The 72,089-nt window shown below is 38.0% G+C and overlaps 1 protein-coding gene across 1 annotated transcript; it reads right to left on the reverse strand.

Moving 5' to 3' along the window:
- Window positions 1–28,875: 28,875 nt before the first annotated feature.
- RAD21 (RAD21 cohesin complex component) lies at window positions 28,876–57,324 on the reverse strand. The gene is made up of 14 exons (XM_021688758.2): window positions 57,129–57,324; window positions 49,877–50,051; window positions 45,131–45,260; window positions 43,004–43,103; window positions 41,210–41,316; window positions 40,128–40,334; window positions 39,537–39,662; window positions 39,085–39,207; window positions 37,146–37,369; window positions 35,633–35,792; window positions 35,053–35,201; window positions 32,992–33,141; window positions 31,269–31,352; window positions 28,876–30,608 (listed from the first exon to the last, which is right to left on the reverse strand). The coding sequence occupies exons 2-14, from the start codon at window positions 50,018–50,020 to the stop codon at window positions 30,417–30,419; spliced, it is 1,896 nt and encodes a 631-aa protein (XP_021544433.1). The 5' UTR covers window positions 50,021–50,051; window positions 57,129–57,324; the 3' UTR covers window positions 28,876–30,416.
- Window positions 57,325–72,089: the final 14,765 nt, after the last annotated feature.

The following is a 72,089-nucleotide window of genomic DNA, read 5'->3' on the forward strand; positions in this document are numbered from 1 at the left end:
GCCTGCTGTGCTGTTACTCAGGCAACCCTGTTTGGGCGGAGTTGCCCTGACCCCCTGTGGCGGGGGATGGGCTCAGCAGGAATCAGTCTTTGGGGCTTTTGTTCTCTGGCGGCTTTCCCTGGTGGCTTTCCATGTCTCTTCCGCGAGTCAGAGCAGAAGAGACCGTTTCCAACCCTCTGCCTCAGAGCAGAGAGACCGCGGTCTGTTCTTCAGTGAGCTCTCCAGGCCACACTGTCTCCGTTTCTGTCCGTGCTGCTATAAACTGCAGCGGCCTGGGTTGTGCCCCCCTCTGCAGCGCCCCCACTCCTGCCTCCAGGTCGGGGCATGTCTCTGCCCTTTGTGCTTCTAAAACCGCCAGTGGCTCCCAGTTTGCGTGTGCGCGACCCCGCTGCTCCGGGTTTCCACCCTGGGGGCTGCCCTAAAGTCCTTTACCTGCACTACTGGTCTGTGAGCCTGTGCCTCGTCCCCAGCACGCGAGGCTGTTGCTCACCGGCAGTGTAGGATCCCCACGGTCAGGCACCCTCCCGCTGCCGTTTATCCTCCAATATCTGCCCGCGGAATCATGGCTCCCCACTTTGTACCTCAAAACCAACCGCCTGCGATATTCTGTTTGTAGAGATCCAGATCTTCTTACATCTCAGGCTGGTTTCGTGGGTGCTCAGAGTGGTCTGGTAGATATCCAACTCAATTCCGGGGACCAGTTGAAATAAGGTCCCCTACTCCTCTGCCATCTTCTCCCTCCCTTTGCATCTCTTATTATAGTCTTTGGTTTAAAATCTAATTTGTCTGATATAAGGATTGCTACCCCAGCTTTCTTTTTTTGCATGTGACAGCCAAATTTAAAAATTTTTTTTAATTTATTTTTTATTATGTTCAGTTAGCCAACATATAGTACATCATTAGTTTTTGATGTAGTGTTCAATGTCCATTAGCATGATAAATGGTTCTCCACCCCCTCACTTTCAATCTGGAGGTGTCTTTGGGTCTATAATGAGTCTCTTGTAGACAGCATATGGATGGGTCTTGCTTTTTTTCCAATATAATATCCTATGTCTTTTGATTGAAGCACTTAGCCCATTTACATTCAGAGTAACTATTGAAAGATATGAATTTAGTGCCATTGTATTACCTGTAAAGTCACTGTTTCTGTCTATTATCTCCATTCCTTTCTGGTCTATGTTACTTTTGGACTTTCACTTCGCTTACAGGATCCCCTTTAATATTTCTTGTAGGGCTGCTTTGGTGATCACAAATTTTTTGTTTCTATTTGTCCTGGAAGCTCTTTATCTCTCCTTCTATTCTGAATGACAGCCTTGCTGGATAGAGTATTCTTGGCTGCGTATTTTTCTCATTTAGCACCCTGAGTATATCAGGTATCTGTGGATAGGTTTGCTGCCAGCCTTATGTTTCTATCTCTGTAGGTTAAGGATCTCTTGTCCCAAGCTGCTTTCAGTATTTTCTCTTTGTCTCTGAAATTTGCAAGCTTCACTATTATATGTCTGGGTGTTGATCTATTTTTATTGATTTTTGATGGGGGTTCTCTGTGCCTCCTGGACTTGAATGCCTGTTTCCTTCCCCAGATTATGGAAATTCTCAGCTATAATTTTCTCAAATATATCTTCTGCTTCCCTCTCTCTTTCCTCTTCCTCTGGGACCCCCAATTATTCTAATACTGGTTTGCTTTATGGTATCACTGATCTCTCAAATCTCCCTCATGATCCAGTAGTTTTTTTATCTCTCTCTTCCTCAGTTTCTTTATTCTCCATAATTTTATCTTCTCTATTACTGATTCTCTCTTCTGCCTCATTTATCCTTCCAGTAAGAACCTCCATTTTTTATTGCATTTCCTCAGTAGCCTTTTTGATTTAGACTTGGTTAGATTTTAGTTCTTTTATTTCTCCAGAAAGGGATTCTCTAGTGTCTTCTATGTTTTTTTCAAGCCCAGCTAGTATCTTTATAATCATTATTCTGAATTCTAGCTCTGACATTTTACTAATATGCATATTTATTAAGTGTCTGGTAGTTAGTACTGTGTCTTGTTCTTGGAATTTTTCCATCTTATCATTCTTGTCATGAATGAGAGAACAAAATACAAAGATAACAACCAAGACACCAGTGAAATATACACTAGATAAATCAGAAGAGATCAGAAACCAAGTAAGAAGGAAAAAAAAGAATATAATCAAACAGGTGGACAGAACAGTGTGATACACCAGGTCCTGGGTGTATTTTGGTCTGTTTGTTAGAAGACACTACATCCCAAAATTGTAAAGGAAGAAAAACATATACAAAAATAAAATTGAATACAATGAAAGGAAGCAAAAAATGAATTTTATATAATGTAAATGTAACAATGGAAATTAAGTCTTAAAAGAGTTGATAAAATAAGAAACTAGTTGAAAAGGAAAAAAAGAAAAAGGAAAAAGGAAATTTTAAACTGAAAGACTAAGGAATCATGAGAAAGTACCTTGAATTCTATATACTGTTTTACCTTAGAGCTGGAGTTTTTCATTTCTGTGTGATTGGTAAACTTGGTATTAGCTGGATGTTCCTGCTAGTCTTCTGGGGGAGGGGCCTGCTGGTCTTCTGGGGGAGGGGCCTGTTTCATTGATTCTCAGGTGTCTTTGGCAGGGTGGAGTTGCACTGCCTTGGCCAGGGAGCTGGGATCAGTGTAAGTGGCTCCAGGTTGCTCTATGTGGCTTTTGTTCCCTGAAGGCTTTCCACACTGCTTTAGAGGATAAGAATGAAAATGGCGGCTTCCCAATCTCCAGCTCTGGAGCTGAAAGATCCTGCCCCCCACTCTTCAGTGCACCCTCAGGGAAAAGCAGTCAGTCACTTTTGTCTCCTTGGTTTCTGCCTCACTCTGTTCACCAAGCCTGTGACCAAGTGTTCTTATCTGGGGCATACAACCCCATTTGGAGTCTCTACATTTTGCACATCCACACAGTTCCTCCCAGGGGAAGGAGGAAGGTCTTGCTCATTCTGCAGCTTTCTGAGCCGGTCACCCAATCATGCATGCACCCACAATGCTCCTCCCAGGGGAAGAAGGGTCTCCTTGCAGTTCTGTCACTTGCTACAAATGTAGGATCCAAGGGGGCACCTGAACCCCAATGTTTATAGCAGCAGTGTCCACAATAGCCAAACTGTGGAAAGAGCCCAGATGTCCATGACAGGTGAATGAATAAAGAAGGTGTGGTGTAAATATACAATGGAATATTACTCAGCCATCAAAAAGGATGAAATCTTACCATTTACATCAACATGGGTGGAACTGGAGGGTATTATGCTGAGCAAAATAAGTCAATCAGAGAAAGACAATTATATGGATTCACTCATATGTGGATATAAGAAACAGTGCAAAGGATTGTAGAGGAAGGGAGGGAAAACTGAAAGGGAAGAAATCAGAGAGGGAGACAAGCCATGAGAGACTCTTAACTCTAGGAAACAAACTGAAGGTTGCTGGAGGGGATGTAGGTAGGTGGATGGGGTAACTGGGTAATGAGCATTAAGGAGGGCATGTGATGTGATGAGCAATGGGTGTCCTATGCCACTGATGAATAACTGAACTCTACATCTGAAACTAATGATGTACTATATGTTGGCTAATTGAATTAAAATTAAAAAAGAATAATAAGAGGCAGAATAGTTCCTAGACCATAGCAAGCTTTGGCTAACAAGCTTTTGGTGACAACAATATGTTTAAAGAAAAATATAGGTCAGTTTGTCAAGAGAATTTCATTAGCCATGGAGGTGAGGTATGCTAATGTTGGCAGTGGACAAATCCATGGCTACACCATCTGGAACACTCCGGTCCCTATGACAGGTATATTCCTGTTTTAATGTGATGTCATTAAAGTATTGGGATATTGTCCTTTGCTCAAAACCATACTCACCACATAACTTTCTGAACATAGTTCAGCAGTATAGATCTACTATAGAATAATCATTCAAGATAAATACCAAGTATCTACTATGTTTCAAAGTTATTTGTTTCAGTCTTAGAGTACAGAGATGAATTAATGAAACAAGAATTCCAGTGCTCATGAAGCTTACATTTATTGAAGTGGACGCACACACACACACACTGCATAGTACTTTAATTGTGGCTACATGCTATGGAAAAAAATAAAACAGAAGGGACATCAGAAGTGCTGGATGTGTTTCAAGTTTTGGTAAGGTGATATCAGGCAAGGCCTCTTTGAGAAGGTCACAATTTAGCAAAGACTTGAAGAAGGTGAGGGAGTGAGAGACATATGAGGGAAGACCATTCCAGGCAAAGGAGGTATGCAGTATAATATTCTTGAGGTGTGGAGAACCTGGGTGGCTCAGTCAGTTAAGCATCTGCCTTTGGCTCAGGTCATGATCCCAGGATCCTGGGATTGAGCACTGAATTGGGCTCCCTGCTCAGCGAGGAGTCTGCTTCTCGCTCTCCCCTCCCCATGCTCATGCTTATGCTCTCTCTATCCAAAATAAATAAATACTCTTTAAAAATATATATATATTCCCGAGGTGTGATGAGACTAGCTTGTTCCATAACAAGGAGGCCAGAATGACTAGAGTGGAGTGAGCAAGGGGAAAGGAAGTAGGAAATGTGATCAGAGAGGTAATGGGGAAAAGTGAATGTGCAGGGTAACTTATAGGCCATTACAGTGAGTGGTGTTTACTCTGAGTGAAATGGGAAGCCATTGGAAGGTTTTGAACAAAGGAGTGATGTGACCTGAGAAAGGTTTCAATATTATCACTCTGACTTCTGTGTTGGGAAGAGTTTGAGGGAGGGAGTGGACCAAGGTGAAAGCGAAACTATTTGAGAAGTTATTGTAGTGATCCAGGGAAAGGGATGATGGTGACTTGGACTTGGATAGTATAGCAATACAGTTGAGAAAAAGTAGTTGAATTCTGGCTATATTTGAAGACATAATAGCAAGGTTGTGGGTTAATGATGATGAAGTTGCAGGAGGAGCTCATTTGTAGGTGAAGATCAGGAGATCAGCTCTGGACTTGTTCATTTTGAGATGTCTAATAGATATCCCAGTGGAGATATTAAAGAGGAAGCCAAGAGTTAAAGTCAGAGTTGGAACACAAAGTTGAGAGTCATTAGCATGTGGATGCAATTTAAAGCCAGAAGACTGGAAGAAATTACCAGGGGAATGTGCAGAAAGAAAAGTTCAAAGAGCTGAGCGTTGGGGCATTCCAATGATAAGGATAGGGAGGTGAAGAGGAATCAACAAAGGAACCTGAGAATGAGCTTCTAGTGAGGTAGGAAAAACAAACAAACAGCCAAGAGAGTGAGAGTGAGATATCCCAGAAGCCAGGTCAAGAATATGTTTCAAGGATGAATGAGTGATCAATTGTGTCAACTGTGAATATGCACTAACTAAGACAACAAAATCATTGTGGATCATATGATAGTCCTAATTCTTATTATAAATTGACAAATTAGGTTTCTGGCTTAAGTGCTTTGTGGGTTGGATACACCAAGTTTGATCCAGAGCAATGAATCTGTCAGGTTTGCTGACCGAATTGAGTAAGCCTGAGGGCCAGACCTTCAACTATGGTAAATTCATGTCACATTGTGAGGCTATTAGGCAATACCTCTGCTTGTACTCTGATTTTTGTGACATTTCAGCTTTGTCACATGCAGAGTCTGCTTGGGAATTCAGTCTTCACATCTGCCTCTAACCAGCCTTCCCTGTCAGAGCTAATCTATTAGCTGCTTTTGAAAGATATCCCATATGGGTTGGGTCTTTCATGGATAGGTTTCTGGAGTCATTCCTACACACATGGTGAATGATGCAGTAGAAACTATGGCCCTTACCACAGTCAGATTTGAATTTGTGTAGTGGAAAGACTTGCCTGGGAACAGGAATTTTGGTTACTTAGGGTAAGTTACTAAACTTCTCAGGGCCTCACTGTATTATCAGGATAGGTTAGATTATACAACTGTAATAAGTTAACATTGAAATCTCAGTGGCTTAACACAACAAAGGTGTATCTCTTGCTCTTGGTACATATATATCCCAGGTCTATGAGAATGCTCTGTTCCCCATAGTCACTCATAGGACCAGTGTGATGGAGGTTCAAATAGCTAGTAGCTTCTGTGGCACTCCTACCCTCCTTAATCACTTGAGCTCAGGGGAAGAGGGGGAAAGAGGGAGGAGCACATATGGGCTTTTCACTGGCTCAATTCTGAAGAACTATGCTTCACTTCTGCTCAGAGTCCATTGGCCAGAACTGGTTACATGGTCTCACCTAACTATGGTTGAGCTGTGAAATGTAGAAGAAATCATCACTGACCATTATAGTCTAGGCCATACTCAATTTCCACATCCACTGATGAGGTAATAATAATAGAATCTACCTCATAGAGATGTTGAATGAATGAGGTAATGCATGTGACATGCTTAATATAGAGCCTAGTCCATAGTAAGTGTTCTATAAATTCTAGCCATGATAAATATATTACTATCATTAAGTGGACAATAAATTGTATTATTATTATTAATTATTATTATTATTATTTTGTTATTCTCCTAAGAGCAAAAGTGTGCCTAAGCACTTAATCATTTGTCACCTTTGGGCTATTATGAAGACATTCTGCCCTGAACTTTGGCTCAAGATCAACAAAAGATTCCAGGAAAACTAATTGTTCATGTGGCTGCTCTTCATTCCCTATTGCCAAGGACCTACCCCTTTTGCCAATACTCTTGACCATGAATGCCTCTTTCAGCAACCCAGAGAAAAGTCTGAAGACATTGGAATCCTCTGGTTCTTTCTTCTAAACGATTTTCCAGGGCCCGTGTTCTTCCTATATATCCAGGCTCCCAGAGACATGGAAGGCATGATTGATGGGGCAATTCATTTTTTTTCTGGCAGTAAAGCTCATAAATAAATAGCTGGAACCAGAAGTCTTCTACAAAATGGTCCTACTCTCTAAGCAAATTTGTTATTGTCTGGAAATGTCTTTCAGCATTCTACTGTCTGGTTTGTTGACATCCCACATGACCTGATTAAAAGCTGAAAGCACAAAAGACTGTTGAGAGCTTGTATTTGTTGGTGAACATAGGGAGATAGAGAAGACTATGCTGAGGAAGGAGAAATTCTCAGTTGCTCTTGAGCCTAGAACCTGTAGAATGTCCAGCAAGATCACTTATTAGCTTGATAGTTAACCTCTGCCTGCTACCCTGCCTTTGCTTCCTTATGTTCAAGCTTCCAAATCAACTCTGCTAATTTGTATTTTCTTGCCTTTGCTTGTGCTAGTCTTTCCTCCTGCAACACCCTTCCCTCTTATTCTCTGTAGTTCACCTGTCAAAGAAAAATCCCACTCATTCTTCAAAGTTTACTTCAAATGCCACTCATCACTTCCTTGAAATCTTTCAAGGGATAATTGCAAGGATTATGTCTCTATATGCTATTAGCACCTAGCATAGCTTCTGGTGTTCAGTAAATGTTTGTCAAATTGAAAATAGCCCTCATCCTTACTTGTATACACTAGGGTATGTTTATGGAAACCATGGACAGTGACAAAGTTTCAAAAATATTGTGGAAACTTATTTCTGCCCCAGAGTCTAACCAAGGAAAGCCTTCAGTGCTTACATTCCCCCAAACTTTTAAGTTCATACAACTTGCAAACAGTTACCCCAGGAAATCAACCTTAGCTGTGTGGTATCCTTTTATCTTGCTGAAATTGATTTTCAGATTAAAGGCTAACATTATCTTCATCTAATATGGTAACTCTACTTCATGGGGAATCTGTATTATTGTTTTACATTTGTGGCGCTTTCCAGACTGCAATGTGTGTGCACTCACATGACCTCATTTAGTGTTCATCATGATAAGGGGGCTTGGTGAGGAAGGGACAACATTTCATTTGCAACTTGTATAACAAAGCAAATATGGAATTTTCTATTATTTTAGGAGAGTCCCTCTAAACACATTTGGGATGGCTTGGGAAAGAAATTCACCTGGGAGATAAGAAATTATCTCCCAAACAACATGAAGAAAGTGACACTTCTGTTTCCTGGAAAGCAAAGTTTCACACCAAGAATTTTTATGGGGATTTAGAATCTCAGATCAAGTATTCGCATGTATTTTACCACTCATTTAAACCTCTGAGGGGCTCTCTTCCAAATGTGTCAATGTATTACCCGAATCTGGGGCTTTTGGCTATTTGTTCCAATCTAACCACCTCTGTTGGGTGGTCTCTGAACAACTTTACAAGAACAAACACTACGAGAGCCTCTAGCCTGCTGCCTTGGGGCTTCTTTAAAGCAGATGAGGCAGGAGAACATGCCTGTGGTCCCAGAAGGTATGGGTAGTCAATGTCCCATGGAACAAACCTTTGCCAACTGGGAGATGGAAGCTGGCAGATAAATTATTCTCCCTTCCTTGTTTTTTAAGGCAAGCTAATGAGGTTTTAAAAACCATAAGAATTCATATTCCATTCTTAAGAATATCTACAGACATTGGCTTGATGAGTTCTTTTATTTTCATCCTTTACCATTGGTGAATCTAAATCCAATAAAAATTTAACACACCCCAACTCTTAGTCACTCACTGGGCTAAAGAGTTCTAAAATTACAGACAAGTCCTCTAAAAGTTCATAGGTAGTCAAAAGAATGATAAATAAGTAGCCAAATTGCTGTATATTGTGATAAGTTTCCTAAAAGAGGTATAAATAAAATATTGTGGAAACAGAGAAGAGGAACAGTTTCTCTGGGGAAATGAAAGGAAGGTTTATTTCTTTGGAGAAACCATCCTGATTCCCTTGCACTCACCAGAAAAGTAGCTCTGTGAGAGCAGGAACCGTGTCTATTTTGTTCATGTCCATATACCCGGCAGCTGGAATCATACCTTGCTCAGGGTCAAGAACCTAAATATTTCTGACCTGAGTAACAGCTAATAGATATACAGCAGCTACCATGGGCCAGTAACTATGCTAAGTGCTTTGCTTGCTTTATGTTATTTAATCCTCACAGAAGACTTACCAGTTTCCACAGGAGAGAACCAAGACCTGGAGAAGTTAAGACATTCATCATGGTTCCTAGTTAGAAGCAGGGGTGATACTGAACCCACCTTTTCCTTATTTGAATCCCATGCCCTCAACCACTAGGTCAAAACTCACTTTATAAAAAGAATCTGTTGGTGTTTTAATTATTGCCCTTGATATGATTATGATCCATCCATTGGCTCTCACTCATTTTCCTAGCATGGAAGAGACTTTCAGCAGCTGGGATAATTAGAATGGGACATGAAAACCCCTTTGGCCAGATGCCCCGTGGAAATAACACTGTACCAGTTTGCTCAACTAGGAGAGCTTCATTTCATCCTTGAATTGTATGAGAACTTCCTGCTGAACAGCTGTTAGCCAATTGAGAATTAATTAGTCCTAGAGCATAAATAATAGCTGATCATGGAGGGCTCTTCCTCTCACCAGTTGGGGCTCCAGGTGCTGGCCAAGTGTTCAAAGTGGCAACTCCAAGGTTAAGGCTAAACTGTGGTATCTGAAAATGTCATCTGGGAATTGCAGGCCTCAGAACCACAGGAATGCTTGTTTAAAAGGCAGATTCTTGGGCCAAATTTCAAGCCTACAGATTCACAATCTCTCACAAAAGCCAAACAATGCAGAATCACTGCATTGTTTGGCTTTTGTGGATTTGAAGGGATGAGACTCTTGTCTCTAGATTTAAGTTTTTCTAGCCCTGCTTCTAAGAAGAGGTTTCCATTAGGTTATATGCTTCTACGATGCTTATACAACAACTATCACACAAGGTATTAGCAGGGCATAACCTGAAGCATCAAGTCAAGTAAAAATTCTCCCTGTGGATCTGGAGAATCAAATAAAAGCTTTGGGAAAAATTAAGACCATGTTCTTTAAAGAGGAAGCAGCCAGCCTATGGTCTCTGAAACAGTGAGAAAAGAGCTGAGGGAAACTTGCTTTAGTGGTACAAAATTTCTTCCCTTATAGTCTTCACACTTGGCTCAACAAAATCCACCAACCTGAGACTAATGGGCTACATCTATCTGCAGATGTGTGGCCAGTATGATATTGAAAAAAATTTTGAATCCTACATTGCATTTAAAAATTCCAAGTATCCACATAAGAATAGGGATTCCCAAACTTTCTTGATAAGCCCCAGAATGTGCCATGCCAGATCATCTTTTCTGAACCAGTAGTTGATGAGATTTTAGCAGACACTATCCTCCCATCCCCCCTTCATTTATCCACTTCGCACCCTATATTGCTATATACTGGCCATTTCATTCATTTCCATTACCTGCCTAGCTGGCCTAAACATGCACTCCAGACAGAAACACAACTGGGAGAAAAGCAGGCAGAAACAGATACTCCTGGGAGCATATTCTTGAAATACAGACCACCCTGTCCTTCCACCATTTTAAAAGTTCCTATGTTGACTTGTTGGTTGACTATAATATAAGAATGTTTAGAGGAAACAGCATGAAAATAAGATCATAGGGCAAGAAAAGTAGTCAGAAGCGGCTCCATGTAGTCAAAATGGACCATCACACACTACGGTCCTGGGGCCCCAACTCCACTTTGGGGGCAATCATGTTCAGGCCTTGCTTCCCATTTTTATGGAGTGTGGATGCTTGTCTATGTTTGCCCCTTGGCTTCCAAATTTTATAAGAGAAATTTTTAAAATTGTTTTTATAGGAGAGACTTAAGAGACTTATAGAAATTAATTGCTTGTTCTGGTAATGTAAAAATAATGAAAAAAGGAGAAGTGTGTAGAAGGATGTAATTACATACTGATACTTTCTAGGTACCAGCTGTTGGCCTGGCTTGATGCCTGTTGCATTCATAGAGTATTCTCACAAACTCATGAGGTATAGGTATTGCTACCCAACTTTATAGATAGGAAATTGAGGTTCAGAGAAGGGAAGAGGTTTTCCCAGGGCACACTAGTGACAGAACTGGGCTTTAAAACCAGGTGTGCCTGATTGTGAAGTCAGTGGTCTTTACAGCAGTGGGTCTGATTTTGTAGTGTGGTTTCATAAGACATAATGTTGTGATAGGAGACTGTATAATGTGTATAATGCTGCTTAGGGAATTGTATTATAGTAACCAGTAGGTCATACCACCTTAGAATTTTAACAGGTGAAATGTTTCTAAATGATGTGGGTGTTCATCTGCCTTTGGGTTAGGACTCTCACAGATGTCTATTGAGGATCCCTCCAATTTCTAAGAATTTGTGATTATTTCCAATTATTTAGCACTATACAGTTTAATTGTTTGAAAGAAGATCCTTAAAAGATGTCTTGAAACCTGGATTCCTTTCTAAGATGGTGGAAAAGTGATGCAATTATAATATTCATCCATTTCATTTCCTTTATCCCCTCTCCCAGCTTTGAGATATAATTGACATAAAACATTGTATAAGTTTAAGTTGTACATATGTTGATTTGATACACTTATGTGTGCAAAATGATTGTCACAATAAGATAAGCTAACAAACTCCATCTCATCACATAATTACCATTTCTTTTTTTATAGTGTGTACATTTAAGATGTAAGCTCTTAGCAACTTTCAGGTGTATAATTTGGTATTATTAACTACAATAATCATGCTATACGTTAGATCCCCAGAACTTATTCATCTTATAACTGGAAGTTTATACTCTGACCAACATCTCCCCATTCCCACCATCCCCCAGCCGCTGGTAACCACCATTTTATTCTATATTTCTATGAGTTTAGCTTTAGGATTCTACATATAAGCGTTACCATATAGTATTTGTCTTTCTCTATCTCAGCATTATTCCTTTAAGTTCCATCCATATTGTCACAAAAGGCAGGATTTCCTTCTTTCTCATGATGGAATAATATTCCAGTGTATGTGTGGGATGGCGGTAGAAAGGGATAAGAAGGGGGAAGAGAGAAAGAGACCACATTTTCTTTATTTACTCATCGATGGACACATAGGTAGTTTCCATATCTTGCTATTGAGCCTACTGCAATAAACCTAAGGGTACAGCTATCTTTCTTTCTTTGCATTTCCTTTGGATATATACCCAGAAGTGGGATTACTAGATCACATGGTAGTTCTATTTTTAATTTCTTGAGGACCCTCTATAGTGTTTTCCATAATGGTTATACCAACTTACAATCCCACCAGCAGTGCACAGGAATTCCCTTGCCTCCACATCCTCAGCATACTTGTTATCTGTTATCTTTTTGATGATAGCCATTGTAACAGGTGTGAGGTGATATCTCATTGTGGTTCTGATTTTCATTTCTCTGGTAAGTAGCGATGTTGAGTAACTATTTATGTACCTGTTGGCCTTTGGATGTCTTCTTTGGGAAAATGTCTATTCAGTTTCTCTGTTCATTCTTTTTTAACTGGATTATTTGTTTTGCTATTGAGTTGTAGGACTTATTTGCATATTTTGGATATTAACCCCTTATCAGATACATGATTTGCATATATTTTTTTCCCATTCTTTATATTGCCTTTTCATTTTGTTGATGGTTTCCTTTGTTGTGCAAAAGCTTTTTAGTTTGTTGTAGTCTCACTTGTTTGTTTTCCCTTTATTACCTTTGGTTTTGGTGTCAAATTCAAAAAGTCATAGCCAAGACAGATGTCAAGGAGCTTATCCCCTATGTTTTCTTCTAGAAATTTTATGGTTTCAGGTCTTAAATTCAAGCAAACCAAATCCAGTTTGAGTTGATTTTTGTGTATGGTATAAGATAGGGGTTTATTTTCTTTCTTTCGCATGTGGCTACCCACTTATCCCAAAACCATTTATTGAAGAGACCATTCTTTTCCCATTGTATGTTCTTAGCTCCTTGGTTGTAAGTTAATTGACCACATATATGTAGGTTTATTTCTGGGCTCTATTCTGTTTCATTGGTCTCTGTGTGTGTTTATATGCCAGTATCATACTGTTCTAATTACTATAGCTTTTTAATATAGTTTGAAATCAAGAAGCATGATGCCTCCAGCTTTGTTCTTTTTTCTCAAGATTGCTTTGGCTATTTGGATATTCTCCATATACTTTTTAGGATTATTTGTTCTATTTCTGTGAAAAATGCCATGGGAATTTTATTTTTTTTAAGATTATTTATTTATTAGAGAGAGAGTGTGCAAGCACAAGTCAGGGGAGGAGCAGAGGGAGAGGGAGAAGAAGACTCCCTGCTGAACACAGAGCCCAACTCGGGGTTCCATCCCAGGACCCTGAGATCATGACTTGAGCCGAAGTCAGACATTTAACTGACTGAGCCACTGAGGTGCACCCCCCATGGGAATTTTAATAAGGATTACATCGAATCTATAGATGATTTTGGGTATTATAGACATTTTAACAATACTAATTCTTCTAAATTATGAGCACTGAATATCTTTCTATTTATTTGTCTTCAATTTCTTTCATCAATGTCTTATAATTTTCAGTGTACAGGTCTTTCACCTCCTTAGAGTTATTTTTATTTTTTTAAGATCTTATTTTTTTTTTGTAACTTTTTTTTTTTTAAAGATTTTATTTATTTGACAGAGAGAGACACAGCAAGAGAGGGAACACAAGCAGGGGGAGTGGGAGAGGGAGAAGCAGGCCTCCTGTGGAGCAGGGAGCCTGATGCGGGGCTCGATCCCAGGACCCTGGGACCATGACCTGAGCTGAAGGCAGATGCTTAACGACTGAGCCACCCAGGTGCCCCAAGATCTTATTTTATTTTTAAGTAATCTCTCCATCCAACATGGGGCTCAAACTCACAACTTCAAGAGTTGCATGCTCTACCAAATGAGCCAGCCAGGCACCCCTCCTTGGTTAAATTTAGTCCTAAGCATTTTATTCTTTTGGATACTATTGCAGAATGGATTGTTTTTTATTAATTTCTCTTTCTGATAGCTTGATGGTGTATCGAAACTGATTTTTGCATATTGATTTTATATCCTGCAACTTTACTGAATTTATTCTAACAGTTTTTTGGTGGAGTCTTTAAGGTTTTCTATATATAATGTCATTTACAAATAGAGACAGTTTTATGTCTTCCTTTCTGATTTGGATGCCTTTTATTTCTTTCCTAATTGCTCTGGCTAGGATTTCCAATACTATTTTCTATAAAAATGGCAATAGTGAACATCATGTATCGTTCCTGATTTTAGAGGTAATGCTTTAACCTTTTCACCATTGAGTTTGTTAGCTATGGGCTTGTCATATACGGCCTATATTATGTTGAGGTATATTCCTTCTATACCCATTTCATTGGGAGTTTTTACCATGAAAGGATATTGAATTTTGTCAAATGATGTTTCTATATCTATTGAGATGATCATAAGATTTTTATCCTTTTGTGAATGTACTATATCACATTGATTGATTTGCAGATTTCGAGCCATCCTTATGTCCTTGGAATAAACCTCACTTGGTCATGATGTATGATCCTTTTAATGTGCCATTGTATTTGGTTTGCTAGTATTTTGTTGGGGATTTTTGCATCTAAATTCATCAGAGATACTGTCCTGTAATTTCTTTTTCTTGTAGTGTCCTTGTCTGTTTTTGGTATCAAGATAATCCTGGCCTCATAAACTGAATTTGGAAGTGCTCTCCTCTTCTACATTTGGAAAGGTTGAGAAGGATTGATATCAGTTCTTTAAATGTTTGGTGGAATTCACCAGTGAATCCATCTGGCCCTGGGCTTTTCTTTGTTTCTCGGGTGGTTTTGATTACGGATTCAAATTCTTTACTAGTGATCTGTTCATATTTTCTATTGCTTCGTGATTCAATCTTGGTAGGTTATAGGAATTTATCCACTTCTAGTGGATCATAGTAGTCTCTGATGATCCTTTGTATTTTTGCATTATCAATTGTAATGTCTCTTCTTTCATTTCTAATTTTTTTTAGTTTTATCCTCTTCATTATTTAGTCTAACTAAAGAAAGACTAAAGTCTATCTTTTTTAAAAAACCAGCTCTAAAGTGAGATAAGTTAGAGAAAGACAAATACCCTATGATTTCACTCAAATGTGGAATTTAAGAAACAAAACAAATGAGCAAAGGGAAAAAAAAGAGAGAGAGAGAGGGAGGCAAACCAAGAAATGGACTCTTAACTATAGAGAACAAACTGATGGCTATTGGAAGGGAGGTCAGTATGGGGATGGGTTAAATAAGTGATGGGGTTAAGGAGTGTACTTGTGATGAGTGCCAGGTGTTGTATGAAAGTGTTGAATCACTATATTGTACACCTGAAACTAATATTGCACTGTATGTTAACTTACTGGAATTTAAATAAAAACCTTTAAAAAACCTAGGTCTTAGTTTCATTGGCCTTCTCTATTTATTGTCTTTTGATTGATTTCCATTCAAAGTTGGTATTTCCTTTCTTCTACTAACTGTGGACTTAATTTGTTCCTCTTTTTCTAGTTCCATGAGAGGTAAAGTTAGGTTGAGACCTTCCCCCCCCCCCAATTGTGGGTTTTTATAGCTATAACTTTCCCTCTTTTTTTTTTTTTTAAGATTTTATTTATTTATTTGAGAGAGCATGCGAGCATGAGGAGGGGAAGAGGCAGAGGGAGAAGGACAAACAGATTCCCTGCTGAGTTTGGAACCTAACATGTGATCTGTCTTGGAGAACGTTCCAGATGCGCTTGAAAAGAATGTGTAGTCTGCTACTTTTGGATGAAAGGTTTTATATATATCTCTTAAGTGCATTATTCAAGGCCACTGTTTCCTTATTTTCTGTCCGGATGACCTATCCATTGGCTTAAGTAAGGTGTTAAAGTACCATTATTGTATTACTATCAGTGTTTCCCTTTATGACTGTTAATATTTGCTTTATATATTTAGGTGGTCCTATATTTGGTGCATAGATATTTATAATTGTTATATCCTCTTGTTGGGTTGATTCCTTTATCATTATGTAATGCCCTTCTTTGTCCCTTGTTAGAGTCTTTGTTTTGAAGTCTATTTTGTCTAATATAAATACTGCTACCACAGTTTTTTTCTATTTGCATGGAATATCTTTTTCCATCCCTTCATTTTCAGTCTGTGATTGTCTTTAAGTCTGAAGTGAAACTTTTGTAGGTAGCATATAGATGAGTCTTGTTTTTTTTAATCATTCCATCTCCCTATGTTTTTGATGGGAGGATTTAGACCATTTACACTTAAAGTTATTATTAGTAGGTATGTACTTTTTGCCATTTTGTTAATTGTTTTCTGATTGTTTATACAGTTCTTCTCTGTTCCTTTCCTATTCTCTTGCTCTCTTTCCTTGTGATTGATGACTCAGTGTTATAATAACTGTAGTGTTGTTCTTAGATTTTCTCTCTCTCTCTCTTTTTTTTTTTGGCGTATCTATTATAACTTTTTGGTTTGTGGTTACTATGAGGTTCATATATAACATCCTAAATATATAGCAGTCTATAATAAGTCAATGGCCTCTTACATTAAAACACATTCTAAAAGCAGTACATTTTTACTCCCCCTTTCATGTTTTATTATGTATATGATGTCATATTTTTACATCTATTTATTTTGTGAATGTCTTAACTAATATTTTAGATATAATCAAATTTACTACTTTTGTCTTTTGACCTTATACTAGCTTTGTAAGTGATTGATCTACCTTTGCTATGTGTTTATTTATTTAGTTTTAAATTTTTATGTATTTATTTATTTTGTAATCTCTACACCCAGTGTAGGGCTCAAACTCATGACCTTGAGATCAAGAGTCATGTGCTCTTCCCACTGAGCCAACTAGGCGTCTCTTTTATGTGTTTATTTTTATCTGTGAAATTTTTTCCTTTCATAATTTTCTTCTAAGTTATAGCCTTTTCCTTTCCTCTTGAAAAGGTCATCTCTAACTTTTCTTGTAAGGCCAGTTTAGTGGTAATGAACTTTAACTTTTGTTTGCCTGGGAAACTCTCCTTCAGTTCTGAAAGATAACCTTGCCAGGTAGAATATTCTTGTTTGTAGGGTTTTTTTCCTTTCAGTTCTTTGAATATATAGTGTCATTCTCTTCTGGCCTGCAAAGTTTCTGCTGAAAAATCAGCTGCTACCTTACAAAGTTTCTTTTGTATGCTTTTTTTTTTTTTTTTTCTTTTTGCTGTTCAGCTTGTGTGATATTCATTACTCTGTCTTCCAGATTGTGACCCATTCTTCTGTATCATCTACTTGGCTATTGATACCCTCTTCAATTCAGTGATTATATTCTTTAGCTCTGATTGGTTCTTTTTTATATTTTCTATGTCTTTGTTGAAGTTCCCACTGTGTTCATCCATTCTTCTCCCAAGTGTGCTGAGCATATATATGACTATTAATTTGAACTCTGTCATGTAGATTGCTTATTTCCATTTCATTTACTTCCTTTTCTGAGGTTTTGTCCTGTTCTTTCATTTTGAACACATTCCTCTGTTTCCTCATTTTGCCTGACTTTCTGTGTTTGTTTTACTGCATTCAGTAGATCAAGCATGTCTCCTGGTCTTGAAGTTGTGGCCTTAGGTAGATGGCATCTTTTGGGTCGCAGAAGCATAATCCCTCCTAATCATCAGGGCCAGGTGCTCCAGGGGAGTCCTTGTATGGGCTGTATGTGCCCTCTTGTTGTGGCTGGGCCACGATTGCTACATGGCTAACTGCAAGACTTGGCTGTGACTGTTATGGAGATACTAGTGATAGGTGGTTTGCGTCCCCTCCCCCCCCAGGGTGAGAGCCTCTTTGGGGGAATGTTGGGGTGACTGTCCCAGCCAAGGCTGCCCACCAGGTAGGGCAGCAATGGTGCTGCTTTGTGGGGCACCAGACCCAGCCAGATCTGTTCACTGGCTGTTGCACTACCAGGGCCATTTTGGGGAGGTACTGGACCTGACTGACCCGCAATACAAGCTCTTTACAGGAAGATACTGGCTTACAGTGAGCTAGAGGGAGAGGGGAAGAGGAGGTGTCTGCTGATTTCCCTGGCCTCTGGGGAGGATCACAGTAACTCCTATATATGTGCTAAATTAAAAGCCCAAGGCAGAGGAAGCCTGACCCTTAGTAGCAGCTTTTAAAGTGTGCAAATAGACCCCTTTCAGAGAAAGATTGGGATGATGGGTGATTTTTCCTGCTCCCTTTGTGCTGAGTCCTGGGGGATAGCTGTGGTGAGTACTCATGTACCTGTTAAGAATTTGTTCTTTGTTTGACATAGTCTTGTGTGTCTCATGGATGTGAGCCCCCACTGGCTTTCAGAGTTAGGCAATTTGGGGCCTGACCCTCAAATGGAAGTCCTAAAAATTTTGACTGCAAATGTGGGGATCCAAGGCCATGTCTCTTCAGAAAGAAAATGGGAGTTGAGTTCCCTCATGATTTTATATAGCTCCTGCTAGGAGTCGGGTTTATGGTAAGGTTTGACTCTCTTTCCTACCTGTTTTGATGTGGGATTTATTTGTTGACCCAATGTGTAGGAGTTGCTTGGCTAGTTTCTGGATTTCTTTTAAAGGAAATTGCTCCATGGATAGCTGTACATTTGGTGTGCCTTTGGGAAGAAGGGAGTTCAGGAACCTCCTGTGTCACCATCTTTGCAGCTTTTTGAGGATTGCTCGTCTCCAAGTGCATTGCAGGCAGAGAGAGGATAATGTGCTGAAAAGGAGGGAATGTTCAGAGAGCAACCATCCTCTAGGTTCCTCCAGCATCTCATGTAGATCCCCTAGTGTTGACAGTGACCTGGAGTCTCTTCATTCTCCTTTTTTACATTCCATTCTGTCAAATTCATATTCTGAAAACCCCATTTTCTAAGATGAATCCCTTGCTTTAAACATTTTTACAGTAGCCACTACTTACTGAGTGTTGACTATTTTAGGCACTCTTTATTTCATGTAATCTTCACAAGACTTTTCAAGTTCTGCACTGATGGTCCAAATTTGTAGTTGAATAAGTGGAGTCTCATGGCAACCCTGGTCCATTTAACTGCAAATACCAGATTACTTCTCACTTGACCTGTCATTCTCAAATTTGGGTACTGTTGGCAGAATGTCATGGGCTACTCTCATCCATGTAGTAAATAAGGTATACCTTCCAGGAGCATCAATGTTACTCAGAGATTATGTGGAAGATCCATTACTAAATAAATTCCTTCTATCCATGCATCCATTGAACTACTTTGTGTTCAGTGGGAAATAGGAATCTGGAGACACATTCTGCAGGGAGTGAGACCTAGACAACAGCACTTTTTTTTTTTTTTAAAGATTTTATTTATTTGAGAGAGCGAGAATGAGAGAGAGCACATGAGAGGGGGGAGGGTCAGAGGGAGAAGCAGACTCCCTGCCAAGCAGGGAGCCCGATGCGGGACTCGATCCAGGGACTCCAGGATCATGACCCGAGCCGAAGGCAGTCGCTTAACCAACTGAGCCACCCAGGCGCCCTGGACAACAGCACTTTTTAAAGTTCCCTGTTGGTTGCTGAGGGCAGCAAGATTGATAACCTCTGTTGTACATGCTTTGGCCCCTCTTATGTCTCCCAACTTGGTTCCTATTACTTTCCTCCCACTCACTTTGTTCCAGTCTGTATCTGGTCTTGCTTCATCTTGAACATGTCAGGCATACTTACGTCTCAGAGTCTTTGCTGTAACTGTTCACTCTTTCTAAAACATTCTTCCTCTCTACAGCCCCTTATCTTTCTTACCTCGTTTAAGCCTTTGCTCAGAACTTCACCTTTTAAATGAGGCCGAATCTGACCACTCTGTTTGCAAACTATATTTTTCGTAGCATATTAGATTTTAAATTTAAGTTTATTGTTGATTATTTGTCTCCATGCCAGAATGTAAGCTCTATGAAGGCACAGCACTTTGTTTATTTTGTGCATTCTTGTATGGTAAGCAACTTGAATAAATTTGGGAGAATTATCTTAAGACTTTGCAAACTTTTTTTTCTTTTTTTTTTAGATTTTATTTGAGAGAGACAGCATGAGTGGGGGGAGAGGCAGAAGGAGAGGGAGAAGCAGACTCCCCACTGAGCTTGGAGCCCAACACTGCTCCATCTCAGGACCCCAAGATCATGACCTGACCCAAAGTCAGACACTTAACCGACTGAGCTACCCAGGCACCCCTAGATTTTGCAAACTTTTAATGTCATGTTGAGCTGTGCTAATATGATAGCCATTATATGACTAATGGCTATTGAACATTGAATTGTAGCTAGTATGAATTGAGATGAGTTGTAAAACACATGCTAGATTTTTAAGATTTAGTTAAAAAATAAAAAAATAAAATTTTAAAGACTGATTACATTTTGAAGTATTTTGGATATATTGGATTGAATGTGTTATTAACTTCACCTTTTCAATGTGACTACTAGAAAAAATAAAATTACATAAGGGGGCTTATATTTGACAGCACTGATTCGTAATTGATTAGGGCTCTCTATCTTAAAACTGTTTTTTTGCTTCACCCTGTCAATATTAGCTAGTTTTGTATTCAAATCAACTATCCTATTTCAGCATTCTCCTTTTCATTGACAACATTAAAAAATCTCATTTTAAAAATTCCTATTTTAGTTATTCTTCTGGTTATCTTATTAATGAGCTAACTAGAGCTTTCACATGTGCTAGTTATATGAGCATTTTAACATTTTGAGAATTGATAGAATTCATTACATACTTTTGAATGAAGGAGGCTGTTGCAGTAATCTCTGTAAGTCTTAAATAAAGTAGTGATAACAGAGGAATGTATTGAAATAAAAGAATCACCAGGTATTGGAGATGCCAAAGGTGTATTGAGATGCATGTAATCTCTCCATGTGAAGATGGTCCTCTCACAAGTTGCCCTACGATCAGAAAGACTAAGAACTTTGCACAAGCACGTGGCCTGAATCAAAGTCAGTGTATCCCCTTCAAAATAAAAGTTAGGGGCTTTTCAAATTGCTTTTAATTAGCTCATAGGTTTTTACAACTCTTGGAAGCAGAGGGACGTGGTTTTCATTTTATCTTAATTTTAGAAGCTGGGTTTTGAGACCCCTGAGCCATTGGTCTTTCATCTGTACCCTTTTGGTAGCTCTAAGCTTGAGGACAGAAGTCAAGACAGGATTCTACTCTCAAGGTCTCCACCTGGGCATTTTAGTCCCATGTCAAATACTCGTGGTTCTGCTATACCTAAAACAAACCATTTCACTTTACCTATTATGTTGAGCCATCTTTTAAATGTTTATTATTTTAAAATTTTTTTCTTATTGAATTATAGTTGACATGTTACATTAGTTTCAGGTGTACCACATAATGATTTGACAAGTTTATGTGTTATGGTCACAGATGTAGCTATCATGTATCACCATGTAATGCTATTATAATACCATTGACCATATTTCCTATGCTGTACCTTTTATCCCCATGATTAATTCAATCTATAACTGGAAATTTATATCTCCCACTCCCCTTCACCCATTTTTACCCACATCCCTACCTACTCACCTCTGGCAACCACCAGTTCTCTGTATTTAGGGTTGTTTGCTTATTCATGTATTTTTTAGATTCCTTATATAAGTAAAATCATATGGTATTTGTCTTTTTCTGACTTATTTCTCTTAACAGTCTCTAGTTCCATCTATATTGTCACAAATAGTAAGATCTCATTCTTTTTTATGGCTGAGAAATATTCTATTGTACATTTATAATACATCTTCTTTATCCATTTATCATTGAACACTTAGGTTGCTTCTTTATCGTGTCTATTGTAAATAATACTGCAATAAACATGGGAGTGCATATATCTTTTTGAATAAATCTTTTCATTTTCTTTGGGTAAATACCTAGTAGTGGAATTACTGGTTCCTTTGGTATTTCAATTTTTAATTTTTTGAGGAAATCCCATACTGTTTTTCACAGTGGCAGTACCAATTTACATCCCCACAGTGGCAGTACCAATTTACATTCATGAGGGTTCCCTTTCTTCTACATCCTTGCCAATGCTTGTTATTTCTTGTCTTTTTGATTCAAGCCATTCTGACAGGTGTGAGATGATATCTCATGGTGGTTGTGATTTGCATTTCCCTAATGATTAGTGATGATGAGCATCTGAGTGATTTGTCTGTTGGCCATCTGTATGTCTTTTTTGGAAAATATATACTCAAGACCTCTGCCCATTTTTAAATTGGATTATTTGGGCTTTTTGGTGTTGAGTTGTGTAAGTTCTTTATATAGTTTGGATACTAACCCTTTACTGGATATGTCATTTACAAATATCTTCTCCCATTTAGCAGGTTGCCTTTTTATTGTGTTGATGGTTTCCTTGGCTGTGCAAAAGTTTTTGATTTTGTTGGAGTGCCAATAGTTTAATTTTGTTTCCCTTGCTTGAAGAGGCATACCTAGAAAAATGTTGCTAAAGCTGATGTCAAAGAGATTACCACCTATGTTTTCTTCTAGGAGTTTTATAGTTTCAGGTTTCACACTTCGGTCTTTATCCATTTTGAGTTTACTTCTGTGTACAGTGTAAGAAAGTGGTCCAGTTTCAATTTTTTGCATATAGCTGTCCAGTTTTCCTAGCACCATTTATTGAAGAGACTATGTTTTTCCCATTGTATATTCTTGACTCTTTTGCCAGATTAATTGACCATATAATGGTGGGGCTATTTCTGGGCTCACTACTCTGTACTGTTGATCTATGTGTCTATTTTTGTGCCAGTACCATACTGTTTTGATTACTACAGCTTTGTTGCATATCTTGAAATCTGGAATAGTGATATCTCTAGTTTTGTTCTTCTTTCTCAAGATTGCTTTGGGTATTCAAGGTCTTTTGTGGTTCCATACAAATTTCAGGATTTAGTTCTGTGAAAAAATGCTATTGGTATTTTGATAGGGATTGCATTGAATCTGTAGATTGCTTGGGTAGTAGAGACATTGTGATGATATTAATTCTTCTAATCCATTGTAACAATATTCTTCCAGTCCATTAGAACGGAATATTTTTCCATTTGTTTGTGTCATTCTCAATTTCTCTTGTCAACGTTCTACAGGTTTTCAGAGTACAGGGCTTTCTCCTCCTTGGTTGAATTTATTTCTGGGTGTTTTATTCTTTATTGTGCAATTGTAAATGGGCTTGTTTTCTTAATTTCTCTTTCTGTGACATCATTATTAGTGTATAGACATGCAACGGATTTCTCTATTTAGTTTGTTTCCTGCAGTTTTACGGAAAGTCATCTGTCCATCCTAATAATTTCTGGTGGACACTTTAGGATTTTTTTTTCTTTTTCTTTTCTTTTCCCCTTTCCTTTCCTTTTCCTTCTTTCTTTTTTGAAAGATTTTATTTATTTGAGAGAGAGAGAGAGAGAGACAGCAAGCATGAGTAGGGGGAGGAGCAGAGGGAGAAGGAGAAGCAGACTCTCCTCCTGAGCAGGGAGCCCAACATGGGGCTCGATCCCAGGACTCCAGGGTCATGACCTGAGCTGAAGGCAGATGGTTAACTGACTGAGCCACCCAGGGGCCCCTAGGATTTTCTATATATAGTATCATGTCATTGGCAAATAGTGCAAGTTTTACTTCTTCCTTACCAATTTGGATGCCTTTTATTTCTTTTTCTTATCTGATTACTGCAGCTAGGACTTCCAGTACTATGTTGAATAAAAGTGGTGAGAGTGGACATCCTTGTCTTATTCCTGATCTTAGAAAGCTCTGTTTTTTACCATTGAGTATGATGTTAGCTGTAGATTTTTCATATATGATCTTTATTATGTTGAGGTATGTTCTCTCCAAACACACTTTGTTGAAAATTTTTATCATGAACAGATTTTTAATTTTGTCAAATGCTTTTTTGCATCTATTGAGATGATCGTATGGTTTTTATCCTTCGTTTTGTTAATATGGTATGTCAGGTTGGTTGATTTGTGAATATTGAACCATCCTTGCATCCTTGGAATAAATACCACTTGATCATAGCAAATGATCCTTTGAATGTATTGTTGAATTTGGTTTGCTAATATTTTGTTGAGGATTTTTGCATCTCTGTTCATCAGGGAGATTGTAGTTTTCTACTTATGTACTGTCTTTGTCTGGCTTTGGTATCAGGGTAATGCTGGCCTCATAGGATGTATTTGGAAGCTTTCCTTCCTCTTCTATTTTCTGGAATAGTTTGAGGAATATAGGTATTAACTCTTCTTTATTTTTAAAAGATATATTTATTTGACATAGAGCACAGCAGGGGGAGCAGCAGGCAGAGGGGGAGGGAGAAGAAGGCTCCCCGCTGAGCAGGGAGCCCAATGCGGGGCTTGATCCCAGGGCCCTGGGATCATGACCTGAGCCACCCAGTCACCCCTAACTCTTCTTTAAATGTTTGGTAGAATTCACCTGGGACTCCATCTGGCCCTGGACTTTTGTTTGTTGGTAGTTTGGCTACTGATTCAATTTGTTACTAGGAATCATTCTGTTCAGATTTTCTATTTCTTCCTCATTCAGTTGGAAGACTGTATGTTTCTAGGAATTTATCCATTTCTTCTAGGTTGTCCAGTTTGTTGGCATATAATTTTTCATAAAAATCTTTTACAATTCCTTGTACTTCTGTGGTGTTGGTTGTTACTTCTCCTTCATTTCTGATTTTAGTTGTTAGTGGTTTTTTTCTTGATGTACCTATCTCTATTAATTTTATCTTTTCAAATTAGCTCTTGGTTTCACAGATCTTTTCTGATGTTTGTTTAGTCTCTATTTCATTTATTTCTGTTTTGATCTATATAATTTCCTTTCTTGGGCTTTGCTTTTCTAGTTTCTTTAGGTGTAAGGTTAAATTGCTTTGAGATTTTTCTTGTTTCTTGAGGTAGACCTGTATTACTATAAGTTTTCCTCTTAGAACTGCTTTTGCTGCATGCATCCTCAAACTTTTGGACTGTTGTGTTTTCATTCTCATTTGTCTCCATGTATTTTTTGGTCTCCCCTTTGATTTCTTGGTTGACCAACTTATTGTTTAGTAGCACCTTGCTTAGCTGGCATGTGTTTGTGTTTTTTCCAGTTTTTTTTCTTGTAATTGATTTCCAGTTTCATACTGTTGTCATCGGAAAAGATGAATGATAGGATTTCAGTCTTAAACTGTTCCATGAAAGGGACATATATGCAAAATGACCTCCAAAGGCTAAAGGAGATGAAGACTGATGGAGACTGAAGAAGTCTGACAAATCCAGGCTGATGAAGTATGGTTTATTAAGGGGACTTACGGACAGGAGCATGTCTTTGATGGCTTCAAGACAAGTAGATCTCTGTAACCTCACCTCCCTGAACAGCCCTAGAGTCTGGGAGTACATGCTGGGGAAACACTGCATTGGAGAATGTTTAAGAATATATGTGTATCACAGTCATATCTCTAGAGCAGATCATGGACATTATGCCCTGATCTGGGTGTGGTGAGACCAAAAGAATCAGGGTGGAGGGAGCTGTATTTAAGATTTCTGGTCATAGAGAGGTCCTCATGGTAGATTTGTCCAAGGTGGCATTAGTGTGTTCACATATAAATGTATTGAGACTTATTTTGTGGCCTAACATGATCTATCCAGGAGAATGTCCCATGTGCACTTGAAAAGAATGTATTTTGTGTTGTTTTTAGCTGGAATGTTCTTTATATATGTTATGTCCATTTGGTCTAATGTGTCACTCAAAGACCTTTTCCTTACTGATTTTCTGCCTGGAAAATCTCTCCATTGTTATATCGAGTGTTAAAATCCTGTACTATTATTGTATTACTGTCAATTTCTCCCTTTATGTCTGTTAACTTGCTTTATGTATTTAGGTTCTCCCATGTTGGGTGGATAGATAGTTGTTGCTCTGTCCTCTTCTTGGATTGGTCCCTTTATCATTATGTAATGCCTTGCCTTTGGTCCCTTTATCATTATGTAATGTATTTTGTCTGATAGAAGTATTGCTACCCTAGCCTTTTTTTTTTTTTTTTTTTTCACCTTTTTTGAATTTTTTTTTTTTTCCCTTCCCTTTTTTTTTTTTTCCCTTTTTTTTTTTTTTTTTTTCCTTTTGTAATTGATGGCTTTCTGCAGTGTTAGGCCTGGCTTTTTTTCATCAGAATAGCCACAGCATTTCAGAAAGTAGGATGCAGAATTTTCTGCTAATTGTCATTAGAGATCAAAGTTCCATATAGTGAAGTATTGGAAAGGCTGTTTTGAGTAATTAGGGATCAATTAACATAAAACTGATAACCATATTTCTCTGTCTCTCCATTTTACTTGACTTTCTGTGTTTGTTTCTGTGAATTAAGTGCAACAGTTCTCCTAAACTTTAAAGAATGGTCTTGTGTATGGTCGTCTGTAGACTGTGAGTGCCCGGTGCCTTTCACTGGCTGGCTAGAGCTGTGGCTGGTGTGGGCTGAGTCTTGGGGCACTCTGTGCTGGGGCTGCCCTAGAGGGGATGGCTGGAGCTGAAGTGGGCATGGGCTGGACTGGTCCTGAGGCACTCTGCTAAGTATATGCTCTGGCAGGACAGCTGAAGCTTAAATGTGTTCAAGCTGGGTCGTTTCAGCTCTCTGCACAGAAGAGCCCCTGGTAGGACAGCTAAAGCTGAAGTGGGTACTAGCTGAGGGGCCCAAGGCTCTACGTGCAAAGGGCACATTGGCAGGCTAGCTGAAGCTGAAGTGGGTGTAAGCCAGAGTTTTCCGGGGTTCTCTGTGCAGAGGGTGCCTTTGTAGTGTGGCTGGAGTTGAGGTGAGGCATGGGCCAGGGGGCTTATGGGTCTTCTGTACAGGGGGCACCCTGGCATGATATAGCTGAAGAGGTCATGAGCCAGGGTGATCCTGGGCCTCTCTGTGCAGAGGATGTCCTGGAAGGACAGCTGAAGCTGAAGTGGGTGCAAGCTGGCGTGTCCTGGGATCCTCCGTGCAGGGAGTGCCATGGTGGGGCCACTGAAGCTGAGGCTGGTATGAGGCATGGTGGGGCCACTGGAGCTGAGGCTGGGGTGTTCTGCACAGGGGGCACCCTGGCAGGGTGGCTGGAATCAAGGTGGGTATGGGCTGGGGGTTCCTGAGGTGCTGTGCACGTAGGGCAACCTGGTGAGGCAGCTGGAGTGAACTGGGAGGTCCCAGAGTACTCTGTGCCAGGGGTTCCCCAGCAAACTGTCTGAAGCCAAAGTCATGACCAGGAGTGTCCTGATGTGTGCTACCCTTGGGCTGTGTTGGTGGGATGGCGGGGCGGGGTGGGGGGGTTGGTGTGGACTAGGGGGCCCTGGGCTCATTGAGGTGTAAGCTGGTTAGGGCACCCAGACCCTACTTCCCGACCACCCTATCAGTGTTGGGGGAATGTAAACCATGGTGTTTGCCAACCTGACTTGAGAGTTCCAGCAACTCCCCTGCTGTTCAGTGGAGTTCTAGGGCTGCTTCTTTTATTTTCTAGTTTCTCTGAAATTACAGCTTCTTTTTCTGTGCTCCAGGACATCCAGGACTGGCGTGGGCTAGGCTCCCAGGGCTCACGGAGGTAACTGGCCGGCTAAAGTGCCAGGAATGTTCTCCTGTCTATCAAGGTGGACGGGGAATGTAAACCCCTGGGACCTAGAGAGAGTTCCAGAGCCTCTTCCATCATTTGGCAAGGTTCTAGGGCTGGATCTTTTACATACTAGTTGCCATTTTAAACCAGGGCTCCTTTTCTGTGCCCCAGGGCAGATCTACTCAGTCCCTCAGTACTATCCCTCCCCACCACGGTTCATAGCATCATGACGTGGGGATTCCGTTATCTTGTGTCCATCTCCTGCTTCCATGTATGGTCTCTTTTGTTGTGCAGGTGTTTAGTCAGCCCTCAGTTCTTCAGGAGGAATTATCCTGAAAGTAGGTGTAGATTTGGTGTTCCTGAAAGAGGTGAGTTCAGGATCTCTCTACACTGCCATCTTGGACCATGAATCGAAGTTATTTTCCATCTTCTGAGAATCTTTTCTGGACTACTCCCTAGATACTTTGGCATGCTATATTCTGGGCTCCTATCACTTTCATATTAGATTATAATTTCTCCCTAAGTCTGTTTTACCATAGGTGGGTGGGCCTCAAAGAATCTTTGGGTTTGAGTATAACTGGTGCTTAGTAAACACTGGTTTTCCTATTACAAACAGCATTAAGCTATTGATGGTTGAAGCCTTGCTCTATCATTTTTTTTTTTTTAAATATTTATTTATTCATGAGAGTCAGAGAGAGAGAGAGGCAGAGGGAGAAGCAGGCTCCCCGCCTAGCAGGAAGCCCGATGCGGAACTCGATCCCGGGACCCTGGGATCATGACCTGAGCCGAAGGCAGACGCTTAACCATCTGAGCCACCCAGGTGCCCCTGCTCTATCATTTTTTAAAGATTTTATTTACCAGAGAGAGAGCACAAGCAGGGGGGAGCGGCAGGCAGAGGGAAAAGCATGCTCCCTGCTGAGCAAGAAGCCCAATGCGGGACTTGATCCCAGGACAACTGGGATCATGACCTGAGCCGAAGGCAGACGCTTAACCTACTGAGACACCCAGGCATCCCAAAAGCCTTGCTGTATCCTAAGCATAAAGTCTTAAGTGTCTTAAAGCTTACGGTTGGGAGCAGGATAAGGCTCAAATGCGTAGGAAGGTACATTCCATGTTACTGACTGCTCTGGCTTGCAGCAGGCTTCTCCGATGGACCCAGGAAATCTCTAGTACATGCCCACTAGCGTACACTGACAGGCATGTCACAATTTGTAGGTACTTAGCAGTTACAGGGATAGATCTGTGCCCCCCAGATTCCTCAGGACAAGCCATTTGTTACTTCCATTTTAATCTTAGATCTGTAACGTTGATGATGTGTATTAGAACATACTATCAAAGTTTCAGATCACATGGCTCTTCTTTTAAAGACACACTCGTCTTTTTTTTTTTTAACAATTCACCTACTATTTGTATGGACAATTATTCTAGATAAGGCAAACAACAGATGAGGCCTAATTAACATTTTCCTGGGGGAACATCATCAAACAGCTAATCAGTACTCCAAAATTTACAGCTTATACCACAACTTTTATTAGAAAAGTTATACATAACATAGCATCAACTATTTTCAAGAACAATATTAAACCCGGTAAGCAACAAAACCAGACTAACAAAATGTGTTAACAAGAAACTAATGACCTTTCTATAATCAAACATTCAATTATCTACAAATGACTTTTTACAAAGGGAGAAAAATCCATGGTTTACAGGCACATATTGAAAATAAAGCTGCAATAGCAATTTTTATACACTTACCATTCTCAAGAAACTGAATCATCAAAACAGTAATTACGAGTTCACTAATTTAAAACATTTCACATAATTTAAAATTACTGGGTATACACTGAAGTCTGAGTTTCAAAAGTGATTTTTTTTTTCCACAAAAGTGCCAACACTTAAGCTAGAACTTTCAGTGTGAGTAATTTTGCCCTAAAAAGTTAAGACATGTTCTGATAATCGTAACAGTCACATAATTTCTGGTGCTATCTGGTCTGTTAATAATAAAGCCTTTATTTGGATGCTTTTCTTAAATTATAGGAAACCGGATATAGGATTTCTGTTGCAAAGCCATTAAAATAAAGTTCCAAACACAGGAGTGTGCAGCATTGGGAAAATATCAGTACTAACACTTATAATAAATACCAGAGAAGCCATTAGTTATTAACAGCACTGTCTGCTTAAGGGTTAAGTCAACCAGGTGTGTAATTTCCCATCAGTCTGTCCTTTTAGTTGGCATAGCAATTTCTATTTTCATGATCTGAGTACTCAAATATATCCAAACATCTTTTTAAAACTTTGATTTAGAGCTTCTGGAAAGTTATAAACGTTTTTATATTCTACTCTAAAAAGTCTACTTCTGCTCATTTTAGAGCCTCACTAAAACAACAGATTTTAGGATAGTCAGGTTCATTAAAAAGTTTCAAATGGAATGACTTACAAAAGAACACTTTAAACCAAGTCCTATCATTTTGTAGCTGAAGGGGTTGAGTTACAGCACAGTTTCACACACCCTCTTGGTCATTACAGAATTACACTTTAAAATAGTATCTCAGGAGGACATCTGTTTTAGGCCCCATCCCCAAACACAGCCGTTAACAAGACTGCCAGTGTTACTAGTGGGAAAAGACAACTTCTTTCTCTCAAAGGCTCACAGCATTGTTCTTAATTAAATCGTCAGGCATTTTTTTTTTTCTGACAGGTTTTCCTTTCCAATGTGGTGATGGAGAACTAAGATAAAAATCCTGACTTTCAACTGCTACTCAATATTATTACATGCGCCAATATTGCACACATCTGTTCTGAACTGTTAAAATGATCTTCTGGGTCCTTGGGTGTGCTTGTTTTCTCCATCAGAACACAAACACACCCATCAAAGCAGTTTCCCTTAAAGATGATAAAATACCGGGGGGGAAAAAAAAAATGAAGAAAAAGGCAGACTTTGTACAGACAAAAATCTAAATTTTCTCAAAGGGTTTTGTGTGCCCTACACATGGGGGCAATTTGTATACACTAGTGAAATGAACACTAGCTATAATGCTTCTAGCTGCTCAAATAATGTGGAACCTTGGTCCAGGTGTTGCAATGATGTCACTGTATGGTTCTTCCTGTGTCAGCTCAATAGCTTGTTGCTTTTTAAGAACCAAGAAGCTGTAGAACTTTGCTGCAGCTTGCTTTCTGTTTGTGTTTCGACATAACTCAAGCAAACTGATGGATTCAGCTCCAGTTTTAGCAAGAGCTCGCTGAAATAAAACCAAAGGAAGAATTAAATCAAAGTAATCTCACAGTAAAGTGGTAATTTAAAAAGGGTGCCAATTTTGGGTACCAAAAAAAGTATACTGTATATTCTGCTGGGAGTGGACTTTTTTGAAGAGTCTGAGTGAAGGTAATGGGGCAAAGTATATTATGGCATATCTAAAATCAAAGGTCCTTCCAACAAATGTGATACAATAGTAAAACTGAACATATACAGTCCCTAAAATTTCAACTTATTTTTAAAATCCCTAAAATTTCAACTTATTTTTAAAATCCAACTATCCTTTGACTCTATTTTGGGAAACCTTGAGCAACTTGCCTGGTATTTCACAGATGCGCAAAATATCTCATCTGTATCTGACTCAACAAATTTAATGGTTCAACACATTAAATATGTTCAATGAAAACCAAGAAGATGTAGACACAGAAAGGCGTTCTATAAACCACCACCCCAGCTTCCCTTTGCAGCGTAACTATAGGGAAGTGTTCACCTGGATGCTCTCCAGGCTTACTCTGGGCCTAACAATTTATGTATTAAAATACATAGTGCTAGAAAAGTAGGCTTTCCGGTCCGAGCCTGTTGCTCTTTTTTTAAGGGAGCAATGCCAAGTCTTTGCTCAAGTGTCAGTCAGGACTGGTGTACCTACCTGAAGCCCATGAAGCATCTGCTGAGTCCTTTTGTTCCATCTTCTTTCTTCCTGATCCTGATCACCTCCGGAAGCATCTTCATCCTGCAAATGGCCCCAACACACAAAAAAGCTGACAAAAGTGGTCTACTGCAAAATGAACTATTTCCTTATGTCCTGAAAGTTTTATATTGTGTATTCTGAGTAACAGAAAATTATAAATCTCTTAGCGCTTAGTATGAACTTTGAAGCTTGTCTTTCTTAAATTACAGAAGAAAGTCTTCCGTATCTGCAAGTAAACATTTGGCTGAATATATGATTCTATACGGGTCTATTAAGGATGTGGTCTACACCACGTGGCCCCTGGACTACTGCTGGTTGGTGAGCTACTGGTTACTGATTGGCCCCTGTTAAGACCATTGTGTTGGATATAAATCAACTATGCCACTAAGCACACTGCTTATTTCAACTGAATGTATTTTTTCAGTAGCATGATTTTCTAGATCATTTATATTCTGGCAGATCCCAATCTTATTGTGAACCAGTGTCAAAGAGCACAGATTAGCAGATGAGTAAGTAGTACTGGTCTATACAGTGTTTTAAGAGAAATGGGGTGTGGATGGCACAGTCAATTAAGCATGCCTGCCTTTGGCTCAGGTCATGTGGGATCAAGCCCCACTCAGGCTCCCTCCCTCTGTTGCTCCCCCCACCTCTCTGCCAAGTAAATAAAAAAATTTTTTTTTTTTTAAGAAATGGGCTATAATCCATAATACTTGATTTTACTTGAGCTGCCCAGCTCCCTACAGGACTTGCCTTCTAAACTCTTGAAGTTGGCATAGAGCAACAGCTGAGATGCTTCCATGCTATGCTGGAACTACATACCATACTTCAAAGAGCCAAGAGTTGTAAGGACTTCATACATAATAGAAAGCACAATTTTAAATACTGATTCAACACTAAGTCTGAGATAATGGCATACCTTAGACTAGACTAGCTCTGGGGCTAAATTTTGACTTTAAAAAACCATAGCACTCCAGCACTAAATGGTTGTAAAGTCTATAGTTGACATTTTCATTAGTATCCATTTGTATTTGTAATTTATTGTATGTACCCAGTCCCTAACCTTTAGCCTTAAAAGAATTTTAAAAAGCTTCAATGCTTCCTAGAAGATGTTTCAAGGTTTTTATTTTACATTTAAACAAAGATCCAGGAAAGGGGGGGTGGGGGGGGAAGACCTTGAACAGCCAAATAAGGGCCCCGAAAAGGAAATCCATTGCTAAAGTGCCCTTACTTTTCAAAAAATAAAAGCCATTCAAACCTTTACTCAATCTATTTTAGCCAAGTCACATCTCACCCCAGTTAATGAAAACAAACCTCCTACCAATGGACAATGGCTATCAGATTTCCAGGCCACAGAGATGTCATACCAGAGGCAGATGCTAAAAGCAGTAAAAATTGGCCACAAGATAATAAAACTAGCTACAATCAATTTAGAAGTCAACCGAGAAATCAGTGAAAGGGCGGTCAGTCCTATGTCCTTCAAAGGCCACAAGGGAGCCAATGAATTAAAGCACAGCATAAAATTTGATGTTAACAATGATCTAAATTAAGAATTTGGTTAAATTTTGTTTGTTTGAACATTTTTCATCACTGTTATGCTCAACACCAGTTACCTTGGCTCCACTAAGAGAGCAGGTTGAAGATGGGATTTATTCATGAAGTCTCTTTGCCAGTGTTTCCTTACCTCCTCCTCTTCATCATCTTCTTTCTCCTTCTCTTTCTCCTTCTCTTTCTCTGGTAGAAGTTCTAACTCCGGAATTAACTGACAGATATTTGGAGGCTCCTCAGGGGGTAGCTCTACAGGGGGTATTTCCACCTGCTCTACCTGCTGGGGCTTAAAGCAAGAGAAGAAATACTGGGGTCATACTGCCATTCCTCACAATCAAAAGTTGATTTTATCTTGTTCTTACAAAGCTTTAACAGAAGAAATTAACAAAAGTGTTTTGTCCTTATACTTTTTAGGAACCAAATAGTTATAAAGTCTATGTGAGAAATTTGTAAATCACAAGAAAAACTATGAACAGAAAAAAACCCCCAAAACTTTTTGTAGTAGCATTTTAGGAAAAACCACACAAAACAGAACTGCCCACTAATGCAATGCATTTATTAACATTAAATAGCCTGTACTGTCAACTGTTACTGCAGGAAATTGTCTTAAGGCTATTACAACTAAGCTTGGGCTCTAAATAAGAGCCTAGGAGCTCTTATGGCAGCAAATAATAGGAATGAGGAGACCATTTTTCTGAGTCTATCTCTTGATTTTTTCCCCTCAGGCTTAATATAAACGGCTGAGAATGTTAAAAACAACTTCTTCAGGACCGTAGTACTAGAGTAACCCACTTGTTACCTGTCCCCACCCCCATTCCTGATCTCATACAGAAAGATGCTATTTTGGACAACACCACCAGAGGGAACAGAAAAATAGTTCTTAAGATTGCAGAGGAATCTTCTGCCAGTACCTCTTGATGGAGGCTAAACCAAAAGTCCAAGGTTAATTTATTCTAGAAATTTAAGACTGGGAAGCCTTACTTCCTTTACAGTTTAGTTCTCCTACCCTAAATGAACTTAATGGTAGAGTGTCTGCATGAAGAGGCCAGATTTTTTTTTTTTTTTAAGCAATTTGACAAGTATATTCTGATTATTTAGTAAGGTAGCCTAAAACGGTCTCATGTTGCAGGAACCTTCAACAGAATAGAGAGCTGAGGAGTCAACCCATGCAATGGGGAAATCTTATTTCAATAATGGTTCTGGGAAAACTGGACCACTATCTTACACCATACATGAACACAAACCAAAAATGGATTAAAGACTTGAATATAAGACCTGAAACCATAAACTACTAGAAGAAAACATAGGACAGGTAAGCTCCTCAAAATAGGTATTGGCAATGATTTTTGGATTTGACAGCAAAGGCAATTTTTAAAAGCAAAAAATAAGCAAGTGGGACCACATGGATAGACTTGGAAGGCATTATACTAAGTGAAGTAAGAGGAAGACAAATATGTATGATATCACTTGTATGTAGAATCTAAAAAAAAGCAACTCATAAAAGCAGAGTGCAATGGGAGTACTAGGGGTTAGAAAGATACTTCCACTTACAAGTTCTAGGGATCTAATACACAGTATGGTGATTATAGTTAATACTGTATCATATACTTGAAAGTTGCTAAGAGTAGATCTTAAAAGTTCTCAGGACAAGAAAAAAATGTAATTATGTAGGTGACAGATGTTATACGTGTTGTGGAATCATTTCACAACACGTATAACAATACCGTAAACTAGTATGATGTTGTATGTCAATAATATCTCATTAAAACTAGAGGAAAAAATGTTCAATCTTGCTGACAAAGAAAACTGAAATTTAAGGAACGAGGTGTTAAGAAGTTTGACAGTCTGTGTGCACTTTACTCATGACATACTTGAAGAATTTACCAGGTTCCTTATATTGTTGTTTTTCATCTTTAATCTAGAATTGTCAGATTGACCCTGAACTAAACTGGAACCAAGTTTAGAGTCAAAGATTCCACATTAGCCAAAGATGGTCACATTAGGCCACTCTGAAACAAGACTACCTTAAGAAGAGTCAGGAAGGCTGAAACTCCTGGAATATCTTCTCTCACTTAGGGCTCACCTGTGTTCACATCCTTGGCTGCCAATTCTTTCTCTCTGGACCTATTCCTTGTCATTTTTTTCCTCAACCAAAATATTTCAAAAGGGCTCCTTGACAACTGATGTGCTTACTTACAGGGATCACAGGCTCTGGGTCAATTTGTCCTGCTTTTCGCTTGACTCCCTGAGGAGGTGGTGGAGGCATGGCTGACTCATCCAAGTTTGTTCTGCTGGTCTCCATCACTGACTCCTGGAGGCGGCTTGGCTCTTCCAAAATGGGCTCATCTGCAATTGGTCATATGAAGAGGAGATGTGAATTATACAGTCTTTAACAATATTTCAGAATTTAATACTAATGCATTAAGACAAAAGTACTTTCTCTAACGCGGAAGGCCAAATAAAAATTTTACCTCTGCAAAGATTACTCAGTTTGTAACAATACACATAAAGATGGGAAAGGGCAAAACTCCACCACCTGTAAATCTAATGCAGGATAATCCTCTTAGCAGAAGATTACTCACAGCCAGTCCTGAACTTTAAACCGTTCCAAAAACAGAAAGCTTCCTATTTAACAAACCAATTAAATGTATTTCCCTGCCCAAAAATTTGAGTATACTCCTTTGTTCCTGATTTCTCTTACTCTGGCAATATACAGGTAAATCTTAAACCAAATGTGCATGTAAACTTCATCAAGGAACTATTACGACAGAACACACCGATAACATCACGCTGCTGGTGCTGCTGCTGCTGATCCTCTCTGGGAACCTCCGGATTTTCAAATTCTTTGAGGAATTCATCCAAATTATCAGCCTCTCCTCCTTTCCTCCTTTTTCTAAGATCTTCTGGTACTAGCGGTGTAAGACAGCGGGTAAAGAGCTATTAAAAAAAAAAATCTCAATTATAAATCACATTAAAAATTTACCACTGACATTTCTATTTTCCATTAAGTACGTTTTCATACAGTTGTAATCAGTGTACATATAATTCAGCGTGATTTCTACTCAATGTTAGATCCACACTTCATTACATCTTAATATAATTTTTAAATATAGGATATTTGAAGGATATTTGATTTTAAGTGCAGCAATTTTAAAAGTCAAATGAAATTATCCAGTCTTGTAACTTGGAGGTAACACTAAAATTTTAAATTTTCCTGCAGTTTATTTTCATATTTACACACTTAAAACTGTATCTAATGGAATCATACCAGGTAGTTTTACATGTTTTTTTCACTTAATAATATGGAAATCTTAACTATCACAAATTTTCATGACTGCGTAATATTCCACTGAGTGGAGATACATGTATGTATGTGTGTATACATCACATTGGAACCATTTTTCAATATTTTTTTTTAGTTTAATTGCAAACAATGTAATGAACATCCTCACAGAACTGGCTTTTTCCATATTTTGAATTACTTCCTTAGGAAAATTTCTAATAATGAGACCAGTGAGTCAAAGAAATATTTTAAGGACTTTCTGCCAAATGATTATATGATTGTTCTTCTGATAAATAGTAAAATCTATAGTAGAATCAACTGGTTCTATGCATACTTCAACTTTAGAATAACAGTCTCATAGCACTGCTTTTACTCTGTTCTTCACTTCAAAACCTTGTTTTGGAATAGTTTGGAACTTAAATGGGTGAAAATAATTCTCATAAAGCCAGAGAATTCTTTATTGTGGGAAAAGGAGAACCACTCCATGGTATGGCTACAAAGCAAGATCTAAAGACTGCAGACTTGAAGCACAGCGTACACTAAGGCAAAAGAACAGTAATTTATTATAAAGGGGATGAAAAGGGAGAACTAGTATTAAAAACCTCAATGGCTTTTTAGTATAGAAAAAATTCCTTCTATATATATTTTTTTAATTTTATCAGAGCGAAAGAGTACAAGCCGGGGGAGTGGCAGGCAGAGGGAGAAGCAGACTCCCCACTGAGTAGGGAGCCTGATGTGGAACTCGATCCCAGGACCCTGGAATCATGATCTGAGCCGAAGGCAGACACTTAACCGACTAAGCCACCCAGGCATCCCTCCTTCTATATCTTTGAGAAATACAGGCATCAGCAGGATCTTTCAGATCAGGTTATATTCACTATATTGTGACTTAAGTAAAAAAAGGTGCCATATAGTTGAAAATATCTGATCAAAAAGGTCAAAGGTTTCAAAAATTTTTAAAAATGGCCAAATATATATAGGATAAAAAATTCTGCAAACTATATTACCTTCAGTAGTCTATTATTCCATAAAGGCTGAGCAGGTAAGGAGAAGAGTTTTTCCACTCCCCCTGTCTCTTTCCACATCATCAATTTCTTGGTGGGTGGTGCCAGATCCAAAGTAGTAACAATATCAGAATAATCACTAAGTTGGGCTCTAATCGTCTTACTATCCAACTCTTTGACACTGTCAACAATCAGCTTCCTCTTCCTCTTGGCTTTTGTTTCTTTGACTGGAATGATAGAAGAAAATAAGGTCATTTTCCTGTGAGGCCATCATGAAACATAGAGCTACCAGACTTGGTCTCATTGAATCCCTGCTTTTCTATATACCTGGTAGAAAAGCCTCAAGAGGGCAGAGTCCGTTTTAACAGATGTTTCTGCAGTTCCACATAGAATAGAGGCTGGCATGCAATAGGTGCTCAATAAAAATCTGAATTAATATATACAGACTCTGGGCAAAAATGAGTAAAGTAATGTACAAGCCATTATGTTTTGCCCATGTACTGTAAATATGAAACATCTCACCCTTGATTCAGATTAGGCTCAAGTCCTGGGTTTTACGACTTACTATTACGCCTGAGTGACCATTAAGAAAAGTTAACTTTATCTTGCTTATCTCTTTATTTCCTCTTTTCAAATATGGCCAACCACTTTTAGGAGTTGTAAAATACTTAAGTTCTCTGTAAATGGCTGCAATTACTATTTTTAGTGGAAAAGTTAAAATTCATATATGGCAGTTGTACAAACAGATTGATTAAATGGAAAAAAAAAAAAAAGTCCACACCCAGTCAGATGGACCTGGAACTCCATCCTAGTTACTTATTGTATATTCATTTCTAATCCTTACTAAAATTGCAAAGTAGGTAGCATTATCTCAATTTCTTAAGATACAAGTAAGTTCAAGATTTCATCCTGTCAGAAATGTTACATGCCCAAAGATTTTTCTGCATAAAATTTTAGGTAAAGATGTTATTCAGTGACAGCCTCTGTCCAACCCCTATCCTCCAGTTACTAAGTTCCCTTCCTTCTCTTTGAAAGTCAAAAGTTATTAAAACAGCCGGCAAAGCCTGGTCATCCTATTTTAAACAGTGCAATGCATCCACCATCCTGCCTCATTTACAGTTCTCTATAATATCTGGCATTAATACAGTACATATTTTACTTACCCATGCTCCACTAATTAGTACTTAAGTTCCAGGAGGATAAAGACTTGTTCATTGTTACATTTTTAGTTTCTAAACAGAGTAGGTGCCTAGCAAACACTCTTTGTAAGTGAGAAGCCCAAGTCACAATTTTTGGTGATCAAATTCTAGGAGAAAACCTAAATAAGTTACTCTTGTTCTACTTAAAAGTAATACCTATATATTGAATTACACTCTGATTTCAAGTGTAACTGAAATACAAGTATACCCATAAACCATCTAGAAATTTTAGTTTCACATCCAAATTACATATCTTAACTTGCTTCTTTTACTGAGAAGCAGCACCCCCAATATGTTTTGCTATGTCTAAAACAAATACAACACTGATTTTAGAATCTATCACATTTCCAGTTTAAAAAAAAAAAAATTCTTAGGCTTTCCCAGATTGTAGCCCAACTATTATACAAAATCTAGAACTCTGAAACAATCTGTACTTCACTGTAAAATGCTTTGCAATGTTTTCTAATTGTTATACATGTGACTTGTTATCATTTTGGGAACTCCGAAAGACTAAGATACAGGTTAGCAAAAAACTCAGTTCTATACTTTTATATTTCAGAGCAACTTCTACAGGTATTCTCTAAGATACTTAAATTATAACTGAAGATTCTATAATACAAGACTGACAAAGAAGAAAGAAGCTTAGCTATTTATCTAAAACAAGAGTAACAGAATAGAGAAGAAGAGCCAGAATTAAGACCTTATGTTCTGAATTTTATAAGTCAAAAAGTCTGTTTGCTCACCAGTGATATCAATAGGTTCCAAAGCAAAGGCTTCTTCTTCATTTGGAACAAGTGTTGTCTGATCAGTCATAGTTGGCATTGGTTCAACAGGATCCACTGAATCAGGACTATCAGGCCCTCCCACTATAAAAACAGAAATTTGGTCATAAAAGGCATGGGTATTTAATACATCTCCTGAAAATGGGAGAAAAAAAATCCCTTTGAGAACTGAAAGAAACCCACTGGTACCAATACCAAACACTTCCAGTTATGAAGGAGGCCCTCCAGAGGGGCGGCTAAAAAAGGGGAGGGGTGCAGGGTTAATCATGTAAGAGAATCAGAACAATAAGCACTATTTTTAAGGAGATTTATAATTCATTAAAAGCTGGAACTTTTAGTTTGTGGTCTTCGACATCAAATACCTTTTTAGCTGCATACAGTCACGCCCATGACACCGAGCAGGAAATGCTTACTTGATACGTTCTCATCCTCGTCCATATCATCATGTGCAGGCTGTTCTGGCAACATCACACCTGCCTCTGACAGGGCCGGGGGGTCATCAAAGATACCACCATCATTATTACTTATAAGTTTGTCATCTGAAATAGGGAACATAATTTAGTTACAACTTGAAAAAGAAATGCTAAAAGAACTGCCAATCATTGGGAAAATAAAATTACATTAAAATGAACCAAATTTAAAAATCTGTATCCGACTTGCATCTGTTTCTCTTCAAGGTAGCATACAGAAGTATAATGGTATAGGGAAAAAATTTCATTTTCCAGTTCACATCTCCATTTAAAACATTTACTATTAAGATATCAAACACAAATAGAGCAGTTTAAGAACTAGTAAAACTTAAAACTCTGAGACAAGCACCTTTAACAAAATCTGGTATTGTTATAACATTTTTAGGCTATAGTTTGCTACCCTGAATGAAATCAACTAGTCACAATCCACACACGTCTACCTAACGAGTTGCTTACGACCCAGAATTAGCGACTGCTTTAAAACACCGCAAATGAACAAAGAAATGTTAGAATAACCACCTTCTTGTCACCTACCTAATATACCACCATCATTTCCTTCTCCAAAATTGTCATCTTTATATTGGTCTTCATATTCTAAATGATTAATTTTCTCATTCAGATTGCTGGTGCTCTGTTCAGGCTCTAACAGGAGGTTAGAAGCGCTAGTGCTCACTAACATGTCATCATCCTCAAAAGCACTTCCTTCTCTCATGATCTCACGATCATCCATTCCAAAGTCACCTGAACAAATTTATTAGTTGAAAAAAGTTACAAACATCACTGTTATAAAAGAAAACAGCTAATGATAATTGGAATGTCACATTTGCTAACTGAAACCTTATGAACCTTTGAGTATTAAAACATCCAGTTTCAACTTTAAACCTATAGCATCTATATTTCATAAACTGATTCTGAGTATGACTAGCACACTCAAACATAGGACCCAAATTTAGGTTATCCTAAATATGTTAAGTAAATTTAAATATGTCTATAGGTTAGGTTGCATAAACATTCAGACTTAAACTTTGTTATGTTTTCATCAAGAAAAGAATTTGGCTACCTGCTTTAAACACTATTCAAGAATAGTAGATGGGGTGCCTGGGTGGCTCAGTTGGTTAAGCATCTGCCTTTGGCTCAGGTCGTGATCCCAGTCCTGGGATCAGCTCTGTGTAATCAACAGGGATTCTGCTTCTCCCTCTCCCTCTGCACCGCCCCCAAACCGGCCCCACCTCATGCTAGCTCACTCTCTCACAAAAAAAAAAAAAAAAAATAATAGGCACAGAATTAAATTATTCCCAAGTGATTAGTTTAAAAAATGGGCATTACTTCAGTATTGGGACTTTTCACACAGATTCATATATAGGTTCTATCACTGTACGGGAAGCAGGAATAGGCAAAGAATGAACTCAAGTTTGATGCATAAATGGAAATGATTGATGCTTAATATACTGGTAGGAAGGAAAATTCTTTTCTTGATGAAAAAGCAGGAGATGAAATTTTGTCCTTCTGTCATCATGAATGTAACATGTCTGGGTTTTCTTTTTCAACTTGCTAGTTGTGCCGCAACATAATTCTAACATTATTAGCTAGTGGCTAGTGATTTGTTTCTCTATTACCAAAATCATTTTCTTGTAGAATACTGATGTTCCCAACTTCTTCTCTCATGGTTATTTCTTCCACTCTACTCTGGTTCAGGCTGAACTGCTGGGCCACATCGATGTCACTTTAAAAGAATTTCAAATACATTTTAGTCTCAAGTCTCACTGCAGTGTATAAGGAAAAAAAAATCCTAATTCTCTCTACAAGGAAAAAAGATACATACAAAAGTCACCATCGTTTATGACTTAATATTTGACACTAAATACAATTTAAGAATCTGAACAATGATTTGGAATTTAGTTTGTATTTAGATTTAAAAACCATCAATGACCAGCAAGCAAAACAGAATATGCTGGAATCACTAGCTAGGTAATATACAGAGGAAAAACTAAAAATGAACGGTCTAGGGAGGTATGGGTTTTCATCAGGGTCGTGGTATGAACTCTGAAGTTACCCAGCTTTTCTGAGACTGTTTCTTCCTCTAACAATCTCTCATATCGTTTAAAAATATTAAATAAAAGACATGTAATATTAAGCAACAACGTAGAATTATCATTGGCCAAATTCAGAATGTGAATACTTCAAAACAAATGACCAGGTTTATTCAGGAAACAAATGGCAAGTAAAAGCATGAAAGGCTTCTGAGACATATCAACCAAATGCAGTCTGGAGAATCTGTAGAGACCCTAACTTAAACAAACTGAAGAAAAAAAGGCCTATGTGTCAACTGGGGACATTTGAATGCTGATTGAATATTGCATTAAGGAATTATTATAACTTATTTTAAACGTGGGATGTTATTATGGATAGATTTAAAAAATTCCTTACCTCAAAAGAGATACTGAGTATTTACAGAGGAAGTAAGAGATCTGTTCTTTATAATAATCCAGTGGGGGTTGGAAGGTGAGTCGAGGAAATACATATGAAATAAAACTGGCAACGAATTCATAATTAAACCGGTTGATCAGTACATGGGGTTCCTAATACTAATCCTTCTACTTTTTAGCGGTTAAATTTCCATGATGAAAACTTTTAAAAAATACATTAGAAGAGGAAAAAATAAAGGAAAGCAGCTAGATAGCATCCACATTAACACACACACACATATATCAAAATAAATCATAAATAGGAGTCATAGATCATTTTAAGAAGCAGAGAAGTTTGTCTCAAAAAATGGGCTTGGTGTAGAGGGTTTCTTGGTTGTCAGTTGTGCTACTAAATCACCCAGGAAGTTACAGGCACATTCCCTGTCATGGTAAAGACAGCTGAATTTTGAAGACTTGAGAAAAGGGAAACATACTATAGTATTCTGCTATAGCCATCTCTGTACAACTTTCCCTTCTTAAATGTGTGTTATGACAATGACCTTTTCTTGCTTTAAAGAGTTATATGTTTATTAAAACACAAAAAAAACAAAAACAAATTGTGGCTGAGTATAGCATGGCAAAGATGATAACCAGTAGATGACTTTAATATATACCTCCAAAGAAAAATCATGAAGCAATAGTTCCTGTTCACTGATACCATTATGTAAAGCATACACCTGGAAAACCGTTTAGTTTACACAAGCTTTGGCCTAATCACATCAGAATTCTCCTATCTTAGCTTTGTTAAAGTTGGTATCTATACAACTTTCTTATAGAAGAAATAATTCTCGGTTATATGTTTCACATTTATACACTATCCTAATTGAAAGTATATGCATTTTAACCTCACATTAACTTGATGACAAAATATTCCAAGGAAAACTGTATGTTTGGTGCCAGTAACGTTATTTGTAGACCAAGTCAACAATTAAAAGAGGGACATACTCTAAGTCAGGCAGTGGCTGATCAAAGTCATGAAATTCTTCAGGTAAGGTAATAGCATTGTAAGCAGCTTCTCGATTTTCCTCAGGCAGATCAACAACACCTGGAAAAGAAATGGTAAGCTTGAAGGCCTAACGGTTATACCACAGATTATCTAGAGACCAAAGGAAGGTAAAGTCAGTATCATTTCTCAGGGTTATAGTCTAGAAAGATTGATAATATATGCAAAGTACCACAGAAGTACAAGTACTTTTGTTTTTCTATCATCATAAGCCAAACTATTTGCTTTCCAAAAACAAAGTCAAAGCACTACCTATGCATTAAGGTGATGGTCTTTAAAAGGACATATCAACAAATATTAGTAAGAGTTTTCTCAATAAACATGAAATTTGTAAGAGAAACAACGGCAAAGGAGCACCCTAAATGTTAAAAGAGGAGTTAGTTATTTTAGGGTAAGTGGGATTACACTGTTTTAATTATTTCTCTATAGTCTTCAAGTCGTCTATACTAAAAATTCATTGCTTTAAAAGACAAAAATAAACAAAAAGCATGGCTATTTAAGCAAAATGCAATTAGTATCCACATGTTAGAAATCATTCAAGTATCACAGCCTCTGCCTAAACATCTTTGGTTTTTGTTTTAAGTTTTTATTTAAATTCCCGTTAGTTAATAGTAATATTAGTTTTAGGAGTAGAATTTAGTGATTCATCACTTACATATAACACTTATATCTAACAAGTGCCCACTTTAATACCCATCACCCACTTAGCCTACCCCCCCCCGCCCCCACCTCCCATCCAGCAAACCTCAGTTTGTTCTCTATAGTTAAGAATCTCTTATGGTTTGCCTCCCTTTTTTTTTTCCTTTCCCCTCTGTTCATCTGTTTCCTTTCTAAGATTCCATGTATGAATGACATCATGTGGTATCTGCCTCTCTCTGACTTATTTCGCTTAGCATAAGCTAGCTAACACTCTAGCTCCATCCATGTCACTGCAAATGGCAAGATTTCATTTTTTGATGGCTGAATAATACTTCATTGTGTATACACACACACACAAACACCCCCCCCAATCTTCTTTATCCAATCATCAATGTACATTTGGGCTCTTTCCATAATTTGGCTATTATAGATAATGCTGTTATAAACATTGGGGTGCATGTACCCCTTTGAATTAATGTTTTTGTATCCTTTGGGTAAATTCCTAGTAGTGCAATTGCTGGATCATAGGCAGTTCTATTTTTAATTTTTTGAGGAACCTCCATACTGTTCTCCAGAGTGGCTGCCATCAGTTTGCATTCCCACCAACATTAGTATAAGAGGGTTCCCCTTTCTCCACATCCTCGCCAACATCTGTTGTTTCCTGTGTTAATTTTAGCCATTCTGACAGGTGTGAAGTGATACCTCATTGTAGTTTTGATTCGTATTTCCCTGATGAGTGATATTGACCACCTTTTCATGTATCTGTTAGCCATCTGTATAAACATCTTTTAAATAAAATCTTAGATCTCAAAAATTTCACTGTTCATATATTAAAATAAAGTACTAAAATATAATTCAGCAGAAACTACTGTATAAGGCATCTTTCCTATACACTGATTATTTTAATTACAATAAAGTATCATCAGTGCTCTAAAAAATTACGAAGTGATACATGAATTCAGATAAATACCGTAGTTATTATCTATGGAAATTTGGTTCCTAGAGCCCAGCTTTAGAATCAATCATTACCTAAGATAAAACAACAAAAAACTATAGAGAACATTTAATAAGAGTCTCAAGTTAAAAGTGAATTTTAATATGCTAAATTATTCAGAAAAAAATTTTAAATCCTTAGATTTTTTTTTCTGAGCTACACATTTTAAAAAAATCATGTAACAGTTTTCAACATTTCAACTCTCAGTTCTACAAAAGCTGATGAAAAGGGATTTAAAAAAGCAATGATTGTCATAATTCCAAATGCGTAATGTGGGTTTCTCCCCTTGAACCATGCCTCTCCAAATCTTGCCCTATTTTTGAAGTTTTGTAGTTCCTTGTACTACAATTAAAATGAACGGATCTAGAATGTATCTTTTGCAGTTTTTCACACTACATAAAGTCCAAGGTTTAAAAGAAAAAAAAAAAAGCAATACCTGGCCGAAAAGCCATCTTTATCTTAATGAATGCTTCATTACAGTCTGCAAGCAGGTATTTGGCTTTTCTATGATAGATTCGAACTACTCCCAGTAAGAGATGTCCTGATGTTCGGAGTGCCATCTTCACCTAAGAGTAAAACATTAATATTAACCTAATTTATAAAGTTAATTTTTTGGTTTTAGAGGTAATCATACTTCAAAAGCTTGTATTCTGTGCAATTATAGGCAGCTTTTACTTTACCTCTTTATATTCTTGATCATTTGAGGTTTCCTTATAATCACTTATATTTTATTTATGCCTTTACCTGTAAATCCTGAGTATCCACAAAGAATAGACTGATAGTAATTCATCAGTTAACACAGATATGAAGGTAGCTATGAAGCAGGTAGGGTAAGGCACTCCATAGATTGCTGTCAATAAGGACATTAAGGAATATGGAGCACTTCTGGTTGCCAATCCAGAGCTGCTGGTCCTTGCTGGCTAACTGAACTCTGATTTTGTTTGGGAAGTGAATGTCCTCAGCCTTGAAGAACTGACTCATTCTTCTTTGCTAATGCTTCATGAGTGGGCACAAAACCCAATTTAACCAACAAGAAAGAAGAGTGAAGTAGGTCAGTTTCTGAGAAAGATTTTCCCAATAAAAGAAGAACGCCTGCCTCTTTCTTCTCCCCTCCTATGTTGTGAGCAGGTGGGGTCTGGATCTGCTTGTAGTCACGAGGCCATAAGTATAAGGACAAGAAACCAACATAAGACTCGTGAGTCCTGGAGCCCCTGGGTGGCTCAGCCAGTTGGGCATCCAACTCTTGGTTTCAGCTCAGGTCATGATCTCAGGGTTGTGGGATTGAGGCCTGCATGGGGCTTCATGCTCAGTGAGGAGTCTCATTGGGACCCTCTCTCCCTCTTCCTCTGCCCCACCCCCCTCTAAAAATAAATAAATCTTTAAAAAGAAAAAAAATTGGTGAGTCCTTAGATGAATGACATCATTGAACTGCTCAACTAATCCTAAATCTTCCTATTTCTAAACTCCTAGTTAAGTAAGACTGTTAACTTCCTTATTGTTTAGGCCATTTTTCACTGAGTTTTATCAGTAGAGTGGAAGGCAAACTAACAATAAATGGTAGTGGTAACCGAACTTTTTTCACAAGAAAATATACTCCTGTTTTTTTCAAGGTAGATCTCAATCAACATTTATGTGGGATCCACTGTGTGGGACAAGATGTAGTAGTTGGGAAAAGAATGAAAACACCCAATCTAAATAGAATGATTCAAAATTCCTCTGGCTATAATACGGAAAATTTTTTGAGAACAAGACAACATGAACTCAAACTTTCCCAGACTATTTTCCAAATCAGACCATAAAAGTCCTCATATTCTAAAGTAGAGAACAGAGTTATTAATCATTGTTAATCATTAACAACCAAATACATTTGGAATTAAGTTATGATTGATACATTATGTTACTTATAAAATGAAACACTGTATTTTTAAGTTATAGGTGTATTGTCTACAGCAGCCTAGGATTCTATTTGTAATGACTCTTAGGCTCTACATTTATGGCAAATTCACATGACTTACAGCATAAATTATGAAATTTACTGCTATATAAATTCTTAGGTATCTAAAATTATAAATTTATGATCAAATCTAGGACTTATCATATGAAAAATCCTTCCTATGAAAACTAATACCCAATTAAAACATTGCAACTAATGGAAAAAGAGAATCTACTTTTATGATGTGGTCTTAGGAAATTTAAAATACTAACTGCACCTTAAGAAAGGAGGAAGGGTTTAAAACCCTTTGCGTGCCATTATCTTGTAAAGGATTAGCAACTTTGAAAAAAGGTGGTGTTTGGGCAAAAACTTTCTTTGTATATTAGTTTGGTTCAGAGTTTAACATAGGAGTAGGTAAAATGAAGTATGCCATTTTTGTTGAGCTAGCTCATGTAGATGTAATAAGGAAAACAGGCTATATATCCAGAGAAAGCTCTACAGAGGTTACCACTGGCTGTTCCAACGGAGGGGTGGGGGTAAGAGGGGCAGAAGGCAACACAGCTACAACTGAGCTATATGTCTGACACTCGTTCGAAACAACTAAACCAACATTCACCCGTAACAAGAATTGCACACCAAGAGCAAACATTAGAAATTTTCAGGTCAGTTCACTCTGGAAATATCTTTATATTCTACCAAAATAAAACAAGATCAATCAAATAACCCACGTAGAAATGTTTTTAAAATAAGTTATTCTTTCTCTTGCACACAGTCCAGTTTTTTACATTATTCCTGAACCATGTGCCTTGCTTTGTGGCTATTCGCAGATACCTTCATATTATCAGATTGTCTTGTACTCTTTCGTAGCCTCCCTAACAGGGTACAAAGTACTCTGCACATACTATGAAAAAATTTGTTATCCTTTTAAGCCAAATCACCCTCAATATTTGTTTATAGGTCTTAAAGATTAGTCACACATTAATTTCAAGAAAGCAGCTCAACTTCTTTTTCCATTCACTTACCTCAGTAAGCATACCTATAAAAAGTAGAAAACATTATATTTTCATACAGTCTGACCAGCAGTGCAAACTGGTACTATCTCCCCATAGAGCAAACTATGAATCCATATCAGAAATCTTTAAGTGTATCACCTGGCCCATCAATTATATTCCTAAACGTCAACATTAAGGAAAAACTTACAGATGTGAATAAAAGATCACTGAACATGAAGCTTCTCTATGCAATACTGGTTTTGATATATTCTAACTTCACATAAAAATTAAATCAAAAAAGAGATGTGAACAAAATATTTTGCAAGCAATGTTTATTCAACTGGTTATTTTTTAAAAAGAGGAAAATAAACCTGTAGTCCTACTACCCAGAGAAATCTTTGTATATTTTAATACACTGTACAGGGCCAGAGGAATTAAAATTCAAAAAATCAGGAAAAAATATAGATTATTCAAAAAAGAGACTGGTAAAATAAATCATGTACAATCAAAAGAATGAATTACAGGTTCATAATCCTTTAGCTTAAATCCTAGGGGCCAAATGTGTTTCGGAATTCAGAGCTTAAGAGATAACTGCGTTATCTTTATGATATATATTAAGATATCTTTATGATATACATTAAGACATTCCCAGCAGCATCTATTTAGAGCAGTTTCTAATAATCATTCACCTTAGTGATTCTATAGTGAATATATGAATACACAAGGGACCTCACTTCAATTTCTGTCAAGTCTGTTCCCGTTTTTTGTATTTAAATTCTGTGGATAAGGGACTATGACACTGTATAATGCAACACTAAAAATGATGATAAAACTATGAACAGAGCTTTTTCTGAATGCAGACTGGTTATAAAACATATAATGCAGTTGTATACACATATGATAAGGAGAAAAATTATGTGTAAAAAATATACACACGTTTTAGAAGGCATACCAAAACACTATTCTCTAGGTGGTAGGACCAGAGATCACCTATTTCCCTGTTTGTAAAGTTTTTATTTTAATATTGTCTTAGAAAGAACATGATAGAAATATCCTTAATAGCAATAAATTCCACCAACTGTAACTCTAAAACCAGCCAAAATTCCATAGACAGATGGAAATTTTATAACTTAGCTCTAATCACAAACTTTCACTTTTTCACCTAAAACATATCCTGTCCCACATGACTTTTCTAAACAAGTCTCTTCTAGATCCCAGCTTTATTCCTTTGAGACCCCCTTGCTCTTTCAGCAATAAAGGATTACTCTTTTTAACACCCTATGGCAGCCAGCAGCATCCAAACTGCCAATTCTAAGAGTAGCTCCCAATGCTGGTCCAGACAGCTGTAATCTAGGACAATGGGTGCATGTATGTGTTAATACAAAGTCCAGGAAAGGACCTTTAAAACACATCATATATATACATATTTTCGAAGTCAATGTATCTGTTTTTCAATGAAGTGCTCATGATGTTAATAGATGTAATATAGATGTAATTGTGTCTGTGTGTTCTAAAGTCCTTTCTTGGTAACACAAAAACCCTGGATTACTTCCAGTTACACTATAAAATTCAAGGGTGAAAACCACTGCTTCAGAACAGTTTCAGAAGATGTCAATAAAAGCTCTTCTAGGCATAGAGCAGTAAACAAGGCAGATAAGGTAAGGACTTTCATGAGGCTTCCATTCTAGTGGGAGACAGATAGTAATTAAATATTCAGGAGAAGAGCACAGCAACTATAAAAGTTTTGAGACAGGGAAAAAGCTGGATATCTTCAAGGAAACAGCAAAAAGCTGGGTATTTTCGAGAAATAGCAAATAGGCCTGTGGAGGTAAGGAGGAACAAGCGTTATGGATGCTATTTTCTAGGTGGATAAGATAATTAGATCTGATCACTACAACCTTTTCCAATTAATGGATCCTTTTTTTGAATATTTTCTAAATTCCCAAATCAGAAACACTTACATACAATTTTAAGTACAAATACATCTAGGAAGACAAAATATAAAATATTTGACCTCATATATAAAATGCTTGACCTCATACTTATCTACCATGAAAACTGGCAAATGAAAGTATCTGTGCACTTACAGAATTTTTAAAGGGAATAGCATATCAAACTGGAACTATGGATAATCTGTAAATTTTTCTTTGCCTCCAGTATACACAGATGTCAACCTAAAAAGCTGTTTTACAGAATTCTATTTTACATATCAATAAACAATCAATAAAGTGAATAAAAATATCAACATCAAACATACCTTTGGTGAGATGATACTCTCTACACTGCTCTCTAAATTACACTCAAACACATGGGCTTTGGTTAGCTTCTTATCCCAATGGGCCGCTAGCCAAATTTTGGCCAGAGGCCCTCTCTTACTGAGGACAAAGTGTGCGTAGAACATTGTTCCGGCTGATTATGAAACAGGAGGAAACCTGAAAGGGAAAAAAAAGTTAATATAAATACCATATGAAAACAAGGATTTATCAAGACATATAGAAAAATCTGAAAATAAAAGTTTCCAATTCTTTTAAATATGAGAACTATGAAAGGTTTGAGTAAAGTACAATACACATTAAAAAAACAACCACCTATCGCTTAGTTTTGAGAGGGCAAGAAAAAGACCTCAAAATATTAAGAGCGGAAGGGAAAAGGGACAAAAGAGCCAAATCACTTTCATACTCCAAATAAAAGTGCCAGGGTTTTGTTTTGTGTTTTGGTAAAAATTGTCACCAGAAAACTCTTGTTCATTCCATTCCTATCCTGATTACTGACTGTGGAGTCTGACTCTGGCCAAACGCTAGATAATATATTCTTCATGGCAAGAAAAGTATGTCCAAGAAGAAAAACACTCAGGCACAGATATTAATTAATGTGTAAATTTCCATTTTTCAGAACCCCATTAACAATTGATACTCAGCTAGATGCTTTATACAATAACTGCTATCTCATGACAAGCACTGTAATAATAAGCATTTCATATTGTACCAAATAAAGATAAGCAGGTGGGTTGGCCCCATTTTCCAGGTAAGTAGTTTAGAAAAGCTGAGGCTTAAAAAGTATTATATATATAGTTTTCCCAACTCAGGAACTTGAAAAGCACTTGTCCATAATTTAAATACTATATACAGGACAATGACACAGTGTAACATTTATCTTATGACTGAAACAGCCTTAGAAATATAAGCGTTATTCACATTTTATTTTTCTCTCAGCAAGCTATGTATAAATACATAAGGAAAAAAAAAGCAGCTTAAAAACTCCAGCTTGCAGAGCACATTAACTGTGCATGTTTCCTATATTTCCTGTGTTGATAGTTCCCTTATATTATTTACTTTCCCTCTTTCACAGAAGATTAAAAAAATCTATTTTGCCAGACGAATTTTTTTCTAAAATGCCTAGGACTAGAAGATATGTCATGTTTTTACAGAAATAAATTCAAGCACACCCGTAGCACATGAAAAGTACTTAAACATTTTTAAAACATTTTTGATCTTGAAATAATTATAGATTCACAGGAGTCCCAGAAATAGTACAGAGAGGTCCCACTTACCCTTTAACCAGTTTCCCCCAATGGTGACACCTTACATACAGTATCAAAACCAGGACAGTGACACTGGTACAATGTGTATGTATAATTCTATGCCATTTTATCGCATGTGCAGATCTGTGTAACCACCACTGTGAGGGAATAAAATGCAAAACTAATTCATCAACACAAAGCTCTCCCTCTCCTATCCTTTTAAATTTCACACCCATTCCTTCCTCTCTACCATTCTTAAGCCCCAGCAACCACCACTCTGTTCTTCATCTCTAATTTTGTCATTTTGAGAATGTTATATAAATGGAATCATACAATATGTGACCTTTTGGATTCAGCCATCTAACACTCTTTGAGATCCACCCACGTTATTGCATGTATCAATAGTATGCTCCTTTTTATCACAGGGTAGCATTCCATGAGATGGATATACCACTATTCGCTTTGTCAATCACCTATTGAAGGATATTTGGTTGTTTCCAGCTCAAGGCTGTTTCAAATAAAGCTACTATAAATATCTGTGTATATAGACTTTTAGTGAACAGTTTTCATTTCTCTGGGACAAATGTCCTGACGTATGACTGTTGGGCAGCATGGTAAGTGTATGTTTAGTTTTAAAAGAAACTTTAACATAACGCCTATCAAAATCCTAGTGAGTTTTCTTTATAGCCATTCATAAGATTTTTGTAAAATTTACATAGAAAGACAAAGGAATGAGAATAGCTAAAACTATATTTTTTAAAAAAGAATATAATGAGATGAATGTCTAACCAATTTCAAGATTTACATAGCTACAAAGTCAACATTGTTTGGCAGAGAGAAAAACACACAGATCAATGAAACAGGGCAGGGAACCCAGAAATCCACATAAATAAGTCCACCTGATTTTTCACAAAGATGAAACTTGACAAAGGTGAAAGGATAGTCTTCAACAAATAATGCTTGGGTGATTGGACATCAACCGTGGGCGGGGGAAAAAAAGAACCCTGATCCAAACCTCACACATTATATGAAAAGTAATTCAAAATAAATCATAGACTTAAATGTAAAAGTTTAAAATTTTTAGAAAAAAACCAGAGGGGAAAAACCTTTGGTATACCTAAAGCTTGGTAAGTGTATTTATTTTTTTGAGAGAGAGGATGAGAGAGAGAGAAGCAGACTCCCCAGTGAGTAGGCCCCTGGGATCATGACATGAGCGGAAGGCAGACGCTTAACTGACTGAGCCACCCTGGCGCCCCAGTAAGAGTTTTTAGAAAGGACACCAAAAACATGTCCCATAAAGGAAAAAAACCCAATGAACTGAACTTTATCAAATTAAGAAATTTTGTTCCATGAAAGAGCTGAGAATGTAAAGGTACACACAATAGGGGAAAAAATTTGAAAATGACATATCTGACAGGGACCTGGATCCAGAATAAAGAATTCTAAAAACTCAAGTAAAAAAATCTAATTAGAAAATGAACAAAAGAAATTTCACAGAAAAGGATATGCCAACGTCAAATAAGAACAAGAAAAGATGCTCACCATCACCAGTCATTAAGAAAATGCACATTTAGACCCATGAAAGATCACTGCACATCTATTATAAGACCTAAAATAAAAAATAATGGCAACACCAAAGTCCAGTGAGGATATACAGAAGCTTTATCTATTATACACTGCTAGTGGGAATAAAAATTCCTTTTTGAATTAGCTTAAAAAAAGAAATCCAAAGTAAACTCTTATTTTCATGTTTTTACAAAGAGACTGTAAATTTTAAAATGAGAATTTTGCTTACTGTACTTTGAATTAAAAACTGTGCCCATTCTTTCCAGTGATGTACAGAAAATATATATTAAACATATCACAGGCAAGAGACTTCACGCCTGTCAAAAATGTTTGAATGTGTGGAGGTGCAAAAGTAATTCAGTTAGGTTTGCCTCTTCTCCATTTTCCATCACTTAATAGCATAGGGTTCTGAAATTCTCATTTGCTGAACCAGATGCTCCCAGGGGATCATAAATTTACACTAGGAAAACTGTCTCCAAAGGGGGAAAAAAAAAAGGCTTCATCAATTGCCCAATGTTGGAACTCTTTCTCTCAAACGTGAAATTAAGAACTAAGGAATACAAAACTAGGAAGAATTCAGATCAAACACTCTAAGGTAGAAGAATTAAATAATAACACTTCAAGTGTATCTTATGTCTTGCTCAGCAGTATTTTATAGTTCAAAATATGCTTCCCATAATCAAAGAACCTATGTTGCAAAGCAGTGCTTTTACTTTAAGCCTAAATGTTTGTTAGCGTGAAAATTAAGCTGCATCCCCAGCACTATAAAGTCTACAGGATTTTGTAGAAATTCAATATGTTAGTGTGTTCTTAGAAATACCATCACTGTCATACACAAGAAGTCCCAAGTTTCACTGAAGATAGCTGTGTTCCAATAAAAATCTCCTTAATATTTAGTTCTTAGAATATTGCCTGCCGCATGTCAACTACTAAATACGTGCTTAATGAATAAGGAACTGAGATACACCAAGTGATCTCATAATCGACACACGTAAAAAATTCTGGAGATTTTAGAAATTAAAACTACTGGTGCTTTTCAACAGGTGTCAGTAGCTCATGGCCAGGACTTAAGCTCCTAGTCAGAGTACCATGCCTAAAATATCCCAGCTATGTGGAGGCAGAGATTCCTAAATAGATGTTTTCTTGGCATGGTATGGGGGTAACTAAAGCAGAGTGGTGCTAAAATTACTCTGGGAAACAATTAGCAAGAGGAAATCACCCTAATAACTAAAGGAAGCCTGAAGCACAGTGGTGGATCAACTACTGGCTTATATCAAAATAAGGAGAAAGTGTAATCATTGCTTTTAAACAATCTTTTTCCTTAGTATTACTATACTTAACCAATCTTAAAAAAAGTTGATTAATCTCTGTAGATTTGAATTTCTGTAGATCTATGTCAATCCTTTGCAAAAGATCTCAGCATAAAGCCTGCATTTGGTCCCATACCATAGCTTAGCAATTTCATGATTTCTCATTTTTTTCTAAAGCAGCAAACTTTTTTCAATATATCCTAAAAAGTAATTTCATGTTTTTACAATATGAATTATGATATTTCACTCATCTGTTAGAAAACAGGGCAGGACAATGGTTGTATAAATTGGTATGACCTTCTCAAGGGCAATTTGCCAACATCTTATGAAAATCTCAAACATTCGTACTTTTAAACCAGAAACTGCACTTCCAGTAATAATGCCAAAGATATACATAGAGATGTAAAATATTAGTAACAACAAAAAAATCTTAAAAAAATCTCACTAAGATCTAAGAATTCTGTGTGTCCATCTGCATGACAGTCGTATAAGTACTGGCCCATTTTACAGACTGGAAAACAGAGAAAAGGAGAGGACAATGTGCCAAAGGTCACTAGCATTTAATGCAAGTGGAAACTTGAATTTCAGAACCCACACCTCTAACCGCAAGTGCGTTGCCCTGCCAGCATGACTTTTAACGGCAAAATACTAGAAATAACTTACCTAGCTGCTAATTAGCATCTTTTAACAAATTAATACACCCATATAACAGAATTCCATGAGGCCTTAAACACTGATATACATATATGTATTTAAAAAAAAAGGAGGGCTCTCTCTCTATAACATATATTTAATGCACTTGCATAAAGGATCTGTGGTGTACAAATGAAACTGATGACACTGGTTACCCTTTGGAAAGTGGGTCTGCTGGGAAAGTGAGACCAACCTTTTTGTACTGTTTAACTTGGAACATACACAAATATCACGTACTCTAAGTACTATTATATTGGAAGTCAAGACACAATCCTCCTTTGCCATTAACCGGCAAGTCAAGCTGCTTAGTCTGTGTGGTTCATTTTCATAAACTATAAACACCTGGAAGATTGAAATTCAGGGATTTACTAACCTTGGAAAACATCTATACCTGACTCGTGGAAGAATGTATCTCTTGGGGGTTGGGGAGTGTCTCAGTAATAGAAGCTATTTCCAACCCTGCACACTAGAGTTCCCCACCCTTTTGGTACTAACATTCTTTGAACAAGAGATTTACAATCAGAAGGTCCTAGATTCAAATTCTGCTCCCTCGTTAGTTGGTTAGTAAGGGTTAAAAGTTACTTAACATTTGAGTCTTAGCTTTCACATCTATAAAACGAGGATATTTACCAAACAGGATTATGAGAATGAAATAGAACAGCAAACCAACATAATCCCACTGCAGATGTAAATAAACAGTAACTCTGAAGAAAATCTCACAGCAAAGCATATACAGGTCAGCATGATTATGCCTAACAACCTGACATCACATTTAAACAAGTAACACAAAACTGTATTTCTCAAAAATTAGAAATTTCCCTTCTGCACAAAACTGTAAAAGATAAAATTTACCAGAATATGTGTTCCAATAAATAGAAATTCATCAGGAAAGAAATAATCAACTTTAAGAATACTTTAAACATATGCCACTCTAAGTGGAAAATTTAATTCTAGAGTGAACTAATGCGTTGTCTTTATAAACAACAAAAAAAGTAAATTAGGTTACACTCTACCAATGTTAAGTCTAACTTTGTATAAAAAGCACTATGTCCATTAGTTATGCACTGCTGTCACCTCAACCATTTACGAACTGTTAAATAATTTAATCACTGGATATGGTATACGTCCTCATCAGTGTCTTTTGAAGGATAATTATGAGATGACTCCAACATTAAAAAAAAGGATATTTAATGACTCTACAACTTAGGAAAGCTTCTCCAGCCCGTCTCCAAAATTCTGCCGACTCACACAGGTCACTGGCATTTGCATTCATTTTATGAAAATAAGAATTTTTTTCTGGATTTCAGTGGTGATTCTAAACAGCATTGTAAGAGCAAATATTAACTTTCGCTTGCAAAGAGAGCCGATAAACACAGGCCTTTACCAGAAAGCCTTAAAAACACAAGCGCGTTTTTGAACGCTTAAGACGGCCTTACAAATCATAGGGTGGGCAGACAAACCCTCCAGTGTTTCCTTCTTTCAAATTTGAAGAAGGCCGCTAGGTATGGCAGCACAAATAGACAGTGTCACCCCACTCTATCACAACAGATCAATCACAAAGCCTTTCCCGGCGAGCAAAAAGACGTCAAGCATTTGTCAGAAACACACACCTTCCCAAAACGTCTCTACATCAGTATCAAAACACTCAATACCCCTAATCATTAGAAAACTCGGGGCGGGGCGGGGGGGGGGGGAACCAATTATGCTAATTTCCTAAGAATCAGAAGCAACTTCCCTTGGTCGGGTTTTCTATTGCTCTGTCCAATATGTAATATTCCCAACGTAAAATTTTTCGTTTAAAAAAGGAGAGGGAGAGCAGCAGCAGTCCCTGGAGAGGGACCCGCCGCAGTGATGTGGCTTCACAGCGCCCGCAAGGGCAAGGCCCGCACGTCTCCGACCCCCGAACCCAAGCTCTGCGAACGGTTGCTGCCCCTTCGAGCTGCCATCGCGGGCGCCGACCCGCCGCCGCCTCCCGCCCCGCGTCTTCCTAGACAGCCATTTTTACCGGAGTAGGCGGCCCAGTGCCCAGAGCGGGCTCGTTCAAACCTCCGCCTCTCCCTCCGCGGCCCAGGGTTTCCTCTACCTCCCCCGGGAGATGCGGCTCCCGAGGGACTGGCGGAGTAACGGCTTTTCGGCCTTGGAACGGACCAGAACCATTTGTTACCGAACAAGCGATAATGCGGGCCCAGGCTGCGCGGGTCCTGGCCGAGGGCGGGCCCGGGGGAAGAGGCCTGGGCGGGCGGCGCTGCCGTTCCGGAGCTCGGACGGTGGCAGCACGGCCACCATCCCGGGGCGCGGCGAGTGCTCTTCTCCCTCGCTTCCCCCGCCCCCCCCAGAGTCCGGCTCCTAGACTGCAAGACGGCAGAGAAGGGGTAGGAGGAGGGAACCCGAGGATAAGAGGGGCTGGCCGAGTATCTTACCTTGCTCTCCGCCGGGAGCTGGGCGGGTTGGGTGGCCTGGGGAGGGGAAAAGGGTCGGGGGAGGGGGCGGGGAAAGGGGGGGGGAGCCCCTGTGAGGTGTAGCTTCGGAGCAGCTCCCGCCGCCGCCACAGCCACCGCCTCCTTTCCGATTCACTCAAACAAACAAGATGGCTGCCGTTACGCCGCGGCTCTTCCTGCCGCCCAAATCCTCGGTTCAAATCGGCAGGATGTTTACGGTCAAAAATGGTACCTATGCGCCTGCGCAACCAGCCTAAGCCCTAGAAGGAGCGACGCAGGCGCATTGACCATTTCCTTTTCTTTGGACCCCGCCCTCTGGTTGTGCAGCCCCAAACTGAGCAAGCGCAAAGGTGATTCTCTTGCCAGAGGGTCTTCAAGCGCTGCGGATCAGGGAGACAGCGCACGCGCAGCGCTTGCCAGTGGCATGAATATCTGGGTTTACGTTTAGTCTTACGCTTGTTTTAGAGGGAGTATCTGTTGTTGTGCAGTTTTATTTGCCATGACAAAAAAATTCATTTTAATGGTTCCATAGTGACGAAGGTAACATAAAACCCTTAAACAAGCTCCATAAAATCTAGGGGTTCATTGAGTCAACCTATATTTATACATGGTCTTCTCCGAACCATATATTGCGATAGCTAGGATCTGGGGCATAATGATGAATACGGAAGAGATAGTACCTGCCTTCATGAAGCTTTCGGTATAGCTAGGGAGGAATTTTTAGAAATACTTGTGCCACATAAAACGCCAAATGTACAAGGAGACCGAAAAGTGGGCAAGTTTGGAGCGGAAGAGAAGGTCTTCCTTGAGGAATTGATGTGGAGCTGGGATGTGGACGTGAGTCCCCAAGAAGAGAGAACAGGATGTGCAAAAGTCCCATGGCAGTAGAGAACAGGATAGGGAAAAAGGGGAAAAAAAGAAAGTCATGTGTCTGGACACTAATGGAGGCTTCTTCATTTTAGAAAGACTATGCAGGCATATTGGAGAGGACTCGAGTAAATGCCCGGGTGTAAATTTGTGTTCTTTTGTGGGGTTTTGTTTTTGTTTTTTTTAAAGGAAATAAAACCAATAGGAATTGGTAACCGATTCTTTATGAGGCTGTGGTAGAGGGAGTTGCAAAGATGTGATAGCTAGGCATCTTTGCAACTCTGGTTTGGGACTTAATTGCAAGGATTAGATGGACTGGACTGGGGAGCCATACACTGAGACAGAGCAGATGGGAGGAGGGTTATATGAAGTTAGTTTTGTTTTCTTTTGTTCGTTGTCTATCCTACCATCAAGTCTCCATTCTCTCAGTGGCCTCCTTAACTGGTCTCTCTACTCCCACTCTTGTCTTCCTTCAATTAATCACTTTCCTGCAATGCAGTCTAAGGAACCTTTGCAAAACACATGTCTAATCACTCCCCTCCCTTTCTAAAAACTTTCCCATAGTTTTCAGGCTATTACCCAGAATCCTTGATGTAGCCCTGCCTCCTGCTCTAGCTTCCTCTGCTGCCTGCTCCCCGGCTTTCTCACAGTGCTCCAGTCACTCCACTTTTTAAATTATCAAGTACAGGGGCACCTGGGTGGCTCAGTCGGTTAAGCGACTGCCTTCGGCTCAGGTCATGATCCTGGAGTCCCGGGATCGAGTCCCGCATCGGGCTCCCTGCTCCGCGGGGAGTCTGCTTCTCCCTCTGACCCTCCTCCCTCTCATGCTCTCTGTCTCTCATTCTCTCTCTCGCAAATAAGTAAATAAAATCTTTAAAAAAAAAAAATAAATAAATCATCAAGTACACTATGAGCACTTCTGCCTCAAGATTTTTGCACTGGCTATTCCCTGGGCTTAAAACAGTCTTGCATTTCCATACCCTCCCCTTGGTCTAGTTCTTAATCTTTTACATCTTAGTTCCACAGTCGCTTCCTCAAGAGAGTCTTCCCTGATCCTCTGTATTATTTAGGGTAACACTATTACTATAAAATAGGTCCCCTCCCCGCCCCAAATTTCAGGGCTTTACAAGATGGCCATACCAATTACTGCCTGTATGGGGATAATAATTTTCATGATTTTTGAAAGAATTAAATGAGATCATATATACAAAGCACACAACATAATGCTTGGAACTGAGTAATTACTCAGTAAATTGTGGCTATTATTCTTGTTCCTTCTACTTTCTGAGCAATGAAATAGCAAGCAAGGTAGGGCAAATATTTATCAGATATCCAACTTTTAAGAACATTAAAAATACCTGGATATTCTAAATGTCCCTCTTAACTATACTTGCGCTATGACCAATTTGAAAATTTATCTCCCTCTCCCCCCTCCCCTCCTTTTCTCCCTCACTCTTTCTTTCTCTCTCCCTCCCCCCTTTCTCCTCCCCCTCCCTCTCTCCCTCCAGTACTGAATTCCCAAGGTACTATCACTTCTTTTCTCTGGAACTATTTTTATTTTTAGCCATTAGATCTCCACCCAAGCCCACATTCCCTTTCATGGATTTTATATAGTTTCTTCACATATAGCCCTAGTCCCCTACATCTGCTGGATTTGATTCTTTTGAACAAGGTATATGTTCTGTTCTGGCTCAAAGTCCCATCCTATCAACATATTCATTCATCTCCTTGTACTAAAATGTCAAGTTAACTTTTCTTGTTACAGAAGTTAGCCGCAGTCAACATCTCCTTTACCTGGAAATACTTATTTGATGAATCTGCATATGTTAATTTTAATAATTGTGAATTTGTTTGACTGAAACCATGACAGGACTGATTTAAATTATAGCTTTACTCTTCCTTTGGTTGAAAATGGTCGGCTTTTCTTTTCTGATTACTTAGTTGATTACTTGTCTGATTTGGGACAATCACTGTCTGAAGAACTGGATGCTGCCATCATCCTGAGTATGTTTATGAAAGCAGCTGTGTTCTTTCTGTCTTATTTCACAATGACATGCACATACCCATGCATACACACACAACTGAGACTTAATGTGGAATAAAAAACTTGTTACAGAAAAAGACGACCAACTGATAGTAGCAGAGTTACTTAAGACTTACACACAATTTTGTAGACTTGTTCCTCTGAATTCCCAAATTTTAAAAAACAATTATATATATATATATATATATATATATATGTATGTATATATTAAGTAGGATGCATTGCATTAGGAGAGAAATAAGGCAGATGGATAGCTTCCAGGAGCTATTTCAATGGAGTATTTCAATGTTAGTAATGGGTGAGTATTTCCAGGAGTATTTCAATGTTAGTAATGGGTGAGTATTGAACATTCTGCACCAGAATTTTAAAAAATCTTCTTTAAATAAAGAAAAATCAAAGTATAAAATATTTGTTGCATGAGACCTCTAAACCTGATTAAAGAAAATCCAGAAAGAGTGAATAACCTCTTTAAGATTTGGAGCTAGGGCAGAGAAATAGACAGAAAGTAACTGAAAAGACAATTGTAGATTCCGGCTCTTCTTATCAACAATGTCCTTTTTATCTCTAAAAGAGACTGTAATATTTTGATCAAAAATAAAATGCATTTTAAGGACAACAGTCCTAGTCAAAAATCTTATAATCAGACAAGTTATATAAGAAGCAGATGGACAAAACATTGAAATATCAATTCTTAATATGCTTAGATATTAAGTAAATGACTGGTGATGGGGTGTGAGAGAGGGTTTTGTAAGTCACAGAAATGGTAGATCCTATTCATAGCCACATGCTCAGCTTTGGGCATGTGGGTTTGAGTCAGTATTGTGCTCTGGAGAGGGGCTGCAAATATCTCTGTCCAGGTGTACTAAAGGTCTGCTCAGGCAGGTAGGCAAAGAAGAATCACAAGGGGCCAGAGCAGGCCCAGGGATCTGCAGGTCTGTGGGCCAGGTGGGACTGTGAGTTTGTCAAGGATTAAGGTTGAAGCCAGGGAATGCTGCAGATGCAGAAGCTGGGTCAGGGTCTATGCTAATTACTTAGACTTTTCTCAGAAAATTTCATCATGCTAACTGTATTTCAGTGCTAAGAGCAGTTTTAACTCTTAAGCTGGGAGATTTTGTCAGTGACTATTTTGATGCCTTTCTTCTGTTTTCAAACCCATCATCTCTTCTGTGCATCCTGCTGCACCTTTGAGACTAAGTGTTTATTCAAAAGCAGATGGATAGTGTTTCCTCTGAACTCCTCTAGCCATTGCAGGATGCAGGCATTTTCGTTGTTGTAACACGATATACTTTGTTCCTTTCATTCTGCCTAACTGCTTACTAAAAATAGTAGGGCAATTTGGAAGAAAATATGGTTGGGTAGATCTCTTAAATCCTATACAACTGACAAAAATGGTAACATCTTAATGAAAAATCCTTGCAAACTTAAAAAAGACATGTTAAATTACCATTAATAAAGAAGTCATACAGTAAATATAGTACTTTTCCTGAAAAGAAGATGAAGGTGGCTTGTTGGAAGAGGTGTAAGGGAAGGTAGAAGCTGCTGAGTTATGAGACAGGGGCAAAATGCACAGAGATAAAGGAAACTAGCAGTAAGCACTTCAGAGACACAGCTTGTAGCTAAACTGAGCCAAGAGTTGACTCGAAGTGAATGGGCATCATGTACAGTCCTGTGTCCTCCATGGCCTTAGCTGTGTTAATGTGCTTTGCTTTAACATGATGGGGGCAAAAAGTTAATGTGCCAGGGAAAGGAATCATACCTGAACTAATGTAATTTCCATGTAATTTGGAAATTATTTCCCTATCTGCTAATCCTATGCGAGGAATTAACATTATCATATAAACTCACACTGAAAAATAACAGACTGAAATTCTTTTCCTAAGACTAAAGGCAAACTTTATTATCAGTGAGGTCTGATATATTCATGGTAGAATGGCAGAGAGTGATGCTTGTCCAACTTTAATAGACTTATAACTTGGGAACTTGTGAAATTGCTGATTTGCATTTGGCAGTTTGGGGTGGGGTCCAAAATTCTTTGTTTTGTTTGCTTGCTTTTTTTTTTTTTTTTTGGCAAGCTTCCAGGTAATTCTGAGGCTGCTGGTACATGGACCACATCAAGGAATAAGGATTTTTTACAGAACAGACTTTGGAACTAGGTAGACCTGGGTTTATATCATGGCTCTTCCATTCAGTAGCTGTGTGACCTTCAACAAGTTCCTCAACTTCTCTGAGACTCAGTTTTCTCATCTGTAAAATCAGGCTAATTATATCTATACCCTCATGGCTGTGATGTTTATTACCCAAGATGATCTAAAGCATCTAGCATAGTGCTTGGCACATTATTTAAACCCAGCAAATAATAGTTACTATTCTAGTATTATTGTAGTTGGATCTGATAATTTTCTCCTTCACTATTGATTTAGAATAAAGATCTCTATTGAGTTCCATGACAAAAACTGAGAGTTGCTTCCCAACACTTTCCCCTTTTCCTTTAGTATGGCACATGGCCCCAGGTAAAACATTACATTTCCCTGCCTCTCTTGCATATAGGTGTGGCCAAGTGAATATATTCTACTCAGTGATATGTGGGTGTTCCTAAAAGATTTAAGAAGGAGTAGCCCAGACTTCTTTTTCCTTCATCTTGCTGCTTGGAATGTGGATGTGATGCCTGGTGCTCCAGCAGCTAGTTTGGACCATGAGCACAAGGGTTATACTAAGGATAATAGAACAGTAAGATGGACAAGTTTGGATCCATGATAACTTTGTAGAGCTCTCAGGTGACCTCTCAAATGCCCAGACTTCTTTCTTATAACTGAGAAATAAAGTCATGTATTGATATTTTTGTTTCTTCTGTCATTTGCAGCTGTATCCAGTCCTCACTGATACACTTACCTAGTTTAAGTGCTTTATAAGATACAAGGGATATAAAAATTAATGTCTGATCTCTAACTTCAAGTAGCTCAGTCTTCTATGTTATATCATTTAGTTGTCTTTTGTAGAGTACTGTTTTATAATTTCATTGAGAGAATTTTGTCACCTATAAACCTCACTTTCAAGCACGCTGTTTCCTCATTTTTTTATTATGCAGATGAGTCTCCCACCAAATGTGTTCTTCCAAGTCTTATCATACATTCCATTTTTCTTTTAAAAACACATTTTAAATCATAGGGGGAGAAAACCAGGACCTGTAAATAGTCATGATCAGTTTCTCCAGCATTTTTCTATAGCTTTCATAGTCACTAGCTTCATGGTGAAGAAATAAATTTACATGTTTAATCCCAAGACTTGGCAGTTCCCTATTCTAGATTTTAGGTTCACTGGCAATACTTTACAGGTTTCCTTTGAAGGCAGCATTTCATGTTATCTGAAATTGTTAGGAGATGGTGAATTTGTTGATCCCTGGAAAGCTTTCTATTACATTTCTCTCCAAGATGCTGTCTCCTAAACCAAGCAGCGTTTCTCTTTGGCCACGTCAAATCCACATAGGAGAGTCTCTGCACATGTTGTAGAATTATCAAGGTGCAGTGGTCATGAATTATTCCTGGGATAGAGTTTTCTCACTAGGATCTTTTCCTTCTTAGCATTATGTTGAATATGGGTAACTATAGCTGCTTCTCTGGATGGTCTAGAATCAACCAACATATTACAAAGGTGCATCTGATATAAAACTCTTTTCTTATGTACTATACTTTTTGTCTGGCATACATTGGATTTAATTTATGTTAATGTTTTACTTCAACCATTGATAGGATTTTAAGTTGCAGAATAAAAGTTTTAGAACTAGACAAATTCTTTTTCTACTAGCTCATGGAAGGTCAGGTTCAAAAAGATGATAGTAGGGGCGCCTGGGTGGCTCAATCAGTTAAGCATCCGGCTATTGATTTCAGTTCGTCATGATCTCAGGGTTGTGAGATTGAGCCCCACCTCAGGTTCCAAGCTCAGCATGGAGTCTGCTTGTCTCTCTCCTTCCCCCTTGCCCCTCCCCCTGCTCATGCAGGCATGCTCACTAGCTCTCTAAAATAAAGAAAATCTTTTTAAAAAAGGATGATAGTAAAGAATTATTTATTTTAGGTGTGAAATGGTATTGTGGCTGTATTTTTATTTTTTATTTTATTTTTTTTTATTGTTCTGATACTTTATGTCTTTATTGATTTTTTTCGTCTAGTTCTATTACTTTCTAAGAAAGACATATTAAAACCTCACACTATAATTATGGAATTGACTATCTCTTTACTTATATCAATTTTTTTTAAAGATTTTATTTATTTGACAGAGAGAGACACAGCAAGAGAGGGAACACAAGCAGGGAGAGTGGGAGAGGGAGAAGCAGGCTTCCTGCCGAACAGGGAGCCCGATGTGGGGCTCGATCCCAGGACTCTGGGATCATGACCTGAGCCGAAAGCAGACACTTAACGACTGAGCCACCCAGGTGCCCCTACTTATATCAATTTTTAATTAATATATTTTAAAACTCTGTTATTAGGCTTACACACAATTATGACTTACCACTTTCTAATAAACAGATTCCTTTATCATTATAAAATGTCTTTACCATTGATAATGATCTTTGTCTTGAATTCTGTTTTATCTGCTATTAATTCCACTGCACTCTTCTTATGGTTACTATTTGCATGGTATATATTTTTCTGTCCACTTACTCTTTAAAAAACTAAAAAAAGTTTTTAAGTTTTTTATTTTAATTCCAGTATAGTTAACATACAGTGTTATATTAGCTTCAGGCATACAATATAATGATTCAACAATTCTATACATCATTATTCAGTGCTCATCATGATGAGTGTACTCTTAATCCCCTTCACTTACTTCACCCATCCCTCCACCTACTTTCCCTCTGATATGCTTTATTTTAAGTGAGTACTCTCAGTTAAAGTTATTTTTTATTCAACAAGAACATTTTTTATTTGAAGCATACTTCAGAATGCACGGTTCTCTAAGATACATATAAAACTTTCTATCCAAGAAAAATAGAATGCACATTTTCTTCAAGTACACACAGAAGAATCCCTTGCTTAAATCACATAAAAAGAGACATAACAAATATTACAAATTTAAGAAAACTGAAATCACAACAAGTCTATTTTACAACCACAATGGTACAAAACTAAAGTTCAACAATAAAACAAAGCTGGAAAATCTACAATGTAAATATTAAATATTTAATTTATAAATATTAACACATTACTGCACAAGCAATAGGCGAAATAAGAAGTCAAATGGCAAATCAAAATATGTCTCAAAAAAAAAAAAGTAAAAGAAAGCACAATATTCCAAAACCTACAGGATGTAGCAAAAGCAGATGTTACAGTGAAATTTATACTATAAATGCTTGTATTAAGAAAAAAAAGTTCAAATAAACAACATTACAAGGAACTAGAAAAAGAAGAAACTTAGCTGAAATTTAGTAAAGGAAGGAAATAACAAAGGAAAATCAGAAATAAATAAAATATAGACCAGAATAAACAATAACATAACATTGAAGATGACAATTTTTTCTAAAAAAATAAACAAAATTGGCAATGCTTTAACTACATTAACTAAGGAAAAAAGAAGACTCAAAAACCAAAATGAGAAATGGAAGAGAAAACAATACAATAGATAACCACAGGAATACATAGTGTGATAACACATTACTATAAACAATTATATACTAACACATCAGATCACTCAGAGGGAAAACCCAGATAATTCCTAAAAATGCACAAGTTACCAAGATTGAATCATGATTCTCGAATCCAAGAAGTAGGAAATCTTCTTAGACCAATAGTAAGAATGAAAGTTCTCAAAAATCTCCCAGCACTGGGCACTGGGTGTTGTACGAAACTGATAAAGTACTGAACACTACATCTGAAACTAGTGATGTACCGTAAGTTGGTGAATTGAATTTAAATTAAAAAAAAAAAATCTCCCAGCACAGAAAAGCCCAAGACCACATGGTTTCACTGGTGAATTCTACCAAACATTAAAAAAAATAATGACAAGCTTTATCAAAATCTTACAAATAATGGGATAGAGGGAACACATTCAAAATCATTCCATGAGGCCAGTTATTACACTGATACCAAAGCAGGATAAAAACAATAGAAGAACAAAAAAGTCTAGTGTGTCTGATCTAAGTATTGCTACTTCAAGTTTCTTTTGACATCCATTTGTGTTATAAATGTTTCTCCATCCCCTCACTTTCAATCTGCAGGTGTGTCTTTAGGTCTAAAATGAGTCTCTTGTAGGCAGCATATAGATGCGTCTTTTTTTTTTTTTAATCCATTTTGACATTCTATGTCTTTTGATTGGAGCATTTAGTCCATTTATATTCAAAGTAATTATTGATAGAAATGTATTTATTGCCATTTTATTACTTGTTTTGTTGTCTCTGGAGATTTTATCTTTCCTTTCTTGTCTTTGTCACTTTGGTCTCTCCTTTGCACTCAAAGGGTCCCCTTTAATATTTCATGCAGGGCTGGTTTAGTGGTCACAAGCTCCTTTAGTTTTTGTTTGCCTGGGAAACTATTTATCTCTCCTGTTCTGAATGAGAGCCTTGCTGGATAGAGTATTCTTGGCTGTAGATTTTCACTACTCACCACTCTCAATATATCATGCCACTCCCTTCTGGCTTGCTAAGTATCTGTTGAGAAGTTTCCAACTAGCCTTATGGGTTTTCTTTTGTAAGTTAAGGATTTCTTTTGTCTTGCTGCTTTTAAGATTTTTTATCACTATATTTTACAAATTTACTTACAATATGTCTTGGTGTTGGCCTGCTTTTGCTGATTTTGATGTGAGTTCTCTGTACCTCCTGGATCTGGATGTCTGTGTCCTTCCCCAGATTAGGGAAGTTTTCTGCTATTATTTCTTGAAATTTTCTGCCCCCTTTTCTCTTCTTCTTCTGCAACTCCGATAATATGAATATTATTACATTTGATGGAGTCACTGAGCTCCCTAAGTCTATTCTTGTGTTGCATAATTCTTCTTTCTCTCTTTTGTTCAGCTTCATTATTTTCCATTATTTTATCTTCTAGATCACTAATTCATTCCTCTGCTTTTTCCAGCCTACTGTTCATTGCATCAGGCCTGTTTCCAATCTCATTTATTGCATTCTTCATCTCTGATTCTTTTTTAACTTTTTTTTTTTTATCTCTTGTAAGGGTCTCACTGATGTCTTCTATTCTTTTCTCAAGTCTAGTGAGTAGCCTTATGATTGTTGGTTTAAATTCTCCATTAGTCATGTTACTTTTATCTGTTTTGCTTAGATCTCTGGCTGTGGCCTTATATTGTTCTTTCATTTGGGATAAATTCCTCCATCATGGAATTTTGTCTAAGTCTCTGCCTTCTTCTCTGTGTTAGAAAAGCTAGTTATGTCTCTTGCTCCTGAAAGTAATGGCCTTATGAAGACAAGGTCATGTAGTGCCCAGGGTCTGGCACTTCAGGAAGTCTCCAGTGTGTGCTGCATGTGCCCTGCTGTTGTGTTTTGGCTGCTCCATCCTTTAGGACAGTTGTCTGCAGAGGTTCTCCTTGCCTGCTGTGGGCAGTGTTTGGTCCCTGGCCTGAATGTGGTGACTTTTAACTAGGTGTGCTCTGGTCTGCTTGTGAAATGAGACCTGAAACCAACTCCACCAGAACTGAGGCCCTCCAGAACTCTGGTCAGGAGACATGGTGTGGGCAGGGGTTTGTACTGGTCTTCTGGGGTAGGGGACCACCACACTGGGACTGAGGTAAGCTTGACTGAGAAGGGCAGTCCCTCCAGAGTGCAGAGACGTGGGGCTTGGTGTAAGCAAGTTAGGCAGCCAGTGTCGGAGCTGCACTGCTTCCTGCAGGTGGCTCTGTTTATGCTGAGAGGTGGGGGAAGGAAATGGCACCAGCCAGGTCCTTTGTTTCCACAGAGGCATCTCCATGAATGATGCCTCTCAGGGAAGCACTTCTAGACTAGGGCACTGTGTGCCCTAGGCATTCTTCAGATGGCGGTTCCCATGCTGTCTGCCCCTGGGTTGTTTGCCTGCCTTCTCTCTAAGAACAAGACAGTGCCCTCAGAGCTTTATCCCAGCCAAGCTCACTGACCTTTAAAACCCCTGCTTGTGCTTGCTCTCCCTCTCTCTGTCAAATAAATACATGACGTCTTGTCTTAAAAAAAACAACAACAAAACAAAACAAAACAAAAAACCCAACTCTTAGCTTTAAGCCCCGTTGGTTTTAAGAACTCATGAAATTCAGCCCCTCTCATTTTCCAAGCCAGTGGATTTGGAGAAATGTCTTCCTTGTCCATTCTCCTGTGTGCTCCTCTCTTTCGCCCTTGTCCACAACCTTGGCTCCCTCTCCTCCACAGCACCCGCCATCTGTTTCTCCCATGAACCACATCTCTGTACTTCCTACCTTCTTTGATGTGGCCTCTTCTCTCCCTTTAATTGTGGAGTTTGTTCTGTCAGTCTTCAGGCCAATATCTGGGGTATTTAGGATGATTTGATGGTAATTTAGTTGTGTTCATGGAACAAGATGAGCCTAGGGTCCTTCTACTCTGCTGCCATCTTGTTATTCCACTTGTGGCTATATTTTTAAAGAGCATAATTATCCTTTAGAGATCCATACTAAAATATTTACATGTTAAATGATAGGATATTTGGCAGGTATTACAGAATAATCCCCAAGAAGTAGGAAGAGGAATGGGTAGGGCTATAAATAAAACAGGGTTGGCTGTGAGTTGATAGTTGTCGAATTTGGGTGAACTGTATATAAATGATCACTTTAATTATCTCTTTACCTTTACATATGTTTAAAATACTGAAAATTTTTAAAAAATAAAAAAATGAGATTGAGATATGAATAATTTTAACCTTAAATAAGCAAATTTCCAAAGATATACAGAATGTTTTTCAACCAGCAATTTCTGTCAACCATTTGGAATTTATCAAAGTATATTTATATATAACTACACAATTTGACAAGCTATTCATCTCTTTTATTTACCAACAATCAATTGGAAATAGGAATTCTCATTTACACACCTTGCTGTTAGCACAGACCCTTTATCTACTGTCTCACTATGTGAGGGAGAACTGAGATGAAATCTACCATGGTCTTCCATGCCTTATGTTGCTTCCCTACTGCCATCATTCATTTCTTCAGCACAGTGAGGCCATGAATATCAGAGGCAAAGGTGGGTCATGATTTCATCTGTCAAGGATCTAGCAGATCAATGGCAATCTTCATCTTTTCATCCCAAGGTGAGCTCTGCCACCCTCTATGTCTGTCTGGTAACCATACATCTAATCATCCATTCAACAAGTATCTATTTGATAACTGTTATGTGACAGCAAGATTTCCAATATCTTAAAAACTTACTCTTCCCTTTGTACCCCCTTCCAGCTACTGTATCATTTCTCAGTTTCCCTTTAGAACAAAACTTCTTGAAATAATTGTTTATGTTTTCCACCTCCAATTCTTCCCCTTCCATAATTTATCTTTTTATTGTGGTAAAATACATATAAAATTCACCATTTTAACCATTTGTGGTATAAAATTCTGTGACACTTAGTGCATTCTCAATGTTATACAACCATCACTACTATCTAGAGTATTCTCATCACCCCCAAAGAGAACCCCATACCCATTCAGCAGTCATTTCCTATTTTCTCTTCCCTCCAGCCCATGGAAACCACTAATCCAAGGATTTTCCTATTCTGGATATTTCATATAAAAGGAATTATACAATATGTGACATTTTTCTTGCCTGATTCTGTAACTTAGCATAATGTTTTCTAGATTCATCCACATTGTTGTACTTACTTCACTCCTTTCTACAGCTGAACAATGTTCCAAATATACCAGATTTTGTTTATCCATTCGTAAGTTGATGAACATTTGGATTGATGCCACCTTTTGTCTATTGTGAGTGATGCTGCTATGAACATTTGTGTACAAACATTTGTTTGAACACTTGTTTTCAATTCTTTTGGGTATATGCTGAGGAGTGGAATTGCTAAGTCACATGGTAATTATTGAGGCATAGCAAAACTCTTTCCCAGTGTCTGCACTATTTTAGATTCCTACTAGCAATGTATCAGAGTTCCAGTTTCTCTAGATCTTTACCAACACTAGTTATTTTATGTTGCATTTTTAAAAATTTATCTGAGTGGATATGAAGTGGCATCTCATTATGATTTTAATTTACATTTTTCTGACTAATGACAGTAAGCATTTTTTCATGTGCTTGTTGGCCACTTACATATCTTGTTTGAAGGAGGTCTATTCCAATACTTTGCCCACTTTTAACTGGGTTGTCTTTTTGTTGAGTTGTATGAATTCTTAACATATTCTGGATAATAGATCCTTATCAGATACATGATTTGCGAATAGTTTTTCTACGATTGGTCATTCTAGAAAAAGGATAGTGCAGAGCCGAAGGATCTCAAATGTTCTGATATTCGATAGTGTGGGTTGAAAGTATAGATTAAAAAATGTAGTTTGCCTATAGGCTCATTATTAGCAGAAATAAAAAATATTTCAAATTCTTGACTTGTAGGCAATAGTAGAGTCCATTTCTAATACCCAAACACTTCCCCAAATATTGAAGTATTTAGATGTGCAATTTAATTCCCAGACTGATATTTGAAATATTGTCTTGGACTACAATTTTGTAGTCCATTAAAATGAATGTTAATGGGTTTAAGGAAGAACACCACAACTGAAATTCAATGTTTTTGAGTCTTTCCTGTTGCTGGACCTTTGCAAAATAATATATATTGATTAAATTTAATGTACTGGATTACCAGGCTTGGAAATTTGGCCTGACATTACAACTGATATTTGGAAGTCAGTAGACTCTTGATATTTGTGTAAAATAAAGATACCACATGCAGAATTCCTATGAATGACCTAGAGATGATGTGTTGGTCAGGGTCTACCCAGGAGATAGAAATCACTTAGTAATTTGAGTGGTACATTTTAATATAAAGAATTACTATTTAATAATGAATTAATAATGAATTTATAGCATGGAATTAACTACTAAGGATTCAATAGTTGATAGTTAACAAATAACAGAGGATTAATGACTAAGCAATAAAGAGAACTCAGAATACAAGAGCAGTAGATACAGGGAGTAGCTGCTACCTCTACAGCTGAGGATCAGTACCCATGGAAGGAAAAGAAAGGAGGCCAACACTGACACCCAGACCATGTTGGAGAGGGTGTGGCTGTGGCCTACTTAATGGCAGAGAAATCTACTGCAGTGTCACCAGTCATGGCTGCCTAGAAACCACCCTTTGGGGCCCCAATGAAACTAGCTGGTAATCAGGATTCTGGGAATTTGGGGAAAGTCACTGGGAAGCCACCCTCTGAGGGGCTAGTGAGACTTGGCAGTGGTCCTGGCAAAACTTGCTGGAGTGTGAACGCTTCTAGGTGTCCCATAGGTTGCTTGCTTTTAAGAGTTGTGGGAGCAGGGCGCCTGGGTGGCTCAGTAGGTTGAGCGTCGGCCTTCAGCTCATTTCGTGATCCTAGTGTCCTGGGATCCAGTCCCGCACCTGGCTCCCGGCTGAGCTGAGTCTGCTTCTCCCTCTCCCTCTGCCCTTCCCCCTGCTCGTGCTCTCAATCTCTCTCAAATAAATGAATAAAATCTAAAAAAAAAAAAAAAAAAAAAAAAAAAAGCGCGAGAGAGAATTGTGGGAGCAAAAACCCCCAGGGAAGAGCAAACCCTTCCTCCAGCAATGTCCCTTCTACGCCCCCTGCTGATAAAGCCTAACATTGCACCAGCTGCCAAAGGGGAGATGTTCATATAGTCCAGCTCCTGTATCACAAAGCAAGACAGAGACAGGTGGATTTGGATTGATTACTGGCACAAATGGTGTTTTGAGACTGTTTGAGAGAAAATCCAGGAAAAAATATGGTTGACGCAGAAGACATTCAGAGGTAGTTATTTGTGCAGTGCATGGTAGCAGTGTGATTAATTTGAGTACAAAAGTTTAGCAATAGCTGAACCAGGAAACCTGTAATAATTAAAAACAGATATGTTGAGGATTATCTGAATTTGTGAG

Source organism: Neomonachus schauinslandi, chromosome 4 (genome assembly GCF_002201575.2).
Source record: "Neomonachus schauinslandi chromosome 4, ASM220157v2, whole genome shotgun sequence".
Lineage (NCBI taxonomy): Eukaryota > Metazoa > Chordata > Mammalia > Carnivora > Phocidae > Neomonachus > Neomonachus schauinslandi.

Coding starts and splice junctions, on each gene's coding strand:
- RAD21 (XM_021688758.2), bottom strand. CDS start 50,020: ATGTTCTACGCACACTTTGTCCTCAGTAAGAGAGGGCCTCTGGCCAAA. Junction 43,104..45,130: donor AAAGATGGCTTTTCGGCCAG/GTATTGCTTTTT, acceptor TTTCTTTTCCAG/GTGTTGTTGATCTGCCTGAG. Junction 31,353..32,991: donor AAGATGATGAAGAGGAGGAG/GTAAGGAAACAC, acceptor GGCCATTTGCAG/GATGAAGATGCTTCCGGAGG.